At 44.8% G+C, this 72,089-nt stretch overlaps 1 pseudogene; it reads left to right on the top strand.

The window, feature by feature from the left end:
* Positions 1–5,138: 5,138 nt before the first annotated feature.
* On the top strand, positions 5,139–28,349 carry LOC141196999 (translation factor GUF1, mitochondrial-like; annotated as a pseudogene).
* The last annotated feature ends 43,740 nt before the right edge of the window (positions 28,350–72,089 follow it).

Here is a 72,089-nt window from a genome sequence, read left to right on the forward strand (position 1 = left end):
TCTATAATTATTTTTATTTACTCTTTGTTCTTTCTATAGATATAACTAGTTTATATTATTATTATCCTGTTATCTTATTACAGTATTATTCTTCTTTCCTATTACTACTAATACTACCCTATACCTACAGTGTTGATCCAAAAGAAGGCAAAAACCTCAGGACACCTTCAGTCAATTTGCGTCACAGCGGAAAAATTCCTTCTTGACCCCGAGAAAAGGCGATCAGTCCTAGAACCCTGGATCACACTGCTATTCTACCTACTACTATTACTACTGTTATTTTATGACTTTCTTACTATTATCACTAGTATTATTACTCAAATTACACGAATACTGATATACTACCACTAGATTACTACTATCCTGCTATTATTACTTTGGTGGATTTCTACTTACCAGCCGGTATTGCCGTATGATGATATCGGCAGAGAGGTCCCAGCAGGATGGTCCACATGGTGTTCTTCTTTCCTCTCAAATACCTTTTGATGTAATGGCAGATGTTGTTCTGCTTCTTCCTTTATGTTGTAGGATCGATTGTGCTGTCCTCTTCTGCTGTCCTCTTCTGCTGTCCTCTTCTGCTGTCCTCTTCTGCTGTCCTCTTCTGCTGTCCTCTTCTGCTGTCCTCTTCTGCTGTCCTCTTCTGCTGTCCTCTTCTGCTGTCCTCTTCTGCTGTCCTCTTCTGCTGTCCTCTTCTGCTGTCCTCTTCTGCTGTCCTCTTCTGCTGTCCTCTTCTGCTGTCCTCTTCTGCTGTCCTCTTCTGCTGTCCTCTTCTGCTGTCCTCTTCTCAGGAAACGCAACCAGATATTAGGAGCAATCCTCAATTGACAGAGCGCCACTACTGACCGCTAAGTAAAAGTGTTTTTTCCTGCTTTACACAGAATGCAGACTACCGTGCAGCAACCTATACTCCCGAGGGGCCGCAGGAAACTGGAGTGAATAATGTCCCCCTCTTCCTTTAGATTAAGCTTATGCCGTGTTCTCACTGGTGCTATTGGCTTCCATTGGAGATTTAAGCTTTTTGGTATTTTTGATGCTTTATAGTTAGTCACAAAGTTACCTGAGATGTAATAAATAGCATTAAAGCTGCAGTAATTTTTTTATGTACACTGCTCAAAAAATAAAGGGAACACTTAAACAACAGAATATAACTCCAAGTAAATCAAACTTCTCTGAAATCAAACTGTCCACTTAGGAACCAACACTGATTGACAATCAATTTCACATGCTGTTGTGAAAATGGAATAGACAATAGATGGAAATTATTGGCAATTATCAAGACACCCTCAATAAAGGAGTAGTTCTGCAGGTGGGGATCACAGACCACATCTCAGTACCAGTGCTTTCTGGCTGATGTTTTGGTCACTTTTCAATGTTGGTTGTGCTTTCACACTCGTGGTAGCATGAGACTGACTCTACAACCCACAGAAGATGCTCAGGTAGTGCAGCTCATCCAGGATGGCTCATCAGTGAGAGCTGTGGCAAGGAGGTTTGCTGTGTCTGTCAGCGTAGTGCTCAGAGGCTGGAGACGCTACCAGGAGACAGGCCAGTACACCAGGAGACATGGAGTGGGCCTTAGGAGGGCAACAACCCAGCAGCAGGACTGCTACCTCCGCCTTTGTGCAAGGAGGAACAGGAGGAGCACTGCCAGAGCCCTGCAAAATGACCTCCAGCAGGCCACAAATGTGCATGTGTCTGCACAAACGGTTAGAACTGACTCCATGAGGGTGGTATGAGGGCCCAATGTCCACAGATGGGGGTTGTGCTCACAGCCCAACACCGTGCAGGACGCTTGGCATTTGCCACAGAACACCAGGATTGGCAAAGTCGCCACTGGCTCCCTGTGCTCTTCACAGATGAAAGCAGGGTCACACTGAGCACATGTGACAGAGTCTGGAGACGCCGTGGAGAGCGATCTGCTGCCTGCAACATCCTTCAGCATGACTGGTTTGGCAGTGGGTCAGTAATGGTGTGGGGTGGCATTTCTTTGGAGGCCCCACAGCCCTCCATGTGCTCGCCAGAGGTAGCCTGACTGCCATTAGGTACAGAGATGAGATCCTCAGGCCCCTTGTGAGACAATATGCTGGTGCGGGGACGCAGCAGATCGCTCTCCACGGCGTCTCCAAACTCTGTCACATCTGTCACTACGCTGACAGACACAGCAAACCTCCTTGCCACAGTTCGCATTGATGTGCCATCCTGGATGAGCTGCACTACCTGAGCAACTTCTGTGGGTTGTAGAGTCCGTCTCATGCTACCACGAGTGTGGAAGCACAACCAACATTCAAAATTGACCAAAACATCAGCCAGAAAGCACTGGTACTAAGATGTAGTCTGTGGTCCCCACCTGCAGAACCACTCCTTTATTGAGGGTGTCTTGATAATTGCCAATAATTTCCATCTATTGTCTATTCCATTTGCACAACAGCATGTGAAATTGATTGTCAATCAGTGTTGCTTCCTAAGTGGACAGTTTGATTTCACAGAAGTTTGATTTACTTGGAGTTATATTCTGTTGTTTAAGTGTTCCCTTTATTTTTTTGAGCAGTGTGTATTTTCTTATGTCCATGTATTTACTACTAAAAGTAATTTTTTACATTTAGATTTCATTTTTCACTGGTTATTACAGACTTATTGCTTCCCTGCACATTCAAGTTTCATGTTTTCTTTGGGCATAGATCAGCTAAAAGGCACTCAGGAAAAAAAAACAGATGAAAGATCTACACACTCTCCCTTAAGACTGTCAGAAGGAGCTCACTGATAGATTCTCAGTTAGCTAATTTTGCAGCCAGGAATAGACAGTGCAGCACAGATGCTACAGAAGGCAACATTTTTAATGAAACTCAATAACGGAAATCAATTTTAGCCCCAAATACTTGCATTAAAGTAAAAAAAACAAATGGCCGCAAAGCTGGACAACCGCTTTAACTCCTTACCAACATCTGCCGTACATGTCTGGTATAAGTCAGTAGCGGGTGTATGGAGCAGAGTCAGCTCGCCCCGTACATGGCAGATAATGGCTGTGACAAACAACCAGGACCTGCCTCTAAGAGCTGCGAGTGGAGCGAAGATCTGCCCACCACTGTTAACCTGTTCAGTGCTGCTGTCAATCTCTAACAGCAGCATTAACAGTGCACCGGCATTGGGACGCATCGTTCCATGCGCCCACCGGCGCTCCTGTGACGCGATCACAGGGCGCAGATGGACTGCTATGACATCCGGGGGTCTGCTGAAGCCTCCGTGCCTGTCATCATAAAGCTTCATTTGGGCTGTAAAGAAGACCGTGATTTTGCTATATGGAGCATTACTGTGGTATCGCTGTATATAGCACAAGCAATCAGATAATGTATACAAATGCAGTGAAAATAAAAAAAAAAAAGTGTAAAATATTAAAACCCCACACGTTCAACTCACCTCCCACTAAAAATAAAGATAATAAAAATATACACATTTGTGGTATGGTCTCTTTCAGAGAAATACAATCTATCCAAATATAAAAAACAAACGATCAGAGAACACAGAAAAAAATTCAAAAAGCCAAAATTGCATTTTTTTCGTTCGCCACAATACTACAGAAAACCCTGTAAGAAGCGATGACCATGTCATATGTGTCCCAAAATGTTATCAATAAAGTCCTCTTGCCCTTCAAAAAATAAGCCCCCACACAGCTCCATCAACCCGAAAAACGAAAATGTTACGGGTCTCAGAAAAAATGGTGACACCATAAAAAAAAGTTTTTTTCTTTTGCCAAAACTCTTGGAGAAGTTTGGTCTTGCTGTAATCACACTGAGGAGTAGGATCCTATTACCAGGTCATTTTCACCACACTATGTACGCCGTTAAAACCCTTCCCAGATAAACAGTGTCAGGCTTTTTTTTCCTCGCACTTTTACTGCACTTGGACTTTTTTTCCCGTTTTCTAGTACTATGTGGTAAATGAATGGTGGGATTTATAAGTACCGCTCGTCCTGCAAAATAACAAGACCTCACACTATGTGGACAGACATGAAAAAGTTATAGCCCTTGGAAAAAGCGAAGGAAAAAACAGAAAAAAAACATCAATTGGTTCTGTTGGGAAGGGGTAAAGCTGAAGAAACGCATGTAACAGCAGAATATGGAGGAAGGTGAGATATCACAGGCTGGTGGATACTACCTGCTCCATCGCTGGCAGAGTAACCCATCCCCATGGTGGCCGCTGAGATCTTCTCTTGTAGAAACGTATCCAAAATCTATAAAACATGGGGAACAGTCAGCGGAGGGTTTGGTGATTGGCTCATAGTGGCGATATACCCAGGGGCATTACTGGGCACAGGGAAGATTGGGAATGAATAGGATTGGCTGTTAGATATGTGATCTCTTCCATTAAAGGGGATGTCTAGTTGGAAGAAGTTCTCACTGATCTCTGGATAGGTGATGACTCTTAGATCGGTGGGTTTGGCCGCTATGACCCAATCAACAGAACAGCACTTATAGATAGAAGTGAGCGAAGTGCAAATGTTCAGCCGCCGGTCCGTTCATTCTCTATGGGGGGCGCTGTACTCAGCTTTCTCCTGCATAGAGAATGAATGGAGCGGTGGTCCGGAGAGGTACTAGCAGGGATTAGTTGGGTTCCCAGCAGATCTAGAAGTTGTCACTTATCATGTGTTGGGGAATAATAACTTATTGTCTGATAAATGTGCTGATTCCTGTCAGTTGTGGTCGCTGAGTGCGTGTGATGGGATGTGGCTCCGTCCGTTATATTATATCACGTCTTATACCTATAATCTCGCTGATCGCAGGTGTCTGTCTTCACACTCAGATGAGATGGAACAAACTGACCATATAGAACTTTTTTTTTCTCTTCAAATTCAAACCGAGCAATCCTATTGGCTGAATATGAATGCAGTTACCATGGTGACAGAAGTAGCTGCAGATTTAAAGGGACAAGATACTAATATTGTACTAAAGTGTATTTTATTATATACTTCACATAACTGACTGGGTACACCTTGGTGCTGGTGGGATGGCATTTTTTTTTTTTTAATCAAACAACATGTTTACTAAGTACCCTATATTATATATATTTCCTATTGCTTTTTACTTACTTATAGCAGGGTATATGTTCATATTGCTTCTATCCTAAGTTTGTCTATTTTCTAATAGATGGTGGCAAACTTCTTCCTGGCCTTTGAAGCACAGCGTTCAATTATTCCTATCGTAAACCAGGTAAAAAGCTTCGAGCCGAGCGTGATCAGACTCCTTCAGTCCCGCAGCAGGTAAATCTGTGAACATCGCCGGCACTCCTGCTGTTCCTAGTACCGATCCCTCTGAGCGGCTGTGCAGTAATGAAGGCAGGATTCACCCCAAACTTGCTTGTCTTTTTTTTTCGATTTCCAGTTCTGGTAATTAGTGATACACATGTGTATATCCAGTGGTCAACTCAAAACCTATGTATGGAAAATCAATTGTTTGCTGTATGCATCTCATTTGTAGGATGCACACTATTCATTTCAATATGGAGCGGAGTAGGAGGAGACTTTCATTACTGTCGCCCTTTACTTCCTCCCTGCTGATAGGAAATGCCATGCTGTTTGCTTGTGTCCTGTGATTACAGCAGCCTGCAACAGTTTTCAAGCGTGCACTCCCCGGCTCAGGCATCAAGCAGTAAATGATAACATTAAAACGCTGCTACCCCTTTGTTAGTCACTTTTTTATCTTCTTCCCCTTCTACGAATGCTATAGTCCGTTATTCTAGAACTGCTCTGAAAATGGTTCTCTCTGGAGTGTTGGGATTTGGGTTTAGGGTGGGTTATGGGAACTGAAGTTCAGATACTTTGTTCATATTTTTACTATGGAATTACTATGTCATGTATGTTATTTGAAAGATGGAATATTTGTAGTTGGAGTTTTTCAATAAAAATGATTTGATTAAAAAAAATATGAAACTAAAATTCCTCTGTTCTTGAGAAAGCATAGGATTTTACTAAGAGGTAAATTGCACGTTCCTTGTTTTCCAGGCGCTTTACATTTTTGCTAGTTTTGTGCGATTACACAATCCCTTTTATAGGCCAGTGCCAGTTGTACATCTCTCCCTAAACTCCTGTTCAGCACTATATTTTAAGCCAGTTTTATTATATGGTTTCTAGATGTTGTCCAGCTTTGATAAATAATTAGTATTTATACTTTTGCTTTTAGATAGACTTGAAGAATGCAGATCCGGAAAGGGTGGAGAAACAAATTGAGAAGATGTTTGACGTTCCCGCTAGTGACTGCATCCGGGTACGATGCGCTCCAGATCAAAATCATTCCTGTAGGCAAATTTAACTCCGCTGTCTGTACCTTGTCTTTTTATTTTTTTCTACAAAATGTGGCTGGAAAAGGGGCAATGTAGCGAGGAATTTACATCAATTTTTGTGTTAAAAAAAAAAAAAAAACAACTTTTGTGACGCATAATTTTTGCGTAAAAATGTGCAGCTTCCTATTTTACAGCACTCTTGCAACTTTTAGAAATTGGGCTTGGTAAGCCACACAGGTCTAAGAACGACAGGTGACGTTAAAAGTGGATAAAGATACACGGGTGGCTCAGTGGTTAGCATTGTTGTTTTGCAGCACTGGGATCCTGGGTTCAAATCCCACCAAGGACGACATCTGCAAGACGTTTGTATGTTCTCCCTGTGTTTGCATGGGTTTCCTCCGGGTCCTCCAGTTTTCTCCCACACTCCAAAGACATACTGATAGGGAATGTAGATTGTGAGCCCCGATGGGGGCAGTGATGATAATGTCTGCAAAGTGCTGTGAAATTAATGGCGCTATATAAGTGAGTAAAATAAATAAAGATAGATGGAAGTGCTACATAAACATTTATCAAACATCGTGCAACACTTTGATACATTTGTCACAAATAATGGTAACACAACCACAAGCAAAACTGACCTGAGAAAGTCCCTTTATGATACATTTTTCAGAAAGAATTTGAAAGATTTAAAGCGTTAGAAATGAACAAGATTATCCAATATCACAGAAAAAGTAAAAGTCTCCAGATGTCTTTGTAACATACCTGGCGGCGTCCTTGCATAGTGGTCCATCTCCCACTGTGCAAGAGCGCGCACTTGATCTCCAGTCCAGAATGTCTCTCTGGCTTCCCTCCATGATGTCTGTTTGTGTCTGTTTCTGCTGCTTAAGGGCGGCGCCCGATCACTTCCTACTTTTTGTACCTGCTGTGGGTCACACCCCTTGTGCGTCCTCAGCCTATTGCTGTCTGTCACCTGGTATTTAACCCAGCTGCCCCAATCAATCCCTGCCTGAGCATTGTGTTTCATTCAGTGTGTGCTTTCACTCTGAAGGTGCCAGGTCCCGTTCTGTGTTCTCTTGTCTGCCTATCCTGGAGGCTGTATTTCCAGGCCTGTCTGAACACGCTCCTAGCCTGTTCCTCCCGCCTTCTAGGGGCAGATTACCTAGACCCTCTCCTGTATCTTGTCTGTCCTGTCTGAACACGCTCCTAGCCTGTTCCTCCCGCGTTCTAGGGGGCGATTACCTAGACCCGCTCCTGTATCTTGTCTGTCCTGTCTGAACACGCTCCTTGCCTGTTCGTCCTGCCTCTCTGGGGGCCGTATTCCCAGACCCGCTCCTGTATCCCGCTGCAGTGTCGGTCTCCTCCGTACACTCAGTTCCAGCCTGTACTCTCTCCTATCTTTTACCTGTTTTTTCTCTATGTCCGTTCCTTTCCTTTGTCTGCAGAGTCTGAACTCGTACCTAACTCCTGCTTGTTGTCTCTGTACTCCCGTTTGTGAGTTTGTGGTCCACTCGCTACTTCACTGCAAGTACCCTGTGGGTATCTGGCTCTGCCTTTCCCTTCCTGTCTGTTCCGTGTGAACAGAGCCCTGTCCGTCCTGCTCTGACTCCTTGCTCACTGCTCCGGCAGCCTTGCTCCGCTCTGACCCTTTTTGCTCACTGCTCTGGCAGCCTTGCTCCGCTCTGACCCTTTTGCTCACTGCTCCGGCAGCCTTGCTCCGCTCTGACCCTTTTGCTCACTGCTCCGGCAGCCTTGCTCCGCTCTGACCCTTTTGCTCACTGCTCCGGCATTCTCGCTCCGCTCTTATCCTTTTGCTCACTGCTCCGGCAGTCTTGCTCTACTCTTGCTCACTGCTCCAGGCGGCCTCGTCCTGCTCTGACTCCTTGCTCACTGCTCCGGCAGTCTCGCTCAGCTCTGACCCTTTGCTCACCGCTGCAGGCGGTCTCGTCCTGCTCTGCTCTTGCTCACCGCTGCAGGCGGTCTCGTCCTGCTCTGCTCTTGCTCACCGCTGCAGGCGGTCTCGTCCTGCTCTGCTCTTGCTCACCGCTGCAGGCGGTCTCGCCCTGCTCTGCCCTTGCTCACCGCTCCCGGCGGTCTCGTCCTACTCTGCCCTTGCTCACCGCTCCCGGCAGTCTCGTCCTGCTCTGCTCTTGCTCACCGCTCCCGGCGGTCTCGTCCTGCTCTGCTCTTGCTCACCGCTCCAGGCGGTCTTGTCCTGCTCTGCTCTTGCTCACCGCTCCAGGCGGTCTCGTCCTGCCCTGCTCTTGCTCACCGCTCCAGGCGGTCTCGTCCTGCCCTGCTCTTGCTCACCGCTCCAGGCGGTCTCGTCCTGCCCTGCTCTTGCTCACCGCTCCGGGCGGTCTCGTCCTGCCCTGCTCTTGCTCACCGCTCCGGGCGGTCTCGTCCTGCCCTGCTCTTGCTCACCGCTCCGGGCGGTCTCATCCTGCCCTGCTCTCGCTCACCTCTCTGGGCGGCCTCACTCTGCTGTGTTTGTCCGCCACATCTGTGGTTCTGTTCCAGAGTCCCAGTGTGTACTGGGTCCTATCCCGCCTGTGTTCCTACCTGCTAGTGCCTTCCTGTCTGCACTCTAGCCGTGCTTGCCTGTACCCCCCTGCCTGCATACCCGCCTGCATACCAGTCGTGCCTGCCTATTCCCACCAGTCTGTGTGCCAGCCTAACCAGTCTGTTCCTGTATTCCCCTGTGTGGGTCAACAGCCGTGTCCGGGGTCTGTCCTGGAGTAGCACCTGGTCCCTCTGCTCGGTTCCTCCTTGGTGCACTGGCGTCGTATGCCGTCGTGCGACCCTGGTCGGATCGGGTGAATACCTAGTTACGCCCCTCCAGGCATTCACTCTCCGGCACGGTCCAGTGGAATCACACGCACACGCCGCTCAGCCCGGGCGTGTGCATTACAGTCTTTATGCCGGATGCCGGTCTGTGTCCATACCTAAAGAAGAGCTGTCAAAAGAATGGGAAAGGAATCCTTTAGTAAACATAAATATCCATTGGGGTTTTAGGTGTTAAAAAAATTATCATATGAAAGATTTTGTGATCTGCGGTTACATGATTGTAATAACAACATTAAAGCCCCATTCAGATGTACAGGTTTTATCCATGAGAAACTGAGCAGAACGATATATAGGTTTGTGGGAGAAGATTCAGTATAAATTGTAATTTATTCATTAGATTTGAGAGTCCTCAGTGGTTGATACCTTTAATGGCTAACTGAAAAGATGGTAACAAATTGCAAGCTTTCCAGACTACTCCGGCTTCTTCATCAGGCAGACCTGAGACCTGAGTAGTCTGGAAAGCTTGCAATTTGTTACCTTTTAATGGCTAACGGAAAAGATGGTATCAACCACTGAGGACTCTCAAATCTAAATACTCTTCTATCTACTGGCTAATACGGTACAAAGATAGATGTTTTTCCTGTATCAATTTATTCAGTGGAATCCTGCTGTTTGTACAGATGAGTCCAGTGGGCGGTCCTACTAGTGATTGACAGCTATCTTTGCCTGCATGGTCATACAGGGAACTGTCAATCACTTAGTAGGACCGCCCACTGGACTAGTGTACATACGGCAGGACTTTTCACTGCATAAAATGCCAGTTTTGCTGACTCTCTTCCCACAGATATGTCTATCAGTCTGATCAACTTCTCTGCTCTACAACACCCCCTACAGATCTTATACCATTTCAGCATGACAGGTTCCTTTAATCACCTGCAGATGACATAAGTAGCCATGTTCTGTGTTGCTTACGGAGGGGCTTGATTGCTTGTCAGCTTCAAACAGGTTTCATTTCTTCTGATTCGTTGTAGCCGAGTTCTAAACTGTATTAAGAAATTCATTTCTCTGTTTATTTCTATTAGATGTCGGGGAAGCTTGGAACAAACGTGGAAAGTGTTCTTCAAGAAGTTGTCAGGAGGCTTCCACCGTGAGTACGGACTAATGCGGCTCTATCCATCTTCTCTTTATTAAAGGGAACCTGTCACCTTGGAAAATGCTATGTACCTGCAGGTATAGGGTTAATCTGCAGATAAATATTGTTACAATGCTGCCCGGCCGCCTTATGGATAGTGTAGGTACCGGGAGAAAATTAACTTCTTTCCTCCCTGCAGCCGCCGGCCTTCACTCATCGTTGTGCACGGAGCGGCTACAGTCTTGGATCACAGCACCGCTCGCTATATCAGGGGCGACGGCTGTAAACCCGGCCCGGATTTTGATTGACAGCTTGCTCTGCACAGATGCGCTGCAGAACCACTTAGAATCTGAGTGAAGGAGTAGTATGTTCACAGATAGAGAATATGGCTCATCCACGTGCAGATCTGCTCCACGTCCGATTACATATTTGTGGGAGAAACCCTAGTGGCAGCCTCATATTTCTGACATGGATCCTCTAGCACTATTTGTGAAACTGCGGCTCCCAGCATAACTTGATGAGAGACCGTCAGTCTGCTGGGACCTGTAGTTTCACTACAGCAGGAGTGTCACAAGCTGCGGACCTCTGCTCACTCCAGCACTGGTCGGCATTTTCAGCACGTGAACGTACGCTATGCTTTCTGGAGACACAAGGGTGTAGATAATTTTATCAAACCCTTGACTGTAAGTTTGCTGAACCCTAAGTGGATTATATTGTTCCCACTGTTTCAGTTTTGGACCATTTAAGGGGAATTTAAAGGGTTCTGGCCACTGATTTTCCTTAAAGGGGATCAGTATCCCTGTATGTCTTTGTATATACTTGATAAAGACCTATAACAGGTCGAAACGTTATGTGATGGCGGAATAAACTTTGTCTTTTGGAATTCATCACTCTGGACTGAACGCGGTTTACTTACCTTTATCCCCCTTAACAGGATGTCTTATTTTTGTGTTTTAGTCCCAAGATTGAAAAGGGCAGCCCTCTTAAAGCCCTGCTGTTTGACTCAACGTTTGATCACTACAGAGGCGTCGTAGCAGCATCGCCCTGTGTGGAGGTGACGTGTGTAAAGACAATAAATCATGTCTGCCCACTCTGGCAAGTGCTATGAAGTCAATGAGGTTGGCATACTGACCCCAGAGGAAGTGCCAGCCGAAAAACTAAGTTTTTTTTTAATAATTTTATTAGCCTTTCCCTCTGTCTTCACCAATCAGCCCTCTGTATTGATGATCAGATCAAAGATGTAGACAGGGATTGTCTCACGCTGCATCTCCTTCCTGATTGTATCACTGAGAAGACAGAAGCTGCCCCATCCCATTCTCCAAGAAATGCAGAACCCAATGCATCTGCTGTCCGTGATCCGCTTATTGTCAGAGGACATCATTAGGGACTGCATTTTCTCATTGCTTAAGAAATTGTTGGGGGATCCTGCTAATTGCCGGTTGCATGGATTTATATAGTGTGATCAAGTTGTCAAGCACTTTTCCATGTGATGCTAAAATCGCCTGGAAAGCGCTTGACAACCCGCATGCGAAATCACATGTGCAAAACGCGTGACAAACGCTTGTCCCTGGCTGAAAAAAACGCATGTAAAATCCACATGCCAGGGAGATACAGAAACATTCAGGAAAAAACCGGAGCATTTCTGCATCGTGGGCACATAGCCTTAGAGTGCCGCTGTGCAGGCAAAGACTGCATCCCCCTCTTTCTGAGAATCAGTGGGGCTTGAAGGGGTACGGCTCCCCATCAGTTATAAAGCCATGTCATGTCATCAATCATATGAGTGTTATGTGGCAATGGCATTGTCTTGACAGCCAAGGATCCTACTGAAGGCCTCCATGTCTTCCATGATTGTACAACTATGAAGCCCGTCCCATAACTGGGATTAATATCAGATTGGTCATTTTACTCTACACTGTAGCGGTAAAGCGATTGGATGTTTTCGGTGACCTGAGCCTGCAAAGTTAAATTCTCCCGTTACATCATTTTTGGCTTCACCACATCTGTTCGTGTTAAAACTAAAAAAAATATCTTCTAGAAATCCTATCGAGTGGATGATGGAATGAAAAAGAAAAAAAAAGATGAAGCTGCAGAATCTCTGGAGTTTATTTTGTTCACTTTGCCTCACCAAGAAAAGTAATAAAAAGAGATCAGAAAACATTTATAAAAACTACAGCTCTAACTGCAAAAAAAGCCCAGATACAACGAATCTACGGGAAAAAAAGCCCAGATACAACGAATCTACTGGAAAAAAAGCCCAGATACAACGAATCTACTGGAAAAAAAGCCCAGATACAACGAATCTACTGTAAAAAAAAGCCCAGATACAACGAATCTACTGTAAAAAAAGCCCAGATACAACGAATCTACTGGAAAAAAGCCCAGATACAACGAATCTACTGGAAAAAAAAGCCCAGATACAACGAATCTACTGGGAAAAAAGCCCAGATACAACGAATCTACTGGAAAAAAAGCCCAGATACAACGAATCTACTGGGAAAAAAGCCCAGATACAACGAATCTACTGAAAAAAAAGCCCAGATACAACGAATCTACTGGGAAAAAAGCCCAGATACAACGAATCTACTGGGAAAAAAGCCCAGATACAACGAATCTACTGGGAAAAAAGCCCAGATACAACGAATCTACTGGGAAAAAAGCCCAGATACAACGAATCTACTGAAAAAAAAGCCCAGATACAACGAATCTACTGGGAAAAAAGCCCAGATACAACGAATCTACTGGAAAAAAAAGCCCAGATACAACGAATCTACTGGAAAAAAAGCCCAGATACAACGAATCTACTGGAAAAAAGCCCAGATACAACGAATCTACTGGAAAAAAAGCCCAGATACAACGAATCTACTGGAAAAAAAGCCCAGATACAACGAATCTACTGGAAAAAAAGCCCAGATACAACGAATCTACTGGGAAAAAAGCCCAGATACAACGAATCTACTGGGAAAAAAGCCCAGATACAACGAATCTACTGGGAAAAAAGCCCAGATACAACGAATCTACTGGAAAAAAAAGCCCAGATACAACGAATCTACTGGAAAAAAAGCCCAGATACAACGAATCTACTGGAAAAAAAGCCCAGATACAACGAATCTACTGGAAAAAAAGCCCAGATACAACGAATCTACTGGGAAAAAAAGTTTTATAGCTTTTAGAAGGCAAGGATAAAAAACAAATTGTAAAAGTGAAGATTATCCCACATGCACTTTGTCACCCAAGGATCTGCATAAACTGCAGCCGGCCCATCTCAGCACCACTTCTTTTGTTTGTGCTTTTTCCTTATTGCTCTCTGTGTCTTTTTAAAAGGGTTTTTCCATCATTTTTTTAAAGTAATTTTTTCCGATATCCAAAGCATTTAAAATTGTGTACGACCCTGTGCAGGATATAATAGAGCGACATTTTAGCACACTAGGAATATTCTTATAGTGCCACTAGATGGTGCTCTAATCCTGCGTCCAGTAGTGATGCTCCTGTCGGTGCTGCTTTCTATGAATATACATGGATGTTTGATGCCCAGGAGAGTGCAGAGCTGAAAGGGGAATCTGTTATTAAAGCAAATAAAATGTCAATATTGTGTTATGGAAAGTTCTGCAAATTAAAACACAATTTTGTGTTTTTATTGCCATTCAATACAAATCTGTTATGGCCGCATGATGGTTCTCAGCTGGTTACAGTGCGATTAGCAGAGCTCTCTGATGTGGTATTTAGGCTCTGGGAAGTTATAACATATATGTTGATAGATCCAAAATAGTTTTACATCCAAAATTCAGTGCTGACTAATGTCACAGCATTTCTAACTTAAATGAATGTAACTAGATGAAATACTATTTTTGCTGCATGCAGCCACCACCAGGGGGAGCTGTTGACGTGTGATTATGTGCAGCTAGTATTGTACCCAACCGCAGCAGTAGAAGTCTGTCTCCAGTGAGCGCCCTCTAGTGCCAGCTGTATATAGCTGTAGTGAACTCATGCAGTGTTGGGTCTCAGAGCCGTTGCTACCTTCTTTTATAGCTGATTTGTACCTGATATTCAATGTAGAATTTGATGAATCTGCACTAATTGTGAATATATATTACTCTCATTGTTTCCTAGATATGCTGGGCAAGTAGGTTATCTAATCGCTGGGATGAAGGACGCACAGGAAGCACAAATAGGAGACACTCTGCATTTACTGAAGCAGCCAGTGGCTCTGCCCGGCTTTAAGCCTGCGAAACCCATGGTGTTTGCAGGTGAGTTGAACCTTAATACAAATTAAATGGTCGCTGTACTTGATCCCATTCGATAGATAATGTGCAAAATCCCTTTATAAAGTTTAATTAAGTTGGAGTTACTTTTCAGGGGTTAGATAACCTAAAAGTGTCGGCCGGTAGGGTCTCCCTTCTGTCTAAGTGTAATTTGTCTCTAGCAGCAGAAACCCCCCTATATGGATTACCGGAAGTGGGGCTTGGCCTTTGTCTCTTTGCTCCTGCCTGTCAAACTGTATATGCAGGCTTAACAGAGATGCAGCCTTTCAGTTAATTGTAGGCATCTCATTAAGCAATGTCGGAAGCAATACGTGCTGAGTAATGAGAGAAGGGATGTCCCAGGACCTATAGTGCTGACAGAATGCTGATAAAGAGGAATCGTCCACTCTAAAAGAGTGGATGGCAAGTTACAGAGCATGTGTATTGGTACTGTTCCAGGACATACTGTTTTATCTACAGTCCATTTAGAATCAAAACTCTGTTCTACATAATATTGTACATGGAACAGAGTATTATGCCAATGTAACTGCAACACGCATCGAAGTCAAAATCTCGGCAGAATTACACCTATAGCCCCCTCAGACTATGCAAAACACCAATTGAGCTTTAACAACTTCAGCTCAAGTGCTCAAAAACTGTGTAACGGGGTCAGAAAGCTATTGTACAGTATACAGTATATATTTTATTAGCGTAATATTAAAACTTGTATTACAAGAGCACTTAGTTCAAGATTCAGCCTCCAGATGGCGTGACATCAGAGATTAGACACATCTGCAAGAGCGTCCTCAACAATGAATATATAGTCAATCACAGGGACTAGACGTGTAATGTATTAGTACAACAGTATAACGAGTGTTGTGTAGAGATCAGCGAACCCGAACTGTAAAGTTTGGGGTTCATACCGGACACCTAGTGTCCAATGCTGAACTCCGAACACTGACAAGTCCGTTTTAAGAGTAAGAGACCTCCTAGCCCTTACTACGACCATTTTACAGCATCAAAGTTTGTGTCACCATTGACTTCTATGGGGTTTGGGTTCAAGTTCTGGTACCCGAACCGAACTTTGGACTAAAGTTTGGTCGAAACCGAACATCCACGGGGTTCGCTCATCCCTAGTGTAGTGTAAATTCTACGTATTTTGCGCCTGAGTACCAGTATTGAGGAGATCCTTACCCATTATGTACCTGCCACTCTCCTAAACACGCGTTTCACTTTTTTAGCTTCTTCAGAGGGACACAGAGTATACCAAACACTGCCCCCCAGGCACCAGATGTAACCCACTGTATCAATTCCTTTAAGGCTAAAGTTACAGCTATAGAATAGATTGACCTTGACAATTCAAGTGCTTTCTTGTGGGAAGTATGTGCACCTCCCGATCATTTCAGTGGAGAGCGACCATTCCCAGCCACCTCTATTGAGAATCCATGATCGGCACAGGCGCTGTACCCTCGCCTGTCACACTTTAGTAATCCTACTAATTCCTTGTAACAGCCAGGAACGCCTCCATGATTGGATTAGGAGCGGTGATCACAGAGTAGATAAATGCCAGAGAACCTTTATTCTGCAGCCGCATTTTTCGTCCCATTAGACTCGGCCTATTTTACCGAAGCCGAGATAATTGAGGAGAGATGTAAGGAAGGAACCTCACGATCCTCCAGGACTAGTCAGCTCAGAGCCGTGACGTGTGGACAAGCTTTTTCTACATTGTGGGGAATTTAGGGAGCGCTGCAGCAAGGGGGTTGGTAATGACACGCCACCGTGATACATAATGCATGGACTGTCTCCTCTCATTTGTTCTTTGAAGCTTGTTTTCCTCATGAGTGATGCTCGGCGCATGAGAAAAGCCCAAACAATTAACATCAAATGGGTTTTCTGCGATTTGTAAAAAATATATAGCAGAGAGATGGGAATCTAGGAATGATTACATGTGGAATAAAAAAATAAAAGAAAAGACCTTCTCAAACTCTGCCCTTTCAGAATCGCGGCTCTCACGGTCCCTGCTCACTTTTGGCAGTGACCAAATCCAGTATATCATTCATGTGGACACTTAGGCTAAGTGCACACGATGCGTATTTGAAGCGGAAATTTCCGCTTCATTTCCGCATGTCCTTTTTCCTGGAAAACGCATGCGGAATTTGTCATGCGTTTTTCGCGCGTAATTCGCGCGTTTTGCACATGCGGAATTGCCTTGCGTTTTCTACTGCATTGTAGATGGCAATTCCGCATGCGTAAACGCACAAAGAATTGACATGCTGTGGAATTTTCCGCACAACAAAACGCTGCGGAAAATTCCGCAGCGTGGGCATTACAATTGCGGAATGCCATAGGGGACCATGGCAGAAGGCTAACATGCGTAATTCATGCGTTTACGCTGCGGAATTTTCCGCACAAAATACGCATGAAATACGCATCGTGTGCACATAGCCTTAAAGTGTATCCGTCATTTTAATTTTTATTTCATAAATCAATATAGGAAACTTTGGAATATATCTTATCAAAGAAATTTGCTTCTTTATTTACTAAAATTGATCAGTCATCATCAAGTCTCAATTCTGAGGTAAAAATTTGTATTCAGTGAAGACAGACTTTCCCATTACTGAGATAGGAGATTTTACCTCAGAATTTCATAGTGAATGATAAATTTTGGCAGAGAATGAAGAAAATGTCTTTCATAAGATATATTACAAAGTTGTTTAATTTCATGTGTACTCTTGATTTATGAAATAACAATTAAAAGAGGGTTACTCTCTAAGATAATCAGGTGCCTTAAAGGTCATGTGCTGGAGATGTCGGCTTCACTGCTGAGGTCAGTACTAGTGTTGAGTGAGTATGTTCTGTCCGAGTATGCTCGGCCGAGCTCCGAGTATTTCCAGCTGCTCGGTGATAAGGTTGAATCGCTCCCGTGTGCATGATTTGCAACTGTTTGACGGTTTTATTACATGAGAAGAATGTCTATTTCTTGCACATTCCTCACATGTAATAAAACTGTTTCAACCATATCACCGAGCAGCTGTAAATACTCGGAGCTCGGCCCGAGCATACTCGGACAGAACATACTCGCTCAACACTAGTCAGTACCTTAGTCACATGAATGATGTACGGAAAGCCTGCAGGAAGTAAGCGGAGACCAGTGCGGACTACCGGACAATAGTGATGGAGCCATGGGGGGAACAAAGAGGTGAGAATAGGGATTTTGAATTGAACACATTCCCTGCTGCTTCCTGAGTTTTTGGAAAACCATTTTAAGATATGTGCACACGGCGTCTCTTAGATTTCGGTACCGCCACTGAGATTTCCCAGACAAAGCCGCTTGAGGAAGACCGCAACGGTCGTTTTCCTGAGGTGTCTTCTCCGGCGGCTTTGCAGCGGCTTTCACTTTACACTGGTAACTATAGAGAGCAGGCGGCTTCCTAGCGGAAGACACTCAAAGAATGAACCTGTTCCTTATTTTAACCACTTCAGTTTCCGAATCCTAAAGTGGTTAAAAGACATAAGACAGAAGATGTGCACAGCAGTGTTGCTTTGACATTGCTGTGCATTATGTTCATATTATGGGGCACTTTATCTGGCAGATTCCAGGCTGAAAAAGCAGCCTGGAAGGAATCCACTTGAAAAAGATGCCATGTGCGCACACCCTTGGGGTAAGTTCACACACAGTATTTTAATGTGGATTTTTTTATGTGCATTTATTGAGTGGCCATACCCACTCCCAGTTGAGTTCTGACCACCGTTCAAAAACTTGGCAAAGTGTTCCCAGACGGGCGAAAAAACCCACAAAATTTTAAGCAATTTTACACTAGAAAACGGACGTAAACTGCTGGATGAATCGGCCCCTTCGTTTTCTGAAGCGGTCAAAAAACTCAGTGTGAACATACCCTAAATGTGGTTTTTGGAGCAGAATCCACTTCAGAATATTGTGTGAACATACCCTAATGGTTTCTTTTAACTTTCTGTTCCAGGAATGTTTCCAGTTGACCAATCCGAATACAGCAATATGAAGAGTGCGCTGGAAAAGCTGACCTTGAACGATTCAAGTGTCTGTTAGTCGGGACAGCAGTGCAGCTCTGGGTGCTGGCTGGAGGTGCGTCTTCTACTGCCATTATCTGAATTATTTTATATCACTATATATTTTATTTCAGTCATTTCCTATACTTATGATGAAAATATACCGTGCGGGCATTAATGTGTCCTACAGTGATCATAAGGGCACAGTTATCACCTACGGACCGATTAATTGAGCATTAGATAGACATTTCAATAACTTTAATTTCTGAAAAGGGGTCATTTGTGCAAGTTTAATTATTGATTTAGTGTGTAAGGCTGAAAAAAAACGTCTTCAGCTCAGAAAATTCTTTTGTAACAATGATCAGGAGGAAAGCAAAAACACATTACAAGGTAAAGTCCAATTTTTGGCAGAACAAACCACTGGGTCAACAATTCATCTTGGTAATGTGTTAACCACTTGTATATTACACTCACGAATGGTATCTAGTCCCCTAGTGAATTCAGCAGAGTTGCACAGTCTCACGCTCTTACAGTAAAAAATCCTGGTCTTGGCCCTTTTGTTATAGATACGGTACTGAATATATTACAGTATGTCACTCCTTAGCATTTCTTTTTAACTAATAATTTAATAATAATAACTAATAATTTTAAATAATTAATTTTTACTACTCTTTCCTTGTATTGCAGTCCACCTATTCCATCTTTACTTTAATCTCCCACCTTGAACTTGCTAGACCTCGGCTTTGTCTTTCTTGCCCACTGGTGGCCAAATCTGTGCACCATGCTCCATATGGAGTCTGACTAGTGAAAATGTATTTTTCATTGTTAAATCACATTTGTCCCTTCTCGGCCCAAACCTCCAGCTTATCCAGATATGTTTGTGACATATTATCCTGCATTTCCATAGCCAGGATTGTCACCGATACAGTATTGTGTAGATCTGAATCCTCATATCCTCATCAATACACATGTACATGTACACGTGAGCCTGCTGGACTTCCCATAGAGAAGTCAGAAATGGTTTATTACCACCTCTGCCTTCCTGATTGTTTCCTAAACGAGTGCTGTGCGTATAGTTTAGGAAGCAATGGCGGTGATCATGTGAGTACCGGTTGCTGGCAGCATGCGTTGCTAGGTTAGCCCCAGATTGACTCAGCAGTTTGCAGGAAGTTGAATTTTGTCATGTTTTGTTATTACTGAATTTCCCTGTAACTGGGCCTGGCATATAAGCCCCAGTTACAGGGGAATTCAGTAATGACAAAATGGAGGCAAACATTATTTGGATGACTGAACCAGAGACATTTTTAGAGATCTTAAAATCCCATGTACGGAAAAAAAAAATATGCCTGGTGATGATCAGAAATGATCTGGTCTTGAACTGGTTTGTAGTTCAGTCTACGACCTGCCTTGTGTATAGTAGGCAGTGCAAATAGCGTGGTGTTTCTCTATTATGAAGGACACCGCATTACTGGTATTTTTCAGACCAATTTCTATTAGAGTGGTGGATACCTATCGAGCACTAAGTAGTTTCCCATTTTATTAACACTTTCGGTATATTTGCCTCTCTATATAAATTATAACTAATGTTCATGTCCTGCACAGGTTGGGCTTCCTGGGGCTTTTACACATGGAGGTGTTTAACCAGAGACTGGAGCAGGAATACAATGCATCTGTCATAATGACATCCTCTACAGTCCCATACAAAGCTGTGCTGTCCTCTCCAAAGCTGATTAAGGTACTTTCTGTCTATGGCTTCCATGATGCAGTAATGCCTTATACGTAACTGTAGCGTCGGCGTCCCTGCCTCCTGCTAGGCAGGGACGCTGTTCCCCTCACCTCTCCGCTCCGTGCCTGGCGTCTTCCTCCCGCTCTGCTGGCGGCGCGCGCTCCTTCCCGGCCACTGTGCTTAGGTCGCGCGCGCGCTCCCCCTCTCTTAAAGGGGCCGCGCGCGCCGTCCTAAGGAGACCCCGGCCAATGGCCGGAGGATCTCTCCATATATAAGACACCTCCTCCAAAATGGAGGTGCCCGAGCAATGTTGTTGCATAGCCTATCACTCTGCTTCAGCCCTCAGGTCCCGTTACCAGATACCTGCCAGTTTCCTGCTTGATACCTGCCTGATACTTGTCTATCTGCTGTCATTCCTGCGGTCCGACAGTCCGCCTACCAGCCCTGCCAGTCTGTCTATGGATCCGTCTGCCCGCTTACCTGGGAGCATCCACCTGTTACCTGCCTATTAGCCTACCTGGAGGCTCAGCCGTCACTTGCTGTGATCACCTGCCTGTCCAGAGACTCTTGCCCGCTCACCTGGGAGCGTCCACCTGCTACTTGCCTGCTAGCCTACCTGGAGGCTTAGCCGTCACTTGCTGTGACCACCCGCCTGTCAAGAGACTGTCCCCGTCATTTGCCGTCACTTGCCGTGACCACCCGCCTGTCAAGAGACTGTCCCCGTCACTTGCCGTGACCACCCGCTTGTCAAGAGACTGTCCCCGTCACTTGCCGTGACCTCCTGCCCTCTTACCCAGAGACTGTCCCCGTCACTTGCTGTGACTGCCTGCCCGCCTTCCCTGGGAGCCACCCGCTTCCTTACAAGGACTGCCCCTTTGTATAGTTGCTCAGAGGTCCCGCCTCCCAGACCCGTTACAGTTTGCTCGGGCCATGGAACCCGGTGGCACCCAAGCTCCCTCGCTCTCGGACCTATGTCATGAACTTTCCCGTCAGAGGTCCCAACAGGAGTCCATCCTGAGTCACCTGCGAAGTGTTAACTCCCGCCTGGACACATTGACTACCTCATCGGGAGCTGCCTCCACTCGCACACTTACTTCCCCGGCACCGCCGCTGCCCATCAACACTATGGCATCTCTTCCCGGTCCCCGCCTCGCCGCCCCTCCTCATTTTGGCGGAGATCCCTGCCAGGCCCGGGGCTTCATTAACCAGTGCACTCTACACTTCGAACTGTTGGCACACCAGTTTTCCACCGATCGAGCCAAAGTAGCCTTCATCATGTCCCATCTCACGGGGGAGGCACTGGCTTGGCTAAATCCTCTATGGGAGAGAGGAGACCCCCTGGTGTCCAACCTGCCAGCCTTTCTCACGGCTTTCCGGAAAGTCTTCGACGAACCAGGACGGAAGACCTCATCCGCATCATCTCTGCTATGCCTCCGTCAAGGAAATCTCACCGTGGGCCAATATGCCATACGGTTCCGTACCCTTGCTTCGGAGCTGGCCTGGGATAACGACGCCCTGGTGTCTGTCTTTTGGGAGGGTCTGTCCGGCCGTATTAAAGATGAACTCGCCGGTCGGGACATTCCTTCCACTCTCGACGACTTAATAACTCTTGCCACCCGGATTGACATCCGGTTCCAGGAACGCGCCAAAGAGGTCACCCGTGAGAGGAGGTTTCCACGTCTAGCCCCTACCTTTCAGAAACCCGTCACTTCTCCCTCTACTCCCCAGGCGCACTCACCCGAGCCTATGCAGGTCGACCAGACCAAGATGGTCAAAACCCGTCAAGAGTTACGCCGAGCCGAGGGGAGCTGCTTCTACTGTGGCAGTAAGGAGCACCGGATCCGTTCCTGCCCGGAGAGGTCGGGAAACGCCTGTGTCTAGGATCGCTCAGAGAGGTCATCCTAGACAAAAGTTAAACCCTCTCCATCTCTGTTGCTGTCGGTCTCTATCATCTGCGGGGAGAACCGTTATTTTGAACTAGCCCAACTTGACCCTGGAGCTGCCGGAAATCTCATTTCTCAGTCCCTGGTAGAGAAATACCGCATTCCCACCAAACCTCTGGCTGTACCCTTATCTGTCGCTGCCGTGGATGGGGGCCTCTTACCACGTCCCATCCAACTCATCACCGAATCCATAACTCTGCAGGTGGGAATGCTGCACTCTGAGAGCATCTTCTTTCATGTTCTGCCTGGACTCTCTCACGCCCTCTTGCTAGGCCTACCTTGGCTTCAGAAACATGCACCCGTGCTTGATTGGCAGACCGGAGAAGTCCTTCGCTGGGGACAGGACTGCCATAAGACTTGTTTAGTTCCCGTCCATCCTGTCCGTCCTTCTCCTACCCCAGCCAATCTACCTGGTCTTCTGGTTCCCTATTGGTCTTATGCGGACGTCTTTAATAAAAAGGAGGCAGAGACTTTACCCCCTCATAGACCATACGACTGCCCAATCGACCTGATACCCGGCGCTACTCCTCCCCGTGGCCGTATTTACCCTTTATCCGCTGCTGAGACCCAGTCCATGTCTGAATATATTGAGGAGAATCTGGCCCGGGGATTTATCCGGAAATCTACCTCCCCGGTGGGAGCAGGCTTCTTCTTCGTTAAAAAGAAGGACGGCTCACTCCGTCCCTGTATAGACTATAGAGGCCTTAACCAGATCACGGTGAAGAATAAATACCCCCTTCCGCTCATTCCGGAATTATTTGACCGTCTGAGGGGGGCTAGGATCTTCACCAAGCTGGACCTCCGTGGGGCCTATAACCTGGTCCGTATCCGTCAGGGGGATGAATGGAAGACGGCATTCAACACCCGGGACGTCCACTATGAATACCTGGTAATGCCCTTCGGTCTCTGTAACGCTCCCGCCGTCTTTCAAGAGTTGGTCAATGACATCTTCCGGGACCTTCTCTACTCCTGCGTAGTGGTGTAACTGGACGACATCTTGGTCTTCTCTCCGGATCTTCTCTCTCACCGGAGGGATGTTCGTCAGGTCCTGCTCAGGCTCAGGCGGAACCACCTCTACGCTAAATATGAGAAGTGCCTCTTTGAGCAGACCTCGCTTCCGTTTTTGGGCTACATAATCTCTCAGACCGGCCTACGAATGGATCCTGAGAAACTGTCTGCCATCCAGAAGTGGCCTCGACCAGAGGGGTTGAAGGCTATTCAGCGGTTCCTGGACTACGCCAACTACTACCGCCTCTTCATACCGCACTTCTCTTCCCGGACTGCCCCAATCTCTGCGCTCACCCGTAAGGGTACTAATCCCCGAGAATGGCCGCCCGAAGCAGAGGATGCCTTTCTTTCCTTAAAACAGGCTTTCTCTTCCGCCCCGGTGCTGCATCGTCCGGACGGCAACAAACAATTCTTCCTGGAAGTTGACGCCTCCTCCTCTGGAGCCGGAGCGGTACTTACCCAAAAGTCGCCTTCCGGAAGAATGGTAACTTGCGGCTTCTTCTCCAAACTCTTCTCCTCTTCTGAGCGCAACTATTCTATAGGAGACCGAAAGTTATTGGCCATTAAGCTGGCACCGGAGGAGTGGCGTTACCTGCTCGAGGGGGCTCTTCACCCGGTAATAATTTACACGGACCACAAGAACTTGGCTTACCTCCAGAGTGCCCAGAGACTTAACCCGCGCCAAGCCCGGTGGTCCTTGTTTTTTGCTCGCTTTGATTTCGTTCTTCATTTTCGCCCGGCAGACAAAAACATCAAAGCTGACGCCTTGTCCGAATCCTTCCTGGTGTCTGATCTAGAGGAGGAACCTAAGCACATCATTGATCCCGCCAGAGTAATGCAGGTGGCCCCCGTGAATCTAAATCGTCTCCCTCCCGATAAGACGTTCGTAACTGTACCTGATCGGGAGAAGGTCCTACACTGGGGTCACTCGTCTAAGCTAGCTGGCCACGCCGGTCAGAAAAAGACCCTCCAGCTTATTACCCGGCACTACTGGTGGCCTACCCTGCACAAGGACGTAATAGACTTTGTTTCAGCCTGTGTGTCCTGCGCCCGCAACAAGGTTCCGAGACACCTGCCAGCCGGTTGCCTCCTTCCTCTTCCAGTACCTGCTGCTCCCTGGCAGCATATAGCTATGGACTTTATAACAGATCTCTCTGTCTCTGCCGGTTGTACGGTCATTTGGGTGGTCGCTGACCGCTTTTCCAAGATGGCTCACTTCATTCCCCTGCCGGGCCTCCCATCTGCACCCGAGCTGGCTAAAGACTTTATCCGCCACATCTTCCGTCTCCATGGCCTGCCCCTCCACATCGTGTCGGATCGTGGGGTTCAGTTCACCTCACGCTTCTGGAGAGCCACATGTAAGCAGCTAGACGTCACCCTGGACTTCTCCTCCGCTTACCACCCACAGTCCAATGGTCAAGTGGAGCGGATCAATCAGATCCTGACCAGTTACCTCCGGCACTTCGTTAATACCCACCATTCAGACTGGGTGGATCTCCTACCATGGGCGAATCTTCCTCCAAATCCCCGTTTTTTTGTAGTCTTCGGTCAGCATCCTCGGATCCCATTTCCCGTCTCCACCTCGGTGGACAATCCGGCTGCGGAATCTCTCGTTAGCGAATTTTCCTCCATTTGGGAGAGTACCCGATCCGCACTCCTTCAGTCGTCCGAGCGGATGAAAAAAACACGCTGACAAAAAACGCCTGGATCCTCCACAATTCCGACCTGGAGATAAAGTCTGGCTCTCGTCTAAGTATGTCCGGCTCAAGGTTCCTTCCTACAAGTTAGGGCCTCGGTTCATCGGCCCACTGGAGGTTATCAAACAAATCAACCCAGTGGCCTATAAATTTAAACTCCCGGCCAACTTGCGGATCCCTAACTCCTTCCATGTATCTCTCCTCAAACCCGTGGTACTTAACTCTTTTTCCAAGTCTACAGGTACGCCCCCTGCTCCGGTTTCTGCTGAAAACGAGTTTGAGGTAGAGCACATTCTGGCCACCAAAAGGGTAAGATGAAAGACCTTTTTTTTAGTAGATTGGAAGGGGTTTGGTCCTGAGGAGAGAATGTGGGAACCCCGGGAGAACATCCATGCCCCTCTCATCCTTGATAAATTTCTGTCTGGCCTAAAAAAGGGGGGGCCTAAAGGGGGGGGTACTGTAGCGTCGGTGTCCCTGCCTCCTGCTAGGCAGGGACGCTGTTCCCCTCACCTCTCCGCTCCGTGCCCGGCGTCTTCCTCCCGCTCTGCTGGCGGCGCGCGCTCCTTCCCGGCCACTGTGCTTAGGACGCACGCGCGCTCCCCCTCTCTTAAAGGGGCCGCGCGCGCCGTCCTAAGGAGTCCCCGGCCAATGGCCGGAGGATCTCTCCATATATAAGGCACCTCCTCCAAAATGGAGGTGCCCGAGCAATGTTGTTGCATAGCCTATCACTCTGCTTCAGCCCTCAGGTCCCGTTACCAGATACCTGCCAGTTACCTGCCAGTTTCTTGCTTGATACCTGCCTGATACGTGTCTATCTGCTGTCATTCCTGCGGTCCGACAGTCTGCCTACCAGCCCTGCCAGTCTGTCTATGGATCCGTCTGCCCGCTTACCTGGGAGCGTCCACCTGCTACCTGCCTGCTAGCCTACCTGGAGGTTTAGCCGTCACTTGCCGTGACCACCCGCCTGTCAAGAGACTGTCCCCGTCACTTGCCGTGACCACCCGCTTGTCAAGAGACTGTCCCCGTCACTTGCCGTGACTGCCTGCCCGCCTTCCCTGGGAGCCACCCGCTTCCTTACAAGGACTGCCCCTTTGTATAGTTGCTCAGAGGTTCCACCTCCCAGACCCGTTACAGTAACCACTCTGCGCTGTATTGTGGGCCACTCTGATTTGTTGTGCCATACCCCAAAACTAACTATCAGGGTGTTTCATTATTTCTGGGGGTAACAAAATCAGTAAAATTGGACTTTGATTTTGAGATGTTGACATTGTTCAGTATTTGCAGTTGAAGTGGTTTTCTGCTACTGTAACATTAATGACCTAATTCCAGCACTGGTCATCAATGTCAGATCGGTGGAAGTCCCAACAACTGGCATCACTAACAATGTGCTGTGTGCAGCGGTGGCCAGATGGTGTTCGGCGCGGATCCACACCACTCCAGCACGCTGGTCACTGGTCACTGCCGGGTTCTGCAGATCAGCTCCAATTGTATGATCCCATCTAATTTTCCACTATATTTCTTTAGGAATATGGAGAATCGGAGATTACTATTGTAAATCCATCTGAATTTCCTGACAAATCTGTAGTAAAGGAATATCTTGAACCTATGATTTTGGGTACAATTATCTCACCAGATGACTATCTTGGAAAGATCATGTCGCTGTGTCAGGTCAGTGACCATTGGATCACAAAATTTGAGGTGATGACATTGGGAAATTATATCATAAACATTAATTTTGCAAACACATTATATATGTTATCTTAAACTCTCCATATGTTAAAGAGGTTGTCCAAGACTTAGATATTGATGACTTATCTTTTGGATGGGTGGAGGTCCGCAGCAGCTCCCCCGGCAGCTCGGTGTACACAGTATACGGAGGTGGAACACCTGAGCTCTGTACACTGTGTAGAGACTGTTATCAGGTTCTGCAGCTCTGCTCTTATTTACTTCAGTGGGAGCTGAGCTGTAGTACCTGAGAATGGCCACTATGTGGTGTCCTGACTCCATACACTGTTCACTTTTGGGTGCCATGTGAGCTGCAAACAGTGGATCACCGAGTGTAAGAAGCCCCCTGATCTATCAAAGTCCTAGATAACCCCGTATAATACAAGGACGGCAGATTATAGGAAATGTCACCCTATTTTGGGGTAGATGTAGCAAAACTAATGTAGGAGCCAAGTGGAGCAGAGACACGTAGCAGGCAATTTGGTTTCTGCCACCCTCCATTACATCAGGTTTCCACTCCCTTTTAATGAAGTGGTAATGTATGTAGAAATAACGAAGACCGGATATACCAATTGTAAGTCAATGGGACTCACAAGGATTCATTTTGTTTCATTAGAAGACGGATCTCTTGGTCCATGGCTCCATGAGGAATGGCAGCTGTGATGCCAATCTGAACTACGTTCCAATAAAGCCAATTGCTTATTTCCGCAGACCCGGCGAGCAGAGCAGAAGAGCTTTCTTTACATAGACGAACACCGGATCATGATGAAGTATTTGTTACCTTTGAATGAAGTTGTGGTTGATTTTTATGACAACTTAAAATCCTTATCTTCAGGATATGCAAGGTGAGACCTACAAAACCATGCAAAACCTTCACCCCTTCCGCCCGGCCTTTGCTGTTCCCAAACAAGATATATCTATATAGTCAAAAGATGGTACGATTGTTCTACATTTTCTTCTTACTCAACTCCAAGAGACTGACAGTCTATTTGGTCCAGTTTGAGGCACATTATCACAAGAAGATCAGATGCCCCATAAGGGAATCTCCTAGGGCTTTCTCTAGGGGTCTAGGACTCTTCGATGAATAAGGGGCTTATGAGGTTTACCTTCTCCAGCAGCAATAAGTGAGAGTACATAAAACCGTACACCATAGCAGGGTGTACATAATCGGGAAAGGAGAGCAAAAAAACAAATCCGTTCCAAGGTCTCAATCTTGACAGCGTTTAGCAACCTAAACCTTGTGAATCTCAGTGGTGCTAGGCCAGGAGTATCGAGCCAAGAAGCCCATAGGTCTTCACGTTTTTGCAGAGAGCCTGGAAGCTTTTGTTGATACGGAGATCACATCCACTGTGTTCATCATAAAACATTAAACTTTACAATTTACAAGATTTAAAAGGAAATTGTATTTTCAACCAGCTTTACATAACTCAATAGAACAGGAGATTACTAAAAAACAAAAAAAAACACCTTGTAATATATCTGATCAGAGAAATCTGCTTACTTCTCCACTCCCCTTACCTCCTGAACTTGTCATAAAAAAACCCCAAAACTCAAATCTAACTTGCTGGGAGAAGACGGACAGCAGGCTCACTGTGGTGTCGTGACGCTGCCCATTATAATCTATGGAGAGTGGAAGGAGGAGTGAGACGCAGACTGAGGAAAATGAGGACTGAGCTTCCTCTTAAGTGCTTTACCTTACATAAGAGCTGGATGCACAGCTACACAGCTCCGTACTGCTGTATAATGTTCTTCTCTCTACTTCCCCATTACCCTGTATTTTATAAGCCCTTGAGGGCAGGGTCCTCTTCTCTGTACCAGTCTATTTGTTATATGTATATAAACCTGTTCACATGTCCAGCACCCACGAATTAATGGTGCTTTAGAAATAAATAATAATAATGTCCTCCATGCTTCTGCTTTGTCATCTGTGTGCTAACTAAGGAATAAAGAGCAGGAATCCATCTGTAGCTGCCAGGATTCTCCTCCCACCAGCTCAGCATCTGTTGAAAATTAAGAAATAAAGCCTGCAGAGGGGAAAACTGGTGAAAATGCAGGAAAACAAGTCCTATAATGGCCAGAAAGTGTCATTCCTTATGCACAAACACAAGACTGGTTATTCGGAAACATTACTTGAAAGCACAACTAAAAAAAAAAACTAAAAAAAAAGTGAAGTTAAGTATTGCACCACCTGGTGTTCAAAGTGTGTATCAAATTGCATGTCCATCTAATAAGCTGAATGTTAATGGACCTATGTCCCCCCATCCTGTCCTCTGCACAGTTATCCTCTGTTCACTGTAAAGGACCAATGGGAATAGTTTCCTGTGCACGGACACAGAGATCTGGCTGTGGAGACTGAGCATGTGTGTCCTCTAGCACTTTTTTTATACTTATGCTATAAAATCCTATTCTACTGGAAAGTGAAAGCGGTATCCCAACAAGAGACGCAGTCTATAGATTTGTCATGTATGACACTTTATGGGATATTCCTATCAAAGGAAACCTGTGATGTCTTCCAAGTCTCCCAAACTGCTATTATCCTTCATTATGATGCAGGAACCAAAAGTTGATTGCTACCTGCAGTAAAAACATTTCTTACATCGCTGCTAGCAGTATGCAAATTGGCTGGAACTAGTCCAGAGGGGGGGGTCTATTGGCTGGGACTAGTCTGGAGGGGGGGGGCAGCGGCATCTATTGTCTGGGACTAGTCCAGAGGGGGAAGTGGGGATGCGCAATCTATTGGCCGCCAATACTAGTCCAGAGGGGGGTGGGCATCTATTGGCCGGGACTAGCCCGGCCTCATGTGCTATAATCATGCCCCCTCTTTGTGACTGAAGAAGAGTTCAATGTCCCTGTCATAGCTTTAGTGTAAGACGTCACTTGCTTCCCAAAATCTCCTGCACCGAGGCTGTGATGGGGACAATAAAGAAACATCCAATTCTAGTCACCTGAGCGCTGCTGCCAATCACAGGCTTTAGCAGTCTTGGGTCCTCCAAACGGAGCAGGCAGCACCGACCTCAGAGCGAACTGCGTTGGATTTATTTTTTAAATATATATTTTTTAGGAGCATCCATGCCTTACAAGAAATTCTCAAATCTGCTGAGATATTTTTCCTTTCTAAACACAAATTCTGTACTGAGCTTTATTGCAGATTTTGATGGTGAATCCTCAATAATTACGCCCCATGTAAACATATTGTAGCCTTACAATAGTGAGAGCATTAAAAGGCGTTGGAGCGAGTAACTGTTCTTCTTGTGCTTATTGCCCTTAAGATCATTCAATACAGAATAGAATATTAAGTCTTTACAGCAGACGGCGACTCGGGGCTAGAACCCTGGATCAAACCTAATTATGTTATTACTAGTTATATATTTAATATTACACTACTTATTGTACTACTGCAGTTATTAATTAATTTGTTTTTATTTTTATAAATGTGACTATTTGATATCGTTACTATTATTAACATCCTGCTATCTTATTACAGTATTATTCTTCTTTCCTATCACTACTAATACTACCCTATGCCTACATTGTTGATCCAGAAGAAGGCAAAAACCCCAGGACACCTTCAGCCAATTTGTGTCACAGGGGAAAAATTACTTCTTGACCCCGAGAAAAGGCGATCAGTCCTGGAACCCTGGATCAAACCTAATTATGATACTAATTATGTAATTACTATTATGGTATTAAATGTACTTCTATAGGTGTAACATTTTGTCTAATTTTACTGTAACCCTCAATGTTATGTGTATCGAGGAAATCGTCCAGCCCTTTTTGGAAAGCTGTTATAGTGTCTGCCATCACTACCTCTTGTGGTAGGGAGTTCCACAGTCCCACTGCTCTGACTGTAAAGAACCCTTTCCTGTTTAGGTGCCTTAAAAAATGGGAATATTCAAAATACACTTTTAACCCACTTCATTCTGTTGTTATTTACAGATGTAAGAAAAATGTAAGAGGTTTTAGTTGCATTAAAAAGCTTTGCAGGTTTTTTTGCTTTGTTTAACTATATAGATGTTCCATGAGAAGGCTCAATGGCTTCTGGAATGGGTACCCCTGGCATGGACTGGAATGACATTGGCATGGGTGTCTTCACAGGACTTTGATGAAATAGTCCTCCATTCTTACCCCCAGCTCATAGGTGGATCTGCCGGCTCTGCCATCCTCAGGGTCTTAACAAAATGTACTTTTTAGGACTGCGACTCTCATTTTACACTTACATCTGGAGGATGTGCAAGTCCACTAGCTGTAAGCTCTTGTGTTCTCCATAGGCCAAATTTTCCCTATTTAAAAAAAAAAAAAAAAAAAAATCCGGCCTCCTGCCACCCCTTAATAGCCGGCCATCTCTCACCTTTTTCCCCACTCCTATGACAACACTGTCATAAGTATGAGGAAATCCAACTGCCGGTAATGGTAGATTTATCATAGGCAAGTGCAAGATGTTGTTAAAAAAAAAAAATCCGGCCTCCTGCCACCCCTTAATAGCCGGCCATCACGCACCTCAGTATTTCATCATTGCCCAAGACAGCACCAAAAATTGGAGCTAAAATGAGCAGGAGGAAATCCTATTACCGGTCAGTGAAAAATGTTTGGCACATGCCTATGATTGGAATAAAGCGCAGATATTATGGCGCTTATTCTTACCGCCAGCCCATAGGTGGATCTGCTGGCTCCGTCATTCTCTGTGTCTTCATTCGGGGTCCCTCGACGTCTCCATGGTCACCTTCATTCTTGCAGCGTTTGTTCCAGTGATGTCCAGTCTTCTGATTTTCAGTCTTCCGGAGGCTCAGGTGGGCCGCTCGCTCTGATGACTATAGAGCTGGGGTCTGCTCAAGGGTTTCCAAGTTGACAAATGAAAATCCCTCAAACAATGCCTGGTCCTTTGTTGATATAGGTGCTGTGGCCTCTGCTGCTTCTAGTTTCTCCAGATGGAATGGTTTATGACGACAGGGAGGCTCAGATGGCTAAAAAGGAAAAAAGGAATTATAACATTAAAATTATGACTTTATATCAGAGTCTCCGTTAAAAACAAGTTGTGTTGATTGAAAACTAGTAAAAGAATAGACACAAAGATTTTAATACTAAGAAACCATATCTGCTCATATACTTACTACAGGGACGTATGGTGGAGGCAGTTTCAGGGCTTCCACAGAGACCCAGTCGATACGCTGAAAAAACCTGTGCTTTCTGATGTTACCGTTGGCTCCTAAGCGACTGGCAGGATCTTTCTGAAGGAGCTAATAAAGATAAAACCAAAATCCATGAATGTAAACTGGAGAGAAAATGATGACTACTATGCAGAGATGAGCAAATCCACTTGATGCAAACTGAATTTGTGTTGAATTTTTGTGAATCTGCTGAACCCGGTGAATTTCAACAATTTGTGATTTGCTTCTTGGGAATCACCTGAAATAATTGCAGCCAATTTTCATACAGTATTACTAAAAATTACATCAGTCAGAGAAGACTTATAGGACCTCTGATGTAAGCTGTCCAGGCTTCACCATAATGCTTTAAGGCAGGGGTCTCAAATTCGGCTGGGTATATGGGCCGCACATGGAAAAAATTTGAATTTGGGGGGCCGCATTCTTTGTTCAATGTGACATTTTTAGTGATACCATTTTTTTTTGTATACACCTTTTGAACATTTTTGCCGTGTTTATTTTTTTATGGCTTGGGTCGTTATGGATGTGGCGATAATAAACGTGCACTTTTTTGTGTTTACTTTAGTTTACATATAAAACAGCATTTTTAGTGCCCAATATTTTTTCATGCTTTATTTTATTTTTTATTTTTTTTACAATTTTATTTCCCCCAATTGGCCACATACAGTAATATTGTCTTACAATTAGCATCATATAGTAATAATGGAAAACATCTTGTAGTAATGTTCCCCATCCAAGTCCCCATCTTGTACTAATGTGCCCCATCCAGGTCCCCATCCTGTGGCTATGTGCCCCATCCAGGTCCCCATCCTGTGGCAACGTTCCCCATCCTGGCGCCCATCTTGTACTAATGTGCCTCATCCAGGTCCCCATCTTGGGGCTATGTGCCCCATCCAGGTCCCCTCTTGTGGCTATGTGCCCCATCCCGGTCCCCATGTTGTGGCTCTGTGCCCCCTGTGCTGTTCTTCACACACATAAAATAGAAAAAAAAAAAGATGATTCTCACCTGTCCTCCGTTCCCTCGGCGGCCTTCCTGCAGATGTGGCCCGCAGGCACCACAGAGTCAGACCCCTTGACGATCCCGACCTGGTCCAGGAGGAGCCGCCGACAGCAGCGCTGCATTGCCGCACAGAGACTGTCTCCCAGCACAGCATTTTCAATGTCAGCCGCCGGCCAATCAGAGGCCAGCAGCTGACATCTGCATATGGCAATGACGTCATACTCGCTGCGCCGACACGCAGATATCAGCTGCTGGCCTCTGATTGGCCAGCGGCTGGCATTGGAAATGCAGTGCTGGGAAACAGTCTCTGTGTGGCAATTCAGCGCTGCTGTCGGCGGCTCCTCCTGGACCAGGTCGGGATCATCAAGGGGTCTGTGCCTGCGGGCCGCATAAAGCAGCCTCAGGGGCCGCATGCGGCCCGCGGGCCGCGTGTTTGAGACCCCTGCTTTAAGGTGTCACATCACATGTTATAGCACAATCAGGAGGGACTATCATAGCCTGTATGAAAACCAAAGCAATGAATGTAGGAGTCATTTTGTGGTGAATCTGGATAGGGAGAGCACATCACAGCTTAGCAGTAGAGATTGAGAGAGAAAGACATAAAACAGTAAAAGACTGCACAGATAGTATGTGACAGCACAGCAGTAAAGAACGGTTACCACAAGTTTACCCATTTATGTTGAGTACTTGCGATTTTAACATTTTTGGGAAAAAATTGGAACAAGCTGGTTAATTTGAATTTCAAAAGGTTTGCTCATCTCTACAACTATAACATTGTATACATCATAGTACTAATGACTGTTAAGACAACTGACCTGTTTAATGATGTTCCTGATGCCGGAGGATTTATCGTTGAGTGTCTGATGGTAGGCACACTCATCGGTAACCATTTCTTTTAAGATGACACCAAAAGAATACCAGTCTACTCCGGCGTTATACTCCTTCCCAGCCAAAATCTACATAAAGAAGAAGAAAATAGATAAAGAGTTGGTCAAAAAGTTCCATATCTTCAGTGTAACAAAGTTCTCAGCATAATAATTGTAAGACTATGTAATATAGTGAGAGTGGATGATTCCTCTGGTTGTGGCATCACTTGAATATTATGATTACTACACTAATGACTGAAAGGAGCCATGCTGCTCTTCTGAGCTCCAGAACCTTTGTTGGCTGACTTGTAACTCTTTGGGTCTCTAATGCTGGCAAAACATATAGCATGATCATGTATTGTGGCCGGACTCACAGATTCCGGAGAGATCATCTAATGTGTATGGAGACATCCCAATTCAGCTCAAACACTGGATGCTGAATTTCAGTGCCCGATCCTTTGTGTCTGGCATGGTCATACTCCCCCCTCCCATTCAGAACGCATGTACACTCAGCTGAGCCAAGCTGCCTATCTAATGTGTATGGCATGCCAGATGTCAATGTCAGAATGTCCCATTTACTGTAATGGACATTTGTTGGATTATGTGTGTGATCCAGGCAGACATACAATTATAGTATGAAAAAAAGAGAAAATCCTTGTTCTTCTCACCTCAGGAGCCATGTAACCGGCAGTTCCAGCGTATCCAGTGGCTGTTCGGTCTCCATGCATGTTGTCAATTGAGAGACCGAAATCTGTGATCTTAATATGGCCCGTTTCAGCCACCAAGATGTTCTCGGGCTTGAGGTCTCTGTGGATGACGCCCTTTGAGTGGAGATGTTGGATTCCACAGACGAGTTCAGCGGCATAGAATCTGACAGAGAGACAAGAAATTAGTGACTGTCTACAGAAATACAAGAAATCCTGCCCTATCCATAGTGTAATAAAGTGGCCGGTCAGGATTCTGTCCAGGTTCTGATGACTAATATATTGCTTTAGTCTAATCCATATTGGCATCAAAGAGCAATCAATACTGATGACAGAACTGCTGTTTATATATACTGTATATTTCTATTCGTGTATAATTACATAAAAATAAAACTTTACCTTGCACTGGGGATGTCAAGCTGCCCCTTCATCAGTAAGTAGCTGTAAAAGTCCCCGCAGCTCACGTATTCCAGACCAAGGAGCAAATGCAGCTGTTGTACAGAGCAGAGATATAGGTGAATTGCCAGATTATTACAGTACCTACACATCTACTACAGAATAGGACAGAATAACTATAGGCTACATGGTAAATGCCTGTCTGATTGTCCAGATACAAACATAGAGACATAACTATAGTAGGTACATGTGTTGCAGTCGCACTTAGCCCTGGAGCCTATGGGGCCAAAATATCCTTTTGGCCCATAAGAGAACACCAGTACTATTAAAGATCTGTAATGGTTGGGGGCCATGTTGGAAATTTTTCATTGGGGCTGTAATGCAGCGGCTTGCGGCATTACTGTAATGGTCCAGGGTGTGTTTTGGCCGACCATGTACCTCCCGAGGTGACTGATCACATGACTGTGACATCGCACAGGTCCTGTGCATACAGAAGGTCTGATCACATGACTGTGACATCAGCACAGGTCCTGTGTGTGCACTAGAGGATATATAAACCCTGGTAGATTTGAGACAGGTGTGAAAGGCGTGAGGCCTGTTCCCGTGTGTGGGACACCGTTAGCCTGGAGAGGCTTAGTGAGGCCTAGTGAAGCCTGAAAGGCAGAGGCTGGATCCTTACGTGTAAGTGATACCAGTAGCCTCGGAGGGCCAGAGGCTTGGAAGGCAAGAGTCCTGGAAGGCAGAGGCTGGATGTTAGGTGAGAAAACATACCAGTAGCCTTTGAAGGAACGAGGGCTGGAGACCCCCATCTGGGCAGCTGTAAAGCCACAGTGGTGGCAGAACAAATCTGACTGAAGCAGCTAAAACCCGGCAAAGGTAAAGCACTGCATTATATGGACGTTGATATAAGTGACTTTGCTGATGGCTGTAACTGGAGCCAAGTGGGCCTGTCTGCCACTTGAAAGGCTCCTGGACATTATATGTGTATGTCGGCGAGCCACTGAGTTGGACTCGGTGATAAGCAGTAGTGAAGTGTAATAAACTGCTGGATTGTGAAATACTGGAAAACGTGGCTGGTGTGCTTTAATTGACCCGATGCAGCGAGTGTCCCCCAGCATGATGACTAGCGCTGCCTTACAGGGCCTATAAACTTCAAGCAACACCACTATACACCTATACACATACAGTATATACTCACACACATGCACATGTACTGTATGTACACACCAATGTGTAAGTGTGTCTATATACAGGGTCGGACTGGGGCACCGGGACACCGGAGAATTCTCCGGTGGGCCCGGGTCCTCAGCGGGCCCCCGAGCAGGACACACGGGTGCCCCTGGTTAACATGGCCGCCGGTGCTCCGCACTACAAGGGCCTGGAGGGTCAGGGGGACCCTTGCAGTGCGGCTGATGAAGGCAATCTGGCCTGCTTCTCGGTCCCATGGGCAGATTGCCCTCATCCTGTGCGGGAGGCAAGGAGCGATCCCTCCAGCTCCACTGCCGACAGGAGGAAAATGGCAGCATAGCTGCAGGGATCCGTCCTCACCTCTGCTTTCTGCCCGGCGTTTGCTCCCTCACACAGTCTCACGCTGCTTGATGACGTCATCATGCAGCATGGGCCTGTGTCAGGGAGAAAGATGCCGGGCAGGAAGCAGAGGACAGTGCTGCGGGGGAGCGCGCTGAGAGATAAGTTTTGAGGTTTTTTGAGGGAGAGCAATGGTGATTGAGGAGGTGGGGGGAGATATGACATGGTGGGGGATATATGGCATGGCAATGGGGGAGGTGGGGGGAGATATGCATGGCATGGTGATGGAGGAGGTAGGGGGAGATATGACATGGCATTAGTGATAGAGGAGGTGGGGGACATATGGCAATGATGGTGGAGCAGGTGGGGGGAGAAATGGCAATGATGATGGAGTAGGTGGGGGGAGATATGGCAATGATGACGGCACAGGTTGGGGGAGATATGGCAATGATGACAGAGCAGGTGGGGGAGATATGGCAATGATGACAGAGCAGGTGGGGGAGATATGGCAATGATGACGGAGCAGGTGGGGGGAGATATGGCAATGATCATGGAGGTGGTGGGGGGAGATATGGCAATGATGGAGAAGGTTGGGCAGATATGACAATGTTGGAGAAGGTGGGGGAGAGCAATGATTGGGATGGGGAAGAGCAATTATGGAGGTAGGAGAGAAATGATGGGGAATTATTTGGACGCTATTTGCTGTTAATATCTGGTCTGGTCATGGCATGGTGGTATTTCTCCCTTGTATGTAGTAATATTCGGTCACTATGGGGTGGTAATATCTGGTCTGGTCAAGGTGTGGTGATATTTCTACCTTGTATGTAGTATTATTCGGTCACTATGTGGTGGTAATATGTGGTCTGGTCATGGTTTAGTGGTATTTCTCCCTTGTATGTGGTATTATTCGGTCACTATGTGGTGGTAATATGTGGTCTGGTCATGGTGTGGTGGTATTTCTCCCTTGTATGTAGTATTATTCGGTCTCTATGTGGTGGTAATATGTAGTCCAGTCATGGTGTGGCAGTATTTCTCCCTTGTATGTGGTACTGTTTGTGTTGGTACAGTGGATTGTGTTGTGTATGGCAGTCATCTGTTCTCTCTGATATTAATTAGGAGAAGATTCTTTGTTTCCATTAGTGATTAATTAAATACTTGGAACAAGATGCACTTACAGGGGTTCTCCGATGAAAACAAGTAATCACCTCTCCACAGGATAAGTGATAAGTTATTGATTAGTGGGGGTCTGAATGCTGGGACCTGCACCGATTGGTAGAATGTGGAGCTTTTCTCCCCATTAGACTGGAGCTCATGTGCGACTTGACCACTGATCCATTCATTCCCTCAGTGGCTGTTTTTGTTTTTTTTCTGGAAACCCCAAAGAGAATGAAGGGAGCTGCAGTCAGACGTCCCACCTGCCGCTGCATTTTAAAATGGGGATAAGTATCCTGACAGGGATAAAACTTCCCCATTCTTCTGATCGGTGCGGTTTCCAATGTTCGGACCCAAACGATCAGTCAGTTATCACCTATCCCGTGGAGCCCTTGGATCGGTGATAACTTGTTTTAACCAAAGAACATTGTACATCCTAGTTATAGCATGTGCACAGTAGATGTGCAGGAGCCGCCTGTGATTTACAGCAGACGCTCCACTATAACGGGGATATCGGCTATCAGGTATTTACATATAGCTGTAGGGTGGGCCCTGAGGATCAATTCCTCCTGTGGGCTCCAGACACCCCAGTCCGACACTATCTATATATATATATATGTATACGAGAGTTGCCATTAAAATGGTATTGGTTGTATATCTCATACTTATGTTCAAAGATATATTGACCTCTAGAACCATGCCACTACTACAAGCCCAACAGGCACATGCTCACTGGGCTGCAGCCCTCACCTACATTGTGGGCCATCGGCCGTGGTTTTGCAGCTGTTGGCCTTTTAATATTTTTTCATGTCCATGTCGTGTGTACCCGCCCATGCGCGCCCATGCACGACGCACACGCACAGCGTTCAGTACACCGCAGTGGCGTACTCTTTGCCAGGCCTAGTGCCAGATAGTGTTATCAGGATGTTCTTGGTAGGAGGGGCTACCGCTCTCTGCGCGCCGGCTCCTTACTTTCCTGCAGGCTCATCTTCAAGCTCTGGGAGGGCTGCATGCTACACTGATTCATCTCCAGGTTATGGATGAGTTAACAAGCTGAGGCCATGTAATGTATGTACATCAGCCCTAGTGTATCCTACTGTATATGATGTGTATACATCAGCCCCAGTGTATCCTATGTGATGTACATACTGTACATCAGCACCTGTATATCCTATACGATGTATATACATCAGCCCCAGTGTATCCTATACGATGTATATACATCAGCCCCAGTGTATCCTATATGATGTATATACTCTACATTAGCACCCGTATATCCTTTAAGATGTACTATATATACATCAGCCCTAGTGTATTCTATATGATGTGTATACATCAGCCCCAGTGTATCCTATGTGATGTACATACTGTACATCAGCACCTGTATATCCTATATGATGTATATACATCAGCCCCAGTGTATCCTATACGATGTATATACTGTACATTAGCTCCAGTATCTCTTATATGATATATATACATCAGCCCTAGTGTATCCTATACGATGTATATACATCAGCCCCAGTGTATCCTATATGGTGTATATACTCTACATTAGCACCCGTATATCCTTTAAGATGTACTATATATACATCAGCCCTGTGTATCCTATATGATATATATACATCAGCCCTAGTGTATCCTATATGATGTATATACTCTACATTAGCACCCGTATATCCTTTAAGATGTACTATATATACATCAGCCCTGTGTATCCTATATGATATATATACATCAGCATGTCACAAGGAGGTTTTCTCTAACATCATAAACTGTGATGGCGGCGTCCAAGTCTGTGGATTCCACAGATTCATATACTGCTCCTTGTAACTCCATTGATAGCTATGGTCAGTGCAGGGTGACTAGCGCATCGACTCTTAGAGCTGCAGCTCCTTGGCAGGTGAGCAAAAGTTAGTCTTTGCTGGGCTGAGGTTGTTGACTGCCTTTGATCACATGCTAGAGGAGAACCAGTCGTGTCTGCTGTTTCTCCATTTAAGCCGGCTGTGCTTTGCTGGCAATGCCAGTATCGTTTTTCTCTATCCTGTTCTGGAAAGGTGAACACATACTGGTTTAGTGGTTATTGCTAAAGTTGTTGCAAGCGTTGTTTGGTAACCCTTTCCTTTTTCCCTAGGTGTCTTTATATTACTTTGTTGCCTCTCGGGTTTTAGACTTTATATTCCTTTGTGTATTTCCCTGAGAGCGTGTTGTGTGACTGTGCTGTACTTGTTTTGTATTCCCCCCATACACTGTACAAACTAGTGCTGCTTAGGAGCATAGTAAGGAACGAGGCTCGGGCATCTCCACATTCAGGAGTAATCCTGGGATCAGAAATAGCTAGGGACCCCGAGCCTGAGGGTCAGAATAGGAGCACACTTGCTATCCCACAGTCACACCATGACACAGCCCCAGTGTATTCTATATGATGTATATATATCGGCCCCAGCGTACCCTATATGATCTATGTACTTCGCTCCCAAGGTATCCTATATGATGCATATACACTGGCACAAGCGTATCCTATATGATGTATATACATAGTCTCCAGCATATCCTATGTAATGTATGTACATCATCACCAGTGTATCCTACATGACGTATATACATCAGCCCCAGTGTATCTTATATTATGTATACTGATCAGCCCCAGCATCCTATATGATGTACAGGTGCATCTCACTAAATTAGAATATCATCAAAAGTTAATTTATTTCAGTTCTTCAATGCAAAAAGTGAAACTCATATATTATATAGAGTCATTACACACAGAGTGATCTATTTCAAGTGTTTATTTCTGTTAATGTTGATGATTATAGCTTACAGCCAATGAACAAAAGTCATTATCTCAGTAAATTAGAATACTTTACAGCAACAACAGCTTGAAAAATGTTTTTAAAATCCGAAATGTTGGCCTACTGAAATGTATGTTCATTAAATGCACTCAATACTTGGTCGGGGCTCCTTTTGCATCAATTACTGCATCAATGCGGCAATGTGGCATGGAGGCGATCAGCCTGTGGCCCTGCTGAGGTGTTATGGAAGCCCAGGTTGCTTTGATAGCAGCCATCAGCTCGTCTGCATTGTTGGGTCTGGTGTCTCTCATCTTCCTCTTGACAATACCCGATAGATTCTCTGGCCAATCAAGCTCAGTGATACTGTTGTTTTTAAACCAGGTATTGGTATTTTTGGCAGTGTGGACAGGTGCCAAGTAGGGTTGAGCGAGTATGTTCTGACCGAGTATGCTCGGGCCGAGCTCCGAGTATTTACAGCTGCTCGGTGATGAGGTTAAATCGCTCCCGTGTGCATGATTTGCAACTGTTTGACTGCTTTATTACATGTGAGGAATGTGTAAGAAATAGACATTCCTCACATGTAATAAAGCTGTCAAACAGTTGCAAATCATGCACACAGGAGCAATTTAACCTTATCACCGAGCAGCTGTAAATACTCGGAGCTCGGCCCGAGCATAGTCGGCGAAAGGGTTAATAGAACATACTCGCTCAACACTAGTGTCAAGTCCTGCTGGAGAATGAAATTTCCATCTCCAAAAAGCCTGTCGGCAGAGGGAAGCATGAAGTGCTCTAAAATTTCCTGGTAGACGGCTGTGCTGACTTTGGTCTTGATAAAACACAGTGGACCTACACCAGCAGATGACATGGCTCCCCAAACCATCACCGATTGTGGAGACTTCACACTAGACCTCAAGCAGCTTGGATTGTGGCCTCTCCACTCTTCCTCCAGACTCTGGGACCTTGATTTCCAAATGAAAATTGGAACTCTGGGACCTTGTGGAGTGTGTCAATGACTGCCTTCTGGACATCTGTCATGTCAGCAGTCTTCCCTATGATTGTGGAGCCTTCTGAAACAGACTAAGGGACCTTTTAAATGCTTAGGAAGCCTTTGCAGGTGTTTTTTTGTTAATTATTTTAATTCACTGAGATAATGGCTTTTGTGTTTTCATTGGCTGTAAGCCATAATCATCAACATTAACAGAAATAAACACGTGAAATAGATCACTCTGTTTGTAATGACTCTATATAATATACTAGATGGTGGCCCGATTCTAACGCATCGGGTATTCTAGAATATGTCTCCCGACGGTGGCGTACTTATTTTAAATCTGCCGCCAACTGGCCGGAGACCGTGTTTAAATTTGGCGCCACAATCGCAGATTGGTCGCCGCGGGCGGCCGCGAGCAATCAGCAGAGCGGTGTTTAAATTTGGCGCTGAAATAGCTGATTGGTCGCGGCCGGTGGCTGCGACCAATCAGCGAACCGTGTTAGTGAGGACCGGGGAGCATCCACCTGCCTTATAATGCCCCATGCAGGTTGTCACTTCCCCCTCCCCCATATAATGCCCCATGCAGGATGTCACATCGCCCCCTCCCTTATAATGCCCCATGCAGGATGTCACCCCCCCTCCCTTATAATGCCCCATGCAGGATGTCACTCCCCCCCATATAATACCCCATGCAGGATGTCACATCCCCCCCTCCTTTATAATGCCCCATGCAGGATGTCACATCCCCCCTCCCTTATAATGCCCCAAGAAGGATGTCACATCCCCCCCATATAATGGCCCATGCAGGATAATGCCCCATGCAGGATGTCACATCCCCCCTCCCTTATAATACCCCTTGCAGGATGTCACATCCCCCTGTATAATGCCCCATTCAGGAAGTCACATCCCTCCTATAGAATGCCCCATGCAGGAAGTCACATCCACCCTATATAATACCCCATGCAGGAAGTCACATCCCCCCTATATAATGCCCCATGGAGGAAGTCACATCCCCTCCATAGTGCCCCATGCAGGATGTCACATTCCCCCCTCCCTTATAATGCCCCATGCAGGATGTCACTCCCCCCCCACCATATAAATGCCCCATGCAGGATGTCACCACCCCCCTTATAATGCCCCATGGAGGAAGTCTCATCCCCCCTCCCTTAAATGCACCATGCAGGAAGTGACATCCCCCCTATATAATGCCCCATGGAGGAAGTCACAACCCCCCCTCCCTTATAATGCCCCATGCAGGAAGTCACATCCCCCCTATATAATACCCCATGCAGGATGTCACATCCCCCCCATAGTGGCCCATGCAGGATGTCACACCCCCCCTCGCTTATAAGGCCCCTCCACGATGTCACACACCCCCACCCCACCATTTAATGCCCTATGCCCCCATACAATAAAAAAAAATCCAATACTCACCTCAATTCTCAGCTGCTGCTCCGGACTCCAGCGTAGCCGGCATCTTCCCGCTGCGCTCTGTGACCGCTCAGGAGAGAGTGCAGTGTAAAGACGTCACCGAGCCCTCTGACCTGAGACGTCACAGAACGGCAGTGGAAGACACAGGAGCTGCTGCGGAGGCACAGGGAGGGGTAAGTATGGCGCCGGGTGCTGGTGCCCTGAGCAAGCGGGGGGAGGGGAGGGGGGGAGAGGGGAGAGGAGGGGGGAGGGGAGAGGGGAGGAGAGGAGAGGGGAGAGGGGAGGAGAGGAGAGGGGAGGGGGGGTGTCACACTTGCCGTCGGGAGATAAGCGGCCGTAGTCGCTGATCTCCTGACGGTAGCTGCATGGAGGTCAGCGGCGCCTCCGGTCAGGGGACTTATGCTGCGAGCAGCCGGCTGCATCTCCCGGCTGCATCGCCGCTGACCTCCGTGCGGCAGATGAGCCGCTAACGGCCGCCATCTTTTTCTGAAATGCCGCGTTGCTGATTGGCCGCGCCAGACCAATCAGCGACGCGGGATTTCCTGAACAGAAGGACAGGCAGACAGACGGACGGGATCAGACAATTATATTAATGACTCTATATAATATATGAGTTTCACTTTTTGTATTGAAGAACTGAAATAAATTAACTTCTTGATGATATTATAATTTAGTGAGATGCCCCTATATATACATCGGCCCCAGTGTATCCCATGTGATGTGTATACATCGTCCCCAACGTATCCTATGTGATGTATATACATTGTCCCCAACGTATCCTATATGATGTATATACACAGGGTTGGATTAAGAGTAGCCAGGGCCCCGGGCAGTTTAAAAGGTGTGCCCCCCCCCGCAGGTACCGGATGTATCACGTGAGTGACATGTCACATGATCCCCTTTGATAGATCATGTGATTGGACATGTGATCAACACACAGATGTTCTGATCACATCTATAGACAGAGAATGAGGAAAAAAAATTTCCATAACATAGCACTATATATAGTAGATCAGGGTGGCAGATTATTTTCCGGAGGGGCCACATGAGAGATCGTGACTGTTATGGAGGCCAATCCAATAGGCTGAAATTAATTCTGCTCCATATTAATATTAACAAAATAATTAAAAAAAATTATATTAATTGTATGACTTAATATTGAGCAGAATTAAGTATGCTGACATCCCTCTATATACAGTATGAGCCCCCGCATAGCTCCCTAGATACAGTATGAGCGCCCGCATAGCTCCCTAGATACAGTATGAGCCCCCGCATAGCCCCTCTATATACAGTATGAGCCCCCACATAGCCTCCTATATACAGTATGAGCCCCGCATAGCTCCCTAGATACAGTATGAGCCCCTGCAGAGCCCTGTACATATAGTATGAGCCCCCACACAGCCCCCTACATACAGTATGAGCCCCCACATAGCCCTGTACATACAGTATGAGCCCACACACTGCCACCTACATACAGTATGAGCCCCTACATAGTTATTTAGATACAAAATGAGTCTGCACATAGCCCCTATATACAGTATGAGCCCGCACATAGCTCCTTATATACAATATGAGCCTGCACATAGCTCCCTATATACAGTGTGAGCCCACACATAGCTCCTTATATACAATATGAGCCCGCACATAGCTCCCTATATACAGTATGAGCCCGCACATAGCTCCCTATATACAGTATGAGCCTGCACATAGCGGTCTAGATACAGTATGAGCCCCCGCAGAGCCCTGTACATATAGTATGAGCCCCCACACCCCCCCCTACATACAGTATGAGCCCCCGCATAGCCCTGTACATATAGTATGAGCCCACACACTGCCACCTACATACAGTATGAGCCCCTACATAGTTACTTAGATACAATATGAGTCTGCACATAGCCCCTATATACAGTATGAGCCCGCACATAGCTCCCTATATACAGTATGAGCTCGCACATAGCTCCCTATATACAGTATGAGCCCGCACATAGCTTCCTATATACAGTATGAGCCCGCACATAGCTCCCTATATACAGTATGAGCCCGCACATAGCTTCCTATATACAATATGAGCCCGCACATAGCTCCCTATATACAGTATGAGCCCGCACATAGCTCCCTATATACAGTATGAGCCCGCACATAGCTCCCTTCTCTGATCGACTGTCGGTTCCACAGCAAGCTCAGAGAATGGTCGATTCCCACTCTGGGGGCGGCAAATTGCAGCTGCCTGGGAGACACCTCTGACCACCGCATGAGGTGGCCCGAAGGCACCCCCCTGACGGCTGTACCCAGGTCACATGCCCCTCCTCTTCCCCTAGGTACGGCCCTGTAGAGTCTATATGAGAATACATGACTATCTATAATATAATCAGGGATGTGTCCGTCAGTCCGAAGCCTCTATAGACTGTGCACGCAATGCGCCTGTACAGTCTGGCCGGAGACAGAAGAACACATCAGATGTTACAGGTGACAGGGAGGAGGACGAGGATAAAGGATTGTAATGACGGAGATCACGTCATACTGCCATCTTCGGCGCCATTAGGACTCATACCTTGATGTCCGGCGAGGTTGGAGGAGTGTGGCGTTGTGGTTCATGCATGCACAGGTGCGAACTCTGGCGCCACACTCCTCCAGCCTTGCCGGTGTTCGAGGATGCGCTGCAAGCGAGAGGGGAAAAGGCGAGTAGGAGTGTTGTTTTTTTTTTTTGTATGGATGGAAGAATATCAGAGCAGGCAAGATGGGGGAACATATACCAGGATGGGGGATAAGGATGGGGAGGGAGCATATACCAGGATGGGGAGGGAGCATATACCAGGATGGGGGAGCATTTGGTTTTAGTAATGGGGTCTGGCCCGGCACCGGTTCAGTCATTACTTTGAGTATACAGAGCAACCCCTGTAATCCTGGCCCTGACTGACAGCCGGTCTCAATGTAGAGTCAGTGTCAGTCAGGGCCGGGGGCTCGGTTGCAGAGGACGCTCTGTATACTCAGAGTGGTGACCGAACCGGCACTGCCCTCATGACTGAAACCGAATGCTGGCGAGTAGAATAAAGATCATTTTCTCCCCACTGCATTCAGCTACTGGGCAGTATAAAAACGCTGTTTACCTGAACGCAGGTTAATAGCGTTATTTCCGATGAAGGGAACCCTTTAATTTTGTAGCACATTACTTCAATGAAATGGTGCCGGAGTCAGTGCATGCGCTTACCACGCTATCCAGCGCCATTTTATTGAAGTGTTTATGAGAATTCGCAGACACAGTGTCTTAAAAAAAATGGCGCCAGAAATGTACCACTAAAAATGCTTGTGACCCGGGTGTAAAACGGGTTCAATAGCTAGTATATACTGTGATACAGACATTAGATGTTATACTATACACATTGTTATATCCCATCTGATGTCTGTACCACAGTATAATATACACTAATCTGTTTACTGGATGTGACATTTTGTACAGGGATATACACTGTACTGATCACACCTGCCTACAGGACCTCACATATCATATATGGATCAGTACAGTATGTGATGTCCTGCAGGTTCAGGGTTGATCAGTCAGTGCAGGATCCTCTATGCAATGTCTGTGGTCGCTCTGCTGGGGCTCAGTGGGATTTATTACAGGACTCTGAATTTTCCTGCAGATCTGGTGATGCTGGAGCCGATGACCTAGAGTGACCTGATCTGCAGCAACAATGAAAGTCCTGCAATAACTTATACAGAGCCCTATCAGAGCGGCCGCTGAACTGACACTATGGAATCTTATGCAAACTCATCAGGAGGGGAGCAGCATCCTGCAGCCCCCTCCTCACTCCAGACATCCTCTCCAGACCTCATATTTACAGCCATTCACTGACTTGATCCACCAGCTCCTCTCCCGCAGGATAAAGAAGCTCCAGGTGCTGCTGTGTGATGTCAGTCCTGGAGACGCAGCACACAGCGCGCAGGGTGCGTATCTGCCTCCCTGTGATGTGGCCGGCGTCTAAAAGGTACAGTGCGGTCCCCCTGCCAAATCTGCCCCTGCCTCTGCACAAAACATTATAATGAGGGCAATCTGGCCATGGGTCCCCCTGAAGCCTCGGGCCCCGGGCGGTATCCCAAATTGCCCTCATTATAATCCGTATATACATCAGCCCCAGTGTATCCCATGTGATGTATATACATCGTTCCCAGCGTATCCCATCTGATGTATATACATCGGCCCCAGTGTATCCTATGTGATGTATATAGATCGCCCCCAGCACATCCCCTCAGAAGTATATACATCGGCCCCATTGTATCCTATGTAATGTATACATATCATCCCCAGTGTATCCTATGTAATGTATATGCATCGGCCCCAGATTATACTATCTGATGTAAACAGCATAATTAAGTGCTGTATTTAGTGTGGACCTGTGTATATAGCATGTAGTGAGGTGCTGTGTGTAATATATAGTGTAGATGTGATGTGAATATAATATGTGTGTATAGCATATAGTGTGGGCTGCACATTTTATATAAAAGGCACATCTCTACACTATATAGTATACACACAGCTCCATACCATGTTTTATAACCCAGTATATAGTGTGGAGCTCTGTATATGGTGTGGACTTCCCACTAAAAGTTATGTACTCAGGCACAGCACCACACTAAATAACTATATACACAGCTCCATAGTTCATACTATAATATATATACTATAATATTTACTACATGTATATACAATGGTCCCAGTGTTTGTGTGGGTATATATATATATATATTTAGATGTTTGTAGCATATATTTTGGAGCTATGTATGCTGTGTATAATTCTCCCTATGGCCACGGCCCCACTATCAGTATTTGGTCAGTATTCGGTCAGTATTTTTTCTCAGGAGTTGGAGACAAAACCAGGAGTGGGTGATAAATCCAGAATTGGTGACTTGCTTCTATTATACCTTTTCTCCGATTGTTCCTCACCTGGTTTTGGCTCCCACTCCTAAGAAAAAATACTGACCAAATACTGATAGTGGGGCCGTGGCCTTACACACAGTATATATAGGACATGAGAAGTGGTACTTTGCAGTGTACTGTATATATACAGAATAATACAGATACTGACAATTGCAACCAGCATGCAGACAGAAGTGGTACTGTGCAGTGTATACTGTATGTACAGAATAATACAGATACTGCGGAAATAATACTGACCAAATACTGATAGTGAGGCTGTGGCCTAAGTCTCAGTATCTGTATTATTCTGCATATTTACACTGCACAGTACCACTTCTCCTGCCCTGTATACTGGGTGTAATTCTCAGTATCTTTATTATTCTGTATATATACACTGCACAGTACCACTTCTCCTGCCCTGTATACTGATGTAAATCTCAGTATCTGTATTATTCTGTGTATATAAATTGACTGCAATATTCTCAGTATCTGTATTAATCTGTATATATACACTGCACAGTACCACTTCTCCCGTCTTGTATACTGGTTTTAATTCTCAGTATCTGTATTATTCTGTGTATATACTTTATATAGACTGTATATAGACTGCACAGTACCACTTCTCCTGTCCTGTATACGGAGTGTAATTTTCAGTATTTGGATTATTCTGTATACATATAGACTGCACAGTGCCATTTCCTCTCTCCTATTCTTGGAGAGGCTGTATTACAGTTAGGTAGAGTCATTATTGGTTTATCATTTTCTACATTCCTATGGGCAAATAAAAATACATTTTGAAATCCTGTTTAAATGGGTTATCCCCAGTTTGGAAGTTATCCCCCTTCTTATAGATAGGGGATGACTTTCTGATCACTGCGGACCTAACCACTGGGACCACCATGATCCAGAGAAACGGAACTGTGAAAAGATAAATGGAGCTGTGGTTGATGATGCGCACTGCTGCGCCATTCACGTGGGGCTCGTCAAATAACTCCTTTAAGAGAGTGCTGAGGGCATGACCAAGAAAAGTAACACATAGGTGCGCTTGTACACATCTGTAGATGGACAAAGACAGCGGTGCACACAGCGCGCAGCGCAAAGTTTACCCTTATGTACAGCACCATACAGAAAATGGCACTATATAAAATAGAGCAGGGGTGGGAGATTAATTTTCCCAAGGGGCCACATGAGCGACCATGATTGTTGTGGAGACCAAACCAATAGGCTGAAATTAATTCTGCTCAATGTTAATATTAACATATTAATTATAATTATTTTTTATAATATAATATTTAATAATAATAAATAATAATAACTTAATATTGAGCACAATTAAGTATGCTGACATCCCCCTATATACAGTATGAGCCCTCCCACATCACCCCCTACATACAGTATGAGCCACCACATAGCCCCCTACATACAGTAAGAGCCCCACATAGCTCCTTATATACAGTGTGAGCCCCCAGATAGCGCCTTAGATACAGTATGAGCCTCCATATAGCCTCCTATATACAGTATGAGCCTCCACATAGCCTCCCATATACAGTATGAGCCTTGCGCATAGCTCCCTAGATACAGTGTGAGCCCCCATATAGCTCTCTAGATACAGTATGAACCCTCGCATAGCTCCCTAGATACAGTAGATACAGTATGAACCCTCGCATAGCTCCCAGGATACAGTAGATACAGTATGAACCCTCGCATAGCTCCCTAGACACAGTAGATACAGTATGAACCCTCGCATAGATCCCTAGACACAGTAGATACAGTATGAACCCTCGCATAGCTCCCTAGACACAGTAGATACAGTATGAACCCTCGCATAGCTCAGTAGATACAGTATGAGCCCCCGCATAGCTCCATAGATACAGTATGAGCCCCGTGCATAGCTCCCAAGATACAGTATGAGACCCTGCATAGCCTCCTAGATACAGTATGAGCCCCGTGCATAGCTCCCAAGATACAGTATGAGCCCCCGCATAGACTCCTAGATACAGTATGACACCCCGCATAGCCTCCTAGATACAGTATGAGACCCCACATAGCCTCCTAGATACAGTATGAGACCCCACATAGCCTCCTAGATACAGTATGAGACCCCGCATAGCCTCCTAGATACAGTATGAGACCCCGCATAGCCTCCTAGATACAGTATGACACCCCACATAGCCTCCTAGATACAGTATGAGCCCCTGCATAGCCTCCTAGATACAGTATGAGCCCCGTGCATAGCTCCCAAGATACAGTATGAGACCCCACATAGCCTCCTAGATACAGTATGAGACCCCACATAGCCTCCTAGATACAGTATGAGACCCCACATAGCCTCCTAGATACAGTATGAGCCCCCACATAGCTTTTTGGTATTAATCTAAATTGAATACATTTTTAATTTTTAAATGGATAAATTTGTTAGCTAGTTATTACTAATCCTCAGATATACATCAGTTTTTTGTACACTGGTCCACACGCACATGTAGACACACACACATGCAGTCACGCACATACACACACATGCAGTCACGCACATACACACACATGCAGTCACGCACATACACACACATGCAGTCACGCACATACACACACATGCAGTCATGCACATACACACACATGCAGTCATGCACATACACACACATGCAGTCACGCACATACACACATGCAGTCATGCACATACACACACATGCAGTCACGCACATACACACACATGCAGTCATGCACATACACACACATGCAGTCACGCACATACACACACATATGCAGTCACACACATACACACACATGCAGTCACGCACATACACACACATGCAGTCACGCACATACACACACATGCAGTCACGCACATACACACACATGCAGTCATGCACATACACACACATGCAGTCACGCACATACACACACATGCAGTCACGCACATACACACACATGCAGTCACGCACATACACACACATGCAGTCACGCACATACACACACATGCAGTCACGCACATACACACACATGCAGTCACGCACATACACACACATGCAGTCATGCACATACACACACATGCAGTCATGCACATACACACACATGCAGTCACGCACATACACACACATGCAGTCATGCACATACACACACATGCAGTCACGCACATACACACACATGCAGTCATGCACATACACACACATGCAGTCACGCACATACACACACATATGCAGTCACACACATACACACACATGCAGTCACGCACATACACACACATGCAGTCACGCACATACACACACATGCAGTCACGCACATACACACACATGCAGTCACGCACATACACACACATGCAGTCACGCACATACACACACATGCAGTCACGCACATACACACACATGCAGTCACGCACATACACACACATGCAGTCACGCACATACACACACATGCAGTCACGCACATACACACACATGCAGTCATGCACATACACACACATGCAGTCATGCACATACACACACATGCAGTCACGCACATACACACACATGCAGTCATGCACATACACACACATGCAGTCACGCACATACACACACATGCAGTCATGCACATACACACACATGCAGTCACGCACATACACACACATATGCAGTCACACACATACACACACATGCAGTCACGCACATACACACACATGCAGTCACGCACATACACACACATGCAGTCACGCACATACACACACAGGCAGTCACACACATACACACACACACGCAGTCACGCACATACACACACATGCAGTCACGCACATACACACACATGCAGTCACACACATACACACGCATGCAGTCACGCACATACACACACATGCAGTCACACACATACACACGCATGCAGTCACACACATACACACGCATGCAGTCACGCACATACACACACATGCAGTCACGCACATACACACGCATGCAGTCACACACATACACACACAGGCAGTCACACACATACACACACAGGCAGTCACACACATACACACACAGGCAGTCACACACATACACACACATGCAGTCACGCACATACACACACATGCAGTCACACACATACACACACATGCAGTCACACACATACATACACATGCAGTCACGCACATACACACACATGCAGTCACACACATACATACACATGCAGTCAGGCACATACACACACATGCAGTCACACACATACACACACATGCAGTCACGCACATACACACACATGCAGTCACACACATACACACACATGTAGTCACGCACATACACACACACGCTGTCACGCACATACACACACATGCAGTCACGCACATACACACACATGCAGTCACGCACATACACACACATGCAGTCACACACATACACACACATGCAGTCACACACATACACACATGCAGTCACACACATACACACACATGCAGTCACACACATACACACATGCAGTCACACACATACACACACATGCAGTCACACACATACACACATACAGTCACGCACATACACACACATACGCAGTCACGCACATACACACATGCAGTCACACACAGACACACACGCGCAGTCACGCACATACACACACATGCAGTCACGCACATACACACACATGCAGTCACACACAGACACACACGCGCAGTCATGCACATACACACACACACACACATGCAGTCACGCACATACACACACATGCAGTCACGCACATACACACACATGAGGTCACGCACATACACACACATGAGGTCACGCACATACACACACATACGCAGACACACACATACACACACACATGCAGTCACACACACACACACGCAGTCACGCACATACACACACACGCAGTCACGCACATACACACACATGCAGTCACGCACATACACACACACGCAGTCACACACATACACACACATGCAGTCACACACAGACACACACGCGCAGTCATGCACATACACACACACACATGCAGTCACGCACATACACACACATGCAGTCACGCACATACACACACATGAGGTCATGCACATACACACACATGCAGTCACGCACATACACACACATACGCAGACACACACATACACACACACACGCAGTCACACACACACACACGCAGTCACGCACATACACACACACGCAGTCACGCACATACACACACATGCAGTCACGCACATACACACACACGCAGTCACACACATGCACATACACACATGCAGTCACACACAGACACACACGCGCAGTCATGCACATACACACACGTGCAGTTACGCACATACACACACATACGCAGTCATGCACATACACACACATGCAGTAACGCACATACACACACATGCAGTCACGCACATATACACACATGCAGTCACGCACATACACACACATGCAGTCATACACATACACACACATGCAGTAACGCACATACACACACATGCAGTCACGCACATATACACACATGCAGTCATGCACATACACACACATGCAGTAACGCACATACACACACATGCAGTCACGCACATACACACACATGCAGTCATGCACATACACACACATGCAGTCACGCACATACACATGCAGTCACACACATACACACACATGCAGTCACGCACATACACACACATGCAGTCACGCACATATACACACATGCAGTCATGCACATATACACACATGCAGTCATGCACATACACACACATGCAGTAACGCACATACACACACATGCAGTCATGCACATACACACACATGCAGTCACGCACATACACATGCAGTCACACACATACACACACATGCAGTCACGCACATACACACACATGCAGTCACGCACATACACACACATGCAGTCACGCACATACACACACATGCAGTCACGCACATACACACACATGCAGTCACGCACATACACACATGCAGTCACGCACATACACACACATGCAGTCACGCACATACACACACATGCAGTCACGCACATACACACACATACGCAGACACGCACATACACACACACGCAGTCACGCACATACACACACATGCAGTCACGCACATACACACACATGCAGTCACACACATGCACACACACGCAGTCACACACATGCACATACACACATGCAGTCACACACAGACACACACGCGCAGTCATGCACATACACACACATGCAGTCACGCACATACACACATGCAGTCATGCACATACACACGTGCAGTTACGCACATACACACACACGCAGTCACACACATGCACATACACACATGCAGTCACACACAGACACACACGCGCAGTCACACACATACACACACGCGCAGTCACACACAGACACACACGCGCAGTCATGCACATACACACACATGCAGTTACGCACATACACACACATACGCAGTCACGCACATACGCATGCAGTCTTGCAAATACACAAACATGCAGTCAACACTCAGTCACGCACACACGTAGTCTTGCACACACATGCAGTCTTTTACACAAGCAGTCATACACACGCAGTCACATGCACTCACGCGATCATGCACAGTCAGACACCAGCAGGCATGCGCACACATGGTCATACACACACGGTCATGCACATGCAGTCACGCATATACGCACATGGAGTCACGTATACACATGCAGACTTGCACATATACGGGTCACAGAAATGTGCGCACACAAACATATACAGACATATACAAAGACACATACAGACATAAACATATTTGAAGACATACAGAAAAATACATGTAAACAGACATATCACATATTACAACTGTGCTGGTCTCAGAGATGGTCTTCAATGTCCAAGGGCTACTAAATGGATTTGATGCTTACATTCATGTGATAATTTACCCCATACTGTAAATCATACTAATATTAGTGGTTTCCCTGGGAAGAAGCTAAACCACCCTAGCCACCGGTCTGAGGGTCCTTGGGATACTACAATTTAGGGTAAGCGGTCATAGGCCCTTTGGTCCATTATTCTGATACTTATACATTTGCTGATGGTGGCCCTGGGAGTTGGTATTTTAGTGGCACACTTAGTGCTTATACTCTCACCACTTGCCCTATATAGATTACCTGGGTCAACCTGTTACCACTAGCCTAAAACACCCCGCTTTTCCCAGCCTATACCTTGCATAGAGCTATATATAATCTCTGATTGGTTTTCCCCTGGGGGGTTTCCTTACACTTACCCCTATGCACACTGTTTTTGTCTTTATTGTCTATTTGCTATTATGTATACATGTGTATTTAATAAAGATTTTGTCATATCTTTGCATAAGAAACTCCTAGTTTCTCTGTTTTTTTCCAAATGATACTAATATTAGTGGTTTCCCTAGGAGCATCAGGACCTAAGATGTTATTATACAGATGAGGGAACACTGCGAAAAATGTAATAATCTATAGTAAGGGGTATATTGGGCCTCATTTACCCCAAAAATGTCCTTGTTACCCATCCCAAGAAGTCAGAGCTCAGTGTAATGAGTACAATGCCGCACGTTACTAAATCATTGTGCCGTCTATAAACATGGACCAGTGCATCCTACTGTAAACTCTAGACATATTAGCTGTCATCCAAAGAGCACCATGACCTAAAGAATCATGGGAATCTTGGGGTGATGGCTGATAAATCTGCTTTTTAAAAATAAAATAAAAAAAATAAAAAAATTGAGGTTTTATTACTATTGATAACAAAGCCAATTTTAATATTAGACAGTATTTCTGAATAAGGCCTAATGTTACCCCTACTATTGTTAAAATATTAGCTGTCACCCCAAAGCCAAAACCAGGTGACGAACAATCAGAAAAAAGGTATAATAGAAACAAGTCACCAATTCTGCATTTATCACCCACTCCTGGTCTTGGCTCCCACTCCTGAGAAAAAATACTGACCGAATACTGAACAAATACTGATAGTGGGGCCGTGGCCTAAGAGCTAAAGTCGGTCTCGGGGGGTAGGTAAGCCTTTTTATCATGCTCTCCCACTGCTAACTTATAAAGGAGGCAGAAAAGCGTTTGCCGACATATGATGTAATGGCTCCTCCAATGTCAGGTCTCTATGTATGGAGCAGGTTCAGGAGCTGAGCCCGCATCATACTGGGCAGATGCCTGTACACATAACACCGACAATGAATGGGGTATAGCTACACATTCAGGAAAAAAATACATGTGTATAATCATTAAGGTCCACTGGACCACAATTCAAGTATGAAATGACCTACAACAATCCAGTAAGGATTAAATAATACAGCAGACATAATGGAGTAAATTCTTTATTTGGATAAATCAGTGATCAGACATGAAAAATACGTTAAAAAACATGTAATTGACAACTATACATTAAAACACACGTGGGGTGTAGAGACACAGCCTATGTATTGAATAGTGGTTCTCCCTAGGACGCACATATATTGGATTTCATCCAGTAAATACATGAATACAAGTAAATTAACACCATCGATATATTAAATACATAAAGTGCATGTGCAGATATATATATGTATATACCAGAATAACATCAAAGAGAAAAACAGTACATCTAATATAACAAATAGGAAAAATCTCATATAATTCTTGTGACCCATAACTTGAATATATGGCCGTAATAATGTACATAGTGCAAAAGTCATTGGCCAACATAAGAATAAATATCAGGATATAATGAAGAAATAAAGATGGGATTAGCCAAATCCAGAGGCAGTATGGCATGAGCGGGGTAGGGCTGTGTGACCTCCACCCACAGGCGTTTTGCTCGCGGTTCTACAGGGAGATGCCTGTACACACCCGGCATCTGTAACCGCAGCCATCAGAGATTGTTCTGATCGCTGCTGTTACACTGATCACTGGCTGCGGATGGGTTATCATGGCAGCTGACTATGAGAACTACTAGGATGAGTGTAAAATAAATGTTCCTGTGCTGAGATAATCTTATAAATGTGCCCCTGCTGTGTACTGTGTAATGGCCGTGTCTGACCGTGCTGGACAATGGTCTGATCATACCACAGCTCCTGGGCAGGAGGAAGCAAAAGAGGATACAGACAGGATCACAAAGGATTATTTCTTTCAGGAAAGATATTGCTTAAAAACAGACAGCAAAATGTTTTACCTCACAAAATGAATCAGCTGTGATCCCGTGTTGTAATGTCTGTATACTCTTTTGTGTCCTCCCCTGCCCAGGAGCTGTGGTATGATCAGACCATGGCCCTGTAAGGTCAGACACATCCATTACACAGTACAAACCAGGGGCACATTTATAAGATTATCTCAGCACAGGAACAATTGTAGAACTTATTTTTACTCCAAGATCTATTAGTTAAAATGTACTTTGTTTGTGGAAAAACCCTTTAAATTCCATAAGAGGACTGAAAAAATAAAGTAAACATACATAAAAAAGTGTTAAAAATATAAACCAAATAAAAACTTATAACAATTTGAATCAACCCTTTTCCTTTATTAAGTATAAAAAAAAATAATTATATTATTATCAAAATATTCAATTAAGTGTGTTTTTGGCCGACACACTTTCCTAACAAAAGGCAATAAAATGTGATCAAAACATCTCCCCACCTCACGAAAAAAGAATGAAACATTTGCAGGTCTTAGAAAATGGACGCACAAACCCAATGGTTTTTATTTACAAATGTTCACATTTTTTTCATCACTTAAATTTAAAAAAAAAATAGACAAGTTTGGGGTCTTAGTAAATGTTCAGACCTGGAGATTCATTTTACCCAGTCATTTTTATTGCACGATGAATACCACATGAACAAAAGAAAAAAATCAATGGTGGAGTTGCTTTTTTTCTTCTTTCTTTTTTTCACCATTTCAATGAATTTGGAATTTGAAATTACAACTCATCCTGCAAAACGCAATCCCTCATACGCTATGGTGATGGAAAAGCAAAAAAGATATGGCTCTTGGAAGAAGGGGAGGGAAAAAAGTAAAGTGTAAAGATGAGAATTGTCAGTGTTGGGAAGGGGTTTAAGTAATGGATATCTTACCTTGGTCTGGAATGCGAAGTCTGCGCGGACAAGGAAGGGGCTCCCAGATGCCAGCTGTAAAACGCGTCGCTCCACCATCCCAGAAGCATCACCGGAAGCAAGCAGGGCTCTTTTGCTGATGATCTTAGTAGCAAAATATTTGCGGGTAGATGTATCCTCCGCCAGCACGACCATGCCAAAACTTCCCCGGCCGAGCACATGATGGAACAGTAATCTCCTTTTGAAGTTATCAGAGACTGTGGCTTCACTGCTATCCTCTTCTTTCTTCAGATCCATGGCTTTCTGTCCTGATGAAATCCTTCGTCGTTTTATACCCTGGATCTCCTTTGAAGATGTCTTTTCATCTACCAATGAGCTGAAGATGGCTCCTCGCTTCTTGGCTCCCATCTTCAGATGTGCCTTCATCTCTTCCTCTCCATCTTTCTTCTGGACAGGTTGTTTTATCGTCTTGACTGAAGACTTCCTCTCATCATCAGATGTGTCATAGGTAGGTCTTCGTCTGCTCACTCCTTCTCTCCTAAATTTCGCTTCCATTTTGTCGCTCTGCTCAGCAGACATCTCCTCAACTGTCGCCAGTCACCTCCAACTGTCACTCACTGCCGATCAAATGTAAGCATCTCAGCAAGCGCACAGCAATCTACTGGTCATGTGATCAGCAACTGACCAGTGACATTTATAAGATGCATAGCCTTTCACTGAGATTTAATACATGGGTATTTAAAATTATGCCAGGTGATCTGTGGAATACAAGGTGCAACTGTTACTAATATTAGTAAATCTGCACCAAGTGCCCAATTTGACTGATGTTCGTTAATATAGATATGAGATATATATACATATATACATATATATATATATATATATATATATATATATATATATATATATATATATATATAAACACATACAAACTATATATACATACAGTATATATGCAGTACAGACCAAAAGTTTGGACACACCTTCTTATTTAAAGATTTTTCTGTATTTTCATGACTATGAAAATTGTACATTCACACTGAAGGCATCAAAAGTATGAATTAACACATGTGGAATTATATACTTAACAAAAAAGTGTGAAACAACTGAAAATATGTCTTATATTCTAGGTTCTTCAAAGTAGCCACCTTTTGCTTTGATGACTGCTTTGCACACTCCTGGCATTCTCTTGATGAGCTTCAAGAGGGAGTCACCGGAAATGGTCTTCCAACAATCTTGAAGGAGTTCCCAGAGATGCTTAGCACTTGTTGGTCCTTTTGCCTTCGCTCTGCGGTCCAGCTCACCCCAAACCATCTCGATTGGGTTCAGTTCTGGTGACTGGAGGCAAAAGACACCAAGGGTATAGCCACATATATATAGGGGTTTTTCAGCAAGGACCTGTTGGTCAGTGTAAAATACCCATAGTATCACGAATTGTGTGCTATATGGACATAAAATATGAATGGCAGACCATTCGGTTAAAACACACAGCAACCAAGAGAATCACCGAACGTAGGGTCCAATTATAAGCATGACATATTTGAATCCATGAATAAAAAACCTTTATTAAAGAAATGGTTACAATGGCACAACAAGCACAAGAATGCCCACATTCAGAATAGTGAATCAAGAACTAATACATCAAATATCAAATCTGCATAGAAACAATGTCTATACAACAGATAAGAAAAATAAAAACGAGGACCGCCAGCCCATATAAAACATGATGACCTGTCATATTACAACATCATAAAGAAAAATATGAAAAAATTATTATGTGTAGAAGAAAAGAGGCACCAATTTAGATGTGCACTACATAGTGCAATGTGCCCACCAGTTTATGCAAAAGATAATATAACACTAACATATAATATAAAGCATGTGCTAATGTTAGTGAACATGCACACCAAACGGACACAAAAATAATGTTGCTATGTTGCTGAATGTAAAAGCACCTAATATGGGGCCACCTCAGATGTAAAAGGAAGTAGTTATAAAGGTCTCATAATGGGAGAAAAAGGAAGAAAAGCGGCATAATATACCTGATAGGCAGTCCAGGAACTGAATGCGGAGCGCTCCCCGACGCGCGTTTCGGACGCAAAGTCCTTCGTCAGGGGGTGATACAAACTATATATACATACAGTATATATATACATATATATATATACAGTACAGACCAAAAGTTTGGACACACCTTCACATTTAAAGATTTTTCTGTATTTCCATGACTATGAAATTTGTACATTCACACTGAAGGCATCAAAACTATGAATTAACACATGTGGAATTATATACTTAACAAAAAAGTGTGAAACAACTGAAAATATGTCTTATATTCTAGGTTCTTCAAAGTAGCCACCTTTTGCTTTGATGACTGCTTTGCACACTCTTGGCATTCTCTTGATGAGCTTCAAGAGGTAGTCACCAGAAATGGTCTTCCAACAATCTTGAAGGAGTTCCCAGAGATGCTTAGCACTTGTTGGCCCTTTTGCCTTCACTCTGCGGTCCAGCTCACCCCAAACCATCTCGATTGGGTTCAGGTCTGGTGACTGTGGAGGCCAGGTCATCTGGAGTAGCACCCCATCAGTCTCCTTCTTGGTTAAATAGCCCTTACACAGCCTGGAGGTGTGTTTGGGGTCATTGTCCTGTTGAGAAATAAATGATGGTCCAACTAAACGCAAACTGGATGGAAGAGCATGCTGCTGCAAGATGCTGTGGTAGCCATGCTGGTTCAGTATGCCTTCAATTTTGAATAAATCCCCAACAGTGTCACCAGCAAAGCACCCCCACACCATCACACCTCCTCCTCCATGCTTCACGGTGGGAACCAGGCATGTAGAGTCCATCCGTTCACCTTTTCTGCGTCGCACAAAGACACGGTGGTTGGAACCAAAGATCTCAAATTTAGACTCATCAGACCAAAGCACAGATTTCCACTGGTCTAATGTCCATTCCTTGTGTTCTTTAGCCCAAACAAGTCTCTTCTGCTTGTTGCCTGTCCTTAGCAGTGGTTTCCTAGCAGCTATTTTACCATGAAGGCCTGCTGCACAAAGTCTCCTCTTAACAGTTGTTGTAGAGATGTGTCTGCTGCTTGAACTCTGTGTGGCATTGACCTGGTCTCTAATCTGAGCTGCTGTTAACCTGCGATTTCTGAGGCTGGTGACTCGGATAAACTTATCCTCAGAAGCAGAGGTGACTCTTGGTCTTCCTTTCCTGGGGTGGTCCTCATGTGAGCCCGTTTTTTGTAGCGCTTGATGGTTTTTGCAACTGCACTTGGGGACACTTTCAAAGTTTTCCCAATTTTTCGCACTTACTGACCTTCATTTCTTAAAGTAATGATGGCCACTCGTTTTTCTTTACTTAGCTGCTTTTTTCTTGCCATAATACGAATTCTAGCAGTCTATTCAGTAGGACTATCAGCTGTGTTTCTACCAGACTTCTGCACAACACAACTGATGGTCCCAACCCCATTTATAAGGCAAGAAATCCCTCTTATTAAACCTGACGGGACACACCTGTGAAGTGAAAACCATTTCCGGTGACTACCTCTTGAAGCTCATCAAGAGAAAGCCAAGAGTGTGCAAAGCAGTCATCAAAGCAAAAGGTGGCTACTTTGAAGAACCTAGAATATAAGACATATTTTCAGTTGTTTCACACTTTTTTGTTAAGTATATAATTCCACATGTGTTAATTCATAGTTTTGATGCCTTCAGTGTGAATGTACAATTTTCATAGTCATGAAAATACAGAAAAATCTTTAAATGAGAAGGTGTGTCCAAACTTTTGCTCTGTACTGTATATATATATACATATACAGTTAAAACCAGAAGTTTACACACACTATATAAAAAGACACATATGCATGTTTTTCTCAATATCTGACATGAAATCAGAATAAACCTTCCCGTTTTAGGTCAATTAGGATTACCATAATTTTTAATATTTGCCAAATGCCAGAATAATGGGAGAGAGATAATGTTTTAAGGCATTTTTATTACTTACTGCAAAGTCAAAAGTTTACATACACTAAGATTACTATGCCTTTAAACAATTCTGGACTGCGCATATGATGATATCATGTGTTTGGAAGCTTTTTTTGGCAACATCTGAGTTAATTAGAGACACATCTGTGGATGTATTTTAATGCACACCTGAAACACACTGCTTTATTGTGTAGCATCATGGGAAAGTCTAAGGAAATCAGCCAAGATATCAGAAAGAGAATTTTGGACTTGCATATGTCTGGCTTGTCCTTGGGTACATTTTCAGGATACCTGAAGGTGCCTCGTTCATCTGTACAAACAATTATACGCAAGTACAAACAAGATGGGAATGTCCAGCCATCATACCGCTCAGGAAGGAGACGGGTTCTGTGTCCCAGAGATGAACGTGCTTTGGTCCGACATGTGCATATCAACCCAAGGACCAAAGCAAAAGATCTTGTGAAGATGATGGCGGAAGCTGGTAAGATTGTGTCAATATCCACAGTGAAATGAGTACTGTATCAACATGGGCTAAAAGGCCACTCTGCCAGGATGAAGCCATTACTCCAAAAGAAACATAAAAAAGAGATTAATGTTTGCAAATGCACACAGGAACAAATACCTTAATTTTTGGAGACATGTCCCGTGGTCTGATGAAACTAAAATTTAACTTTTTGAGGATAATGACCATCGTTACGTTTGGAGGAAAAAGGGAGAAGCTTGGAAGCATAAGAACACCATCCCAACTGTGAAACACAGGGGTAGCAGCATCATGTTGTGGGATTGTTTTGCTGCAGGAGGGACTGGTGCACATCACAAAATAGATGGCATCATGAGAAAAGAAGATTATGTGGCAATACTGAAGCAACATCTCAAGACATCAGCCAGAAAGTTAAAGCTTGGGCGGAAATGGGTCTTCCAACTGGACAATGACCCAAAGCATACTGCCAAAATGGTAACAAAGTGGCTTAAGGATAATAAAGTCAATGTTTTGGAGTGGCCATCACAAAGCCCTGATCTCAATCCTATTGAAAATGCAGGTGTGAGCAAGGCGACCTACAAACCTGGATCAGTGACACCAGTTTTGTCAGGAGGAATGGGCCCAAATTCCGACCAACTATTGTGAGAAGCTTGTGGAAGGATATCCCGAACGTTTGACACAAGTCATTCAGTTTAAGGGTAATGAAAACCAAATAATAATGAAATGTATGTAAACTTTTTACTTTGCAGTAAGTAATAAAAATGCCTTAAAACATTCTCTTTCATTATTCTGGTATTTTGCAAATATTAAACATTATGGTAATCCTAATTGACCTAAAATGGGAATGGTTTATTCTGCTTCATGTCAGATATTAAGAAAACCATGCATATGTGTCTTTTTATATAGTGAATGTAAACTTCTGGTTTCAACTGTATATACATATATATATATATATATAATATAGATACGTTTGTTCTAATTTTTTTTTCTTAAGGGGAATCTGTCACCCAGATTTTGCTACTTCATCTGAGAGCAGCACGATGTAGAGGCAGAGACCCTAATTCTGGTTATGTACGGGTGCATCTCATAAAATTAGAATATCATCAAAAGTTAATTTATTTCAGTTCTTCAATACAAAAAGTGAAACTCATATATTATATAGTCATTACACACAGAGTGATCTATTTCAAGTATTTATTTCTGTTAATGTTGATGATTATGGCTTACAGCCAATGAAAACACAAAACTCATTATCTCAGTAAATTAGAATACTTTATAACAACAGCTTGAAAAATGATTTTAAAATCCGAAATGTTCAGTAAATGCCCTCAATACTTGGTCGGGGATCCTTTTGCATCAATTACTGCATCAATGCGGTGTGGCATGGAGGCGATCAGCCTGTGGCACTGCTGAGGTGTTATGGAAGCCCAGGTTGCTTTGATAGCAGTCTTCAGCTCGTCTGCATTGTTGTATCTGGGGTCTCTCATCTTCCTCTTGACAATACCCCATAGATTCTCTATAATAGATTCTCTATGGGGTTAAGGTCAAGCGAGTTTGCTGCCAATCAAGCACAGTGATACTGTTGTATGTAAACCAGGTATTGGTACTTTTGGCCGTGTGGACAGGTGCCAAGTCCTGCTGGAGAATGACATTTCCATCTCCCAAAAGCTTGACGGCAGAGGGAAGTATGAAGGGCTGCAAAATGTCCTGGTAGACGGCTGCGCTGAGTTTGGTCTTGATAAAACACAGTGGACCTCCACCAGCAGATGACATGGCTCCCCAAACCATCACCGATTGTGGAAACTTCACACTAGACCTCAAGCAGCTTGGATTATGTGCCTCTCCACTCAGGGCCGGCTCCAGGTTTTCGTGGGCCCCGGGCGAAAGAGTCTCAGTGGGTCCCTTTAGCACATACCACGATTCATGATTCATGATGCACAGATGCGGCAGAGAAATATAGGTATAGTACAATGCCAAAGATTTCACTCCCTTCTTACATTATATGAGTGATATCTATCGTAAATTCTACAATATCTCAGAAAATGGTGAATCCTCGCAGCGCACAGTGCAGACCGGACAGTATAGTCCTCCATACAGTATTATGGGCCCCATATAATGCTTCATACGGGATACTGGCCCCCATACAATGCTCCATACAGTATACTGGCCCCCATAAAATGCTTCATGCAGGCTGGGCCCCATTTATTGCTCCATCCTGTATGGGCCCTATCCTGTATGGGCTTCATATAATGCTCCATCCTGTATGGGCCCCATATAAAGCTCAATCCTGTATGGGCCCCATATAATGCTCCATCCTGTATGGGCCCCATATAATGCTCCATCCTGTATGGGCCCCACATAATGCTCCATTCTGTATGGGCCCCATATAATTCTCCATCCTGCATGGGCTCCATATATGCTCCATCCTGTATGGGCTCCATATAATGCTCCATCCTGTATGGGCCCCATACAGTATAATGCTCCATCCTGTATGGGCCATATATATTGCTCCATCCTGTATGGGCCCCAGAGATTGCTCCATCCTGTATGGGCCCCATATATTGCTCCATTCTGTATGGGCTCCATCCTGTATGGGTCCCATAGATTGCTGCATTCTGTATGGGCTCCATCCAGTATGGGCTCCAGCCTGTATGGACCTCATATAATGCCCCATGCCTCCATACATAAAAAAAATAAAATAATCAAATACTCACTTCACCTCTCCTGCTGCCGCTGCTCCGGACTCCTCAGCGTCGCTGGTGTCTTCCCGCTGTCTGCACTGTGACTGCTCAGCACAGGGCGCGCTGGAAAGACGTCATCGCGTCCTCTGACCTAAGATGTCACAGTCAAGAGACGGAAGAGACCAGAGCTGTGGAGGCACTGGGAGAGGTAAGTATTGTGTCGGGGCCCTGAGCAAACGGGGGGAACCCACTTGTGGGCGCTGGCACCACACTCCTCCGCTCACGGGCCCCATAGCATGCCGGGTGCCCGACAGCGAGTGGGCCCCTGCCCCACCTGCTCAGGGCCCCGGCACTTGCCCGGGTGCTGACGCTGGGCCTGTTTCCACTCTTCCTCCAGACTCTGGGACCTTGATTTCCAAATGAAAATTGTAAATCTGGGACCTTGTGGAGTGTGTCAATGACTGCCTTCAGGACATCTGTCAAGTCAACAGTCTTCCCCATGATTGTGGAGCCTACTGAAACAGACTAAGGGACCTTTTTAAATGCTTAGGTAGCCTTTGCAGGTGTTTTTTGTTAATTATTTTAATTTACTGAGATAATGACTTTTGTGTTTTCATTGGCTGTAAGCCATAATCATCAACATTAACAGAAATAAACACTTGAAATAGATCACTCTGTTTGTAATGAATCTTTCTAATATATGAGTTTCACTTTTTGGATTGAAGAACTGAAATAAAGTAACTCTTTGATAATATTCTAATTTTGTGAGATGCACCTGTATCACTTACTGGGCTGTGTGCTGCCGTTTTGATAAATATACTATTTTATCTGCTGCAGATCTACCAGTTCTCTGAATGCGGAGCTCTGTATAACCCCGCCAAACCACTGATTAGCTGCTTTCTGTGTACACTGTGCAAAGGCAAAATCAACTAATCAGTGAGGGACAGGGATATACATAGCTCATGAATATGGAGGACTACCTGGTAGCAGGTGTACTAGTGATATATTCCTGCTGGTAAAATAGTGATTATATTAAAACTACAGCAAGCGGCCTAGTAAGTGACACATCCCTTGAATCAAGGTGAAAAAAATGATGACAGATCCCCTTTTAGATTAGTATTGCCTTATTCATACTGACCTGGAAAATCATATTGACAGGTAATTTTTACTGCACACTGAATGCCACACATACACAAAAATTATGGAATTTCATTTTTAATACCATTTTACCCCACTTTTTTTTTTTCGCTTTTTCAATATATTTTATGATAAAATGAGTAGTGACATATAAAACTACAACTCGTCCTCCAAAAAAAGCCTGTGGTTCTTGGAACAAATGGATGAAAAAATGAAAGCACAAAAAAAAAAGTCTGGGTCAAGAGTTAAAGGGAATCTGTCACTAGGTTTTTGCTACCCCATCTGAGAACAGCATAATATAGAGGCAGGGACCCTGATTCTAACGATGTATCACTTACAGAGCTGCTTGATATTGTTGAGGAAGGGCAATAACCCTTCACGGTTGACCAAGTGAGTGTCAAATTATTATGTTGATTGCGCAATCCACAGAAAACCAAACGGAGGCAATGCTCTGTATGGGAGGATTCAAAGAATCTCTGATCCCGTTTATTTTGCTTAGCATTTGATATTGTTTTGAGGTTATCAATAGCCAATCCCCTACAGCCGTACTACAGTACTACAGGCTTGAGCCAATGTTAGTGCAATTATTACGGAAACACATATATGGTCATATTATCATCGTTAGTTCGAAGCACGATGGAAATGTACAAGGTCAATCCTGGCCTAGACTAGTTAGATAACAGGAGCGGGTGTCTGACAAAATGTTCTTGAGATAAAAAGTTAGTGTGAGAAAGTTCCATGTAAAGCATGAGAAAAGCAGGAAAGAAGTATGTTATGCAAGGAGTGATAATAACATGATTTTGAAACAAGCAGACAAAATGGAGTTGCTATACCATGAATATCAATATGTCCTTTACAATATAATTTTGATAAAATCACAGTTTTATCTGCTGCAGATCTAGCAGTTCTTTGAATGCTGAGCTCTCTAAAACCCCACCCCCATCACTGATTGGCAGCTTTCTGCTCATGTACAGTGTACACAGAGCTCATGAATATGCTGGACTACCTGGCAGCAAGTTTACTAATCCTCTAATGATAATCTCCTCCTGATAAAACAGTGATTTTATTAAAACTACACTAAGCAGCCCAGTAAGTAACACATCGCTGGAGTCAAGGTCTCTGGCTCTACATTATGCTGCTATCAGATTAGGTGTAAAAAAAACTTGTGACAGATTCCCTTAGTCTTTCCTCTTAACAAAGATCCTCCATGCCCCTTACCAGTTTTGTTGCTCTTCCTTCTACTTTTTCGCAGTCCAGGACATCCTTTCCATGAACTGGTACCGATAACTAAACTGCATATTCCAGATGAGGCCGCACTTACGCTTTGTAAAGTGGTAATATTACGTCTCTGTCCTACAAGTTCATGATTCTTTTAATACATGACTATATCCTGCTGGCTTTAGAAGCCACCTACTGACATTGCATGCTGATATTTTGTCTGTGATCTACAAGTACTCCCAGAGATATGAGAGACTTTTATTTTTTCCTGTCGATTTCCTGAGGGAGTAGTAGTAGTTCTGGGAAAGTAGGTCCATGAAAAGCTGTCCCAGAATTGAATGGTTCAGGAAGTTACTGCCAATTACTTAAGTACTGCAGAAAAGTAGATGCAGGAGATGGGAGTAATTTGCACTAAAAGGGATAGTTATAAGCAGGGGCGTAACTATAGTGGGTGTAGGGCTTCAGTCGAACCTGGAGTTCAGGTGGACCCAAAAGGTACCTTTGTATCATATGAGTACACAAATCCTATCAAAGACTCGTGATGGTTGAGTCGCCTAGTGGAGAATTTGCATTGGAGCCCACAAGCTTAAAGTTGCTGAACTCAGGGAATTCGAACAATCTACGATTAGCTTTGCAAAAGTTGCCTAAAATGGCTGCTGTGAGTTTATACAATGTAGAAGATTACATCAGCGACCAAAGGATCAAAAGACGTGGGGCAGGTTTGCAGTTATCACATCACATTACATAACACAACAAATAAAAAGGGACTATCATAGCCTGCATAAAAGCAGAAGCAGGAAATGAAGCAGCTATTTTAGGGTCATTCTGGATAGTGATAGAATGTCACAGTTCACAGCTTAGCTATAGAGATAGAACCAATCCCAAGGGCTACAATAAAACTTAAAGGTGTATTATCATCTGAGATAATGGCACATAGAACGTATATGGTACAAATGTTTGATATGTAGAAGTCCTGGAAGAGCAACCTAGCACCTATCGGGAGAATAGGGACCCATATTTGCTGTAGTTCAAATAGTTAATGTGAGGTGCTGAATAATAATAATAATAATTTTTATTTTTATAGCACCAACATATTCCGCAGCACTTTACAATTTTAGGGGGGACTTATACAGACATTACAGAATAAGCATAACTCAGATATTAAAAGGAGTGAGGGTCCTGTTCGCAAGCTTACAGTCTATAAGAAAATAGGGGAGACACAAAAGTTAAATGTACAAATATTGCATAATACAGCCATAATATGCTAAATAGGGTAAGTACATAACACTACATGAACTGGTCGCCAGCCAGTATGTGTACAGTACAGACAGAGGCTAATCAGTGCATGGATGGTATGAGCATGATTTTGAAGAAAATTTTAATATGGGCCAACTGGGACAGTTACAGTAGATAAGTGTGTTGAGGCGATAAGCCAGTCTAAAGAAATGGGCTTTTAGGGCATGCTTAAAACTGTGGGTATTGGGAATTAATCGAATTGTCCTGGGTAGTGCATTCCAAAGAATTGGCGCACCACGTGAGAAATCTTGGAGACGGGAGTGAGAGGTTCGGATTATGGAGGATTTTAGTTTTAAGTCACTAGCGGAACGGAGGGCATGTATAGGGTGGTAGACTGAGACGAGGGAGGATATGTAGGGCTGTGCTGAATCGTGGATAGCTTTGTGGGTAAGAGTGATAGGTTTATATTGAATGGGCAACCAGTGCAATGACTGGCACAGGGAAGAGGCATCAGTGTATCGGTTGGTGAGGAATATGATCCTGGCTGCAGGACGGATTGGAGAGGGGAAAGTTTCAGCCAAGTTTTTCACTACTTCTTACAAAACTCTGTGGAGATATCCATATGCATGTATGACCACTTCTCCACCTCATCTATATTTTTGGAGTGCTAGTTAGAGTTAAGGAGTCCACCAATTGTGCAAATATATGGGATCCCAGAGATGGAACACAGTGCACTGCTGGTACTTACTCGTTCTTGCACCAACTTATTTACTCTATTCTTTTTTCTGAAATGGTGAATTCATGTGAGAACTACCAGACACAGACAAGTACAGTGCCTGGAAAAAGTATCCTTTCCCCGTGAACTTTTCCATATTTTGTTCACTTTACACCCACAAACTTAAATATATATAATTGGTATTTTTTATGATATACTAACACAAAGTAGCAAGTATTTGTGACGTGTAAAGGAAATGATACATGGTTTTCTAAAAAATTTAAAAATATGAATCTGGAAATTGTCATCTGCCCCCCTAAGTCAATACATTGTAGAACCATCTTTCACTGCAATTACTGCTGCAAGTCTTTTGGGGTATGTCTCTACCAGGTTTGCACATCTGGAGGCTGAAAATGTTTGCCAATTCTTCTTTGCAACTTAGCTCCAGCTCAGTGAGATTGGATGCGGATGGTTTGTGAACAGCAAGTCTTGCCACAGATTCTCAATGGGATTTAGATCTGGACGTTGACATGGTCATTCAAACACATGAATATCCTTTGACTTTTCACCTTTCTCACCTCTCTCAAATATCTATTTATGCAGTCTCCCCTGTTCCAAGTCTTATTTTCACATAGCGCGCCTTGGGTTCACTGCGCATGCGCACGGTGGAACGCAACTCACCGCTCTCTTTCAGTATGATACCGGCGCGTCACATCCGGCCGATGATGGAACGCAGACTGCACTGCATCTTTCGGCCGCGGTGGTCCAGGTAACATCTATCAGCCTTCACCATTCATACTTACCTCTTCCTGTTCTGACGCATATAAAATGGGACACATTTCCCATGTGCATACACCGGTACACTGACTGTTAGTTATGCCACATGGATGCACCCTGGTGATACTCCTGGATTCAAATAAGTAAGTTGCACAGCTATATACTCAGTTTGATACTCTCTGATACGCACTCTGAGGACTCCAGTTTCTTTTTACCTTTGGGGCATATTTATGACTTTTCATATATTTCACTATTTCTCCAAGTATTCTACCTCCTGCTTTGTTCTGAAATGAATACCTTTAGAATTCTAAGTTTGCCAGTTCCCATTTTTTTCATTATTTGGCATTGGATGATTTCTTACTGATTATTTTTATATTATAGGTACAATTTGCGCTTGAATATGACCGCCTATGCTTAAAATAAGTGACCCATTACTTGGCAACCTTGCATATGAGCTTTATGTATGTTTGGAAAAAAAATATGTATGTAATATGTATGGCTCTATTATTTGTGTGACCATATTAAATGTAGTATTCATATTTTTCATTGACACAGATAACCTTGATAAAGGCAATTAGCCGAAACAAAACGTTCCGGTGGTTATTATCTTGTTACAGTCACTCTTTGGAATTAAAAAAAAATTTCTTGAAATGATATACAGTTGTTTTTTCACTTATTAGTGTCGGAGTTTAGTTAAGATATTAATGGACTATTTTCCTCCTGAGCACAAAAAATTTTTTTTAAACAGTGTGAACCCTTATTGTTCTTCTGATATCCTTTGACTTAAACCAGGGATGCCAAACTCAAACTCAGAGAGCCAAAATGAAAAACTGGGACAAAATTACGGGTCAACCGGTATACAGTATAATGGGCCCCACATAGTCCTCCATACAGAATAATGGACCCCACATAGTCCTCCATACAGAATAATGGGCCCCACATAGTCCTCCATACATTATTATGGGCACCACATATTCCTCCATACAGAATTTTTATGGCTTACTTTCAAAAAACGCTTTATTTTTGCCACTCTTCCATAAAGACCAGATTTCTGGACTAGTAGTTGTCCTGTGGACAGATTTTCCCACCTGAGCTGTGGATTTGCAGCTCCTCCAGAGTGACCATGAGCCTCTTGACTGCTTCTCTAATTAGTGCTCTCCATACAAGGACTGTCAGTTTAGGTGGACGGCCATGTCTTGGTAGGTTTGCAGTTGTACCATACTACTTACGTTTTTTATTATCGATTGAACTGTGCTCCGTGAGTTGTTCAGAGCTTGGGCTATTTTTTTTATAACCTAACCCTGCTTTACTCTTCTCCATAGCTTTATCTCTGACCTGCCCGGTGTATTCCTTGGTTTTCATGATGCTGTTTGATTCCTAATGTTCTCAAATAAACCTCTGAGATCTTCACAGAACAGCTGTAGTTATACTGACAATAAATTGTACGCAGGTGGACTCAGTTTACTCATTATGTGACTTCATTGGTCAGTCAGGATTTTATTTAGGGGTAGTAGACTACAGGGGGCTGAATACAAATGTGGCGCCCTGCTGTGCATTGGTGCCACAGATCCTAGAGGGGTGCATGAACGGATTCCTCCACAAGAGGCCCTCATAGCATACACACACCTCCACCTTCCACCTCAGACCACCAGAGGGAGCCCGTTAGGGATATAAAAAGGGAAGGTGGAGCTAGGCAGTCAGTCTGGAGAACAGTTTCCTCTGGGACAGAGCTAGTTCCAGTCTGTGAGGATCCAGTTTGTAGAAGGAAGCCTGTTGAGAGGAGCTCCTGCAGTAGCCATCCTGCAGTGGAGCACAGTCCAGACTCATTGAGCTCAGGTAGTGAGCCAAAGGCGTGCCGATGCCATAAGAGCGGTGAAGAGTAGCGAGGCCTACTGCCAGTGTGAAGCCTAGTGAGGGCCCCGAGCAGGCTTAAGGCAAGTGGAGTAAGCGAGCTACATAGGGGGCAGAGGAGCTTAACCAGCTTACCCCACAAGCATTTACCAGACACCGGGTCCGCGTCTGCAAGGATCTCTAGGACCAGCAGAAACAACTGGGAACCCTGGCGAACTACATGTCCCAGGAATACCAAAAGCTGACCGTAATACCAGGGTCAGGAGTCACTGAGGCCCAAGAAACCAGGGAGTGTGAACTCCAACAGGTCAGCAGGTGCAAGACAGAGACCAAGTTAGGCCTAGCTTCAGGCAGGTCATAAACTTACTAGGAAAAGGCAAGAAACAGGAGGCCCCACACCCGCTCACTGGGGAGAGTCCTGAATTGCACCCTTCACCCTACAGTACCCCGGATCATGCCTGAAAACACCACCAGTAAAGGTACTGAAGTAAGCTGTCGTGTGTGTGCCTATTCTTCCTCCGACCCGGCTGGGTCCCCTCTGTCCTGCATCCCTTCTCCTATGCTGCCCTGAGGCCCCGCTCCACCTGTGGGGAGCAGAACCAACTAAG

This window comes from Phyllobates terribilis, unplaced genomic scaffold (assembly GCF_046119375.1).
Source record: "Phyllobates terribilis strain yellow unplaced genomic scaffold, ASM4611937v1 Scaffold_79__1_contigs__length_6888602, whole genome shotgun sequence".
Lineage (NCBI taxonomy): Eukaryota > Metazoa > Chordata > Amphibia > Anura > Dendrobatidae > Phyllobates > Phyllobates terribilis.